Here is a 70910-nt window from a genome sequence, read left to right on the forward strand (position 1 = left end):
CTGAACCAAGCGTAGCACCGCCTTTCGCTTTATCTACCTTGACCATTGCATTAACAAAAATCTTTGATTCATACATTTTATAACATTTGAGAAATAGACTTTAAAAATCATGAATTATGAATAACAGACTTGTTATGACGTTATATTTTACATTTATAATTAATAATGTTAAACTGTCCGTGGTTCGACGGAAGCCTTCATATGAAGACTAAAAATGGGTTCTTTTTGCTTTTTCTAAAACCATATTTGTTTCACAAAAGGTCTACGTAGCTACCAGCCAGAGCCCCCTATCCAAATTAGTCATGGTGGCTAATAACCCTAGACATCAGATGCAAAAACAAACGACACGTAAGTATTACGCCTCATGGTTCTGTCACACCAAAAAATAGGAGTACTGTAATTGATCGTCTTAAGTTATTTTCTTGACAGCATATCCTGTATTTTGAGATATATTGGGGTGGGGGGGGGGGATGAAGTGGGTAAACAAGCTTCAAAGTGGAGTCATTCCCCACCGTAAAAGATTCAATTTAAGAATTATGTAGCCTCAACAAGAACCTGAACTCTCCCCTCATTAACAGGAGGACCGGAAAGCTTTAATTTGATAGCCTCAAAATCTGCATTTACCATCTCTTCCCTAGTCAACCACAGAGGTAAGCAGTGATCAATCAAGTCCTTTCTGCAATTCAAGGATGAACCACACTTCAGAATCCGGTTGTTCCCAAACCTTGTGATTCTCGTTAAATTCGAATCAGAAGGATCCTCAGCATAAATCTCTAGAATTTCCCGGATGGAGTGACACCATATAGGTCGTGCAACCTTGAGGAAATCATGCAGCACCAAGACCGGAAGGTTAACACTTCCCAGTTCAGATTCGTTGCGATTTCCTTTTCCATGGTAGTCTGAGCCTCCAACCTTAAGAAGGCCATATGTATCTGCAAGGTCACTGTATGCTGCAAGCCAAAAGTTAAACATAACAATGAATGCTTGGGTACAAGAAAATCTTGGCGGGAAGGTTTTACTTCGATAGGTGGTCTGGCATAGATCACATAAGAATGAGAAGTCAGTACAGATTTAACAGTATATGAATTTCACATGTTGACCAACTAGACTTGACACTCCAGATGTTAGCAATGCAAGATGCAAAAGAAATTTCAAGAGCGCATGGCCATTAATTTATCCGCCAGATTACCGTTAAAAACAAGAGTGAATTGAGATAAACCTTTCAATCCAGTGCTTCGAATTTGAATATTGTTACTTCGGTTCTTGAAAGTGATTTCTATCTCCTTTTATAAATTAACTGACGTGGAACTAGTGACAAAAGTTGACAAAATGGCAGCGTCACCATTAAATAGACGAAATGCCTTTCGCTTGCTAAATTACATTCATATTCATATGCAAAATGCCGAAGTAAACTTCACATAATGACATTTCCTGTAAACTTTTTCCCCCCCAAGTTTTATGTGTCACCGACTTAACATTTAAGGGTGCGGTTGGTGGCTATTATAGTAAAACGTGTATATACTAGTTAATTTCATGTTAGTCAATTCAAAGAAAGATTTCAAGGAAGAAAACTGCTTCAGAAGATTGAAGTGAAAGAGTTCAAATTTGGACTATCAACTTGAGTGAATTTTAGGATTTACTCAAGATTAAGCAGCAACAATTTACCTGCTAGTTTTCCATCACTTCTGTACACCTCCACTCCATGAAGGCCAGCTTCTTTTAACTTCCTGACAATGGGAGCAGGATTTTTAATGCCCATGGATGAGCCAGTACAGCCACACCACCTGTATTACAAATCATTTTTATTGCTTCCTCTGCCAGTGGTTCACTTCCTCTGAAACACAAATGTCATGTCAATTATTTTCTCTAAGTATTACTATAGCATTATGACTTATAAGAGCAAGTTCTGCAGTATTACGTAGAGTAAGCAGGTCCACCATCAAAAAGATACCGGGAGAAGGCTTGTCTGAGATTCTCCACACAACCTGCTTCGACCATAGCACGGGCCACATGAAGCCTCCCAGGAGCAACACCCTTGCCTGCAATCCTGCAAACATGCTCCCACTTAAGAGGCAACTTGAGCTTATTCAGTTTCTGGACCATGTTCTCTGCACGAACAAAACGACCATCCCTTATATTTGATAAGAACTCATCCAGCTCGTCGAACCTTGTTGGCCCACAGCTGCTGTAATATGCCAATATGTGAACTGGTTCCTCTGCTTCAGGTTCTCCACTGCCAGTTGATGATCATACATCATAAGCATGGCAGATTAAATGATATTATGAATCAAAAGAGTATGATGGAGGCTTTATAACTTTTATGAATTAGTTAATACAAAATTATACTTTTCACAATCTCCCCAGTCCCCTCCAATTATAGTGAAGAAATAAGAGTAACTTAAAGGGTACCTAGGACAGATAAGAGTCACAACAGCAGTAGCATTTCATAGGCATCAGAATCCAGAATATTACCTAGGAGAGACAATTGTACTAATTTCCACACCTGGAATTATCTTAATGCCATATTTATGAGCTGCTTCTAGAGCCTCAGGAATGCCAGACATTGTGTCATGATCTGTCAGAGCAAGAACTTTTACCTGTTATGAGCAAATAGTATCAACTAAACATAGCCCAATGCTAAAAAATTAAATCCTAACCATTTTCTATAACTGTAGGTAGCAAAGCTTCTGAATTAACTTGAAATAAAAGTAATCAATTAGCAGCATTTTCTTTTCAGAAGTTTGCCACTATTGACATCACACTCTACTAATCCTAATGTCAATCATACAGAGGGAAAGAAAGAGAGTTGGCACCCAAGACCAAATAAAGAAACTTATGACAGATACAAAGGTTCTTATGCTATAGGATTTAGGCTTAGAAATCCACATCATAAGACTATGATAGGTTAATGTTTAGGATTATAATAAGTAAATAGGCTTTCAAGCATCACTCAAAAGATGAATACCACTGTCATGGACTCTTTCAAGCATATCTTACAAGCAGACATGATTCCAAGGTTTTAATGAGACGTTATTTGCATAGCCTCAATCCTTCATCCTCTTGTGCAAACTACTGGAAAAATGAAGCTACTATGATTCCGTTTCTTTTAGATATGCGTATCCACCATGGAATCGAAGATATCCAAATCCTTTTCAAAAGGCATTCAACAAGTTTCCATATTTTAGTTTGAGCCATAATTTCTTTAAAAGGCATAAGCATCACAATACGAAGCAAGGCTTGAATGATAAAAATCCCATTTTAATGCTTGAAGGATGATCCTTCTATTTACTGGTCCCCTCTTAGATTCTTAAATCAATTTAGTACTGAAAAAGTTACCTGGTTTCACTTAGATTTTATCCTGAAAGGATCGTATATCGTTACCTAAATTAGAACAAAAGTATACTTGAACAGCACAGATGAAGCTTAAGTCATGCTCGGACAACAAAATCGGGTTTGAGTAAAAGAACACATGTAACATACCCCATTCCTATGAGCTCTCTCAACCAACTTGGAAGGGGACAGGAACCCATCACTGAATTTCGAATGTGAATGCAATTCAAAAACAACCTTCTCCCCACCTCTTCCCAGACTCTTCTGCACTCCAAAATCATCGACGACAAAGGAAGCAGCAGAAGAAGAAGAGGGCTGACTCAAGAAAACCCATTCCTTTACAGACTTGAAAGCCAGGCTCTGCTCATTAGTCATCTTTTTCTTATTTCCGCCTCGCTGCTGCTTCTTCTTCTTCATTTTAGTCTTGTCTTTACTTCTATAAATCAGTGCTTCAAAAATTGGAGCTCATACCACCGCGCACGTAATCTCTGTCAAACGCATGTCATAGAGACAGTATCAATCTCCTTTTAACAGGGACGAAGAGAGATCAAAAATTAGGGTTTTTTTTTTTTTTTGGACTCAAAAAATTAGGGTTAATTTGGGGGAAGTTGGGCGGGGAAGGGATTAAACCGAAAACATAACAAATTTGCAATAAGATGTTTTAAAAATATGCTCCTCAGTCCTAAATATAAATTTTTTTATATTATAATTTTACAAAATATAAGGAGAAGAATATAGATATATATTTCATATCCTAAAATGTAGTTATAGCTAGGTTAGAAATCTGGTCAAAAAAATAACTAGTTTAGAAATATTAAAAATTAATCAAATTAATTATTAATTATTTATACAAAAAGGTGTATTAATTTTTTAAATTACTTTTTAATAATCTGCAATTCTGCATTCAAAAAGTTAATAGGGTTAAGTCTAACCTTTTAAAATATTTTTTTATAAGTATCTAACACCCTAAAATATTTGTGATGCGATTATTATTCTGAAATATTTTTTCATACACATCCAATATAGTAAAATATTTTATAGTATAATATTACTTTTAAAGTATTAATTTTCTTAGAAGCAATTGTCTTTGAAAATATTATTTCACAAATAATTTTAACTCTGTTATTAATTTTTCAAGACGTTTCTTAAATGAATATATATTAAACACTATAAAGTATTTTTTTTAATATTTTTTAAAGTGTTAAACGTATCTAAAAAAATATTTCAGCAAAAGTACTAACTACAAAATATTTTGAGATATTAAATGTATATAAAAAATATTTTAAAATACTAAATGCATACAAAATATTTATTCTAGTCTTATTTATAACTTATAAACTTCAAATGCGAAGAAAAAAATGATTTACTTTATAAGCTTCAATATAGTGTTTATCTTAATATTTAATGTACTTTTTCTAATTTTATTCTTAATTATTTATCCTCTTTAATTATAATCTCTCTTATCATATTTTTTTCTTTCATCTTTTTTTTCATATTTATTTGAAGTTTATACGAAGCTTATACAAACCAGCGTGCAGTCCCAAGTTAAAAATTTGGGTGATAGCATGTTGAAACGACTGTCGTCTCGTTTTCTGTTCATGCTCTGGAGTGAACGTCAGCCGTTGATTATCGTGCAATCTCATCCGTTGACTTACCGGACCACCCATATCCCGTTTGTACATCTCCTGATCTTCTTCCCTTCGTTGGCGGGAAAATTTCATTTCTTCAGCCTCTGCTCTTCCACGAATGAATAACTAACTCTCGTGCTGGTTGCAACACCTGCTTGTGCACGCCAACTTCTAAGGAGTGAATCTCTCTCATCTGATTTCTTATTATTATTGCCTTTTTTTTCTTTATTTTTGGTGAGCTTTAAACCCTTCATTGTTGTGAAAAAGACATCATCCTCACGTATTCTAAACACTTACGATTAGGCTCAAGCCGGAATCTCAATTCAATCTTCATATATTGATGTGATGATTCGCTATCTTGAGCACCCTCAGCATCCCAGAAAGAGCTTTTCTTTCCTCAGCAATCTCGTCGTCGAAAATCTCAGCCGTCCTTTCTTCTCTCACCGCTCTGCCAACCTATTTGCGGAGATCCAATCCTTGAACACCTGAAGGCGCCGTGCGCGTAGATACTCTGCTTGTTAAAAGTTCGATGAGAAGCAAGCCGTAGCTCCAAACTTCAGATTACTTCTTGGGTGTTTTCATGTGTTCGTATTCGGTGATTTGAATATGACCATGCGTTGAGTTGCTGTGGGTGGGTTTATGAGGGGGGCGACACCGTCGTCGGAGACGAGGGGTTCGTCGTCTTTGTTAAAGAGGACGTTTGAGGACTTCAAATTTCAATGAGGGACGGTGTTGGGGTGCCAGTTGGCGTTCTGGTGCAGGTAGTCCAATGCTGGAGCTACCCCCTCTGGCCCTCTTGTAACTGATAGTCTTGTACGCCGTGTGAACGGAATCCGGTTTCTAGTTATACCTCCTGAAATTTGTGTCCATTTTGTGAAAACATACATGATGCGCCTAGGTATTCTGATTGCTTATTGCTTAATTCTTGAGACAAAAGTTATGGCAACTTGCAAATGCAACGCGATTGTTCCAACATCATCTTGATTGCACAAGTATACCACACTCCTTCGTTTCTCCTTAAAAGTTCAAGATCATTTATTATTTTCAATGTCGTTAACTTCTTAACTTCACTCATTGAATGAGCTTGGAGCTAAATTCCAGAACCTTGAATTTCGGTTTGAAAACACCAAAACAAAAATAACTCATGTGACTCAGATGTTTTCAGGCATTGGAACAATTTAAATCCTGAAATACAAGAAAAATTTTCAGTAGTATATAGAATTTTCTATCTAACTGCTTTAGAATTGATGAATGTGATAGATTCTTCTGATGCAGGCTATGGCACAAGTTGGATGCTTCGTGATGTGGCAACCTCAAGTGGGAGGTTCTCATGAGAATTTCTTCTTTGCTGGAATAGACATGTACAGTTTCAAGTCAAATATATCCAAAATTTATTGTGCTTTTTGTCGTCGTCATCATTATTACTATAGTTGTCTTATGTTCAACATCTTTACGTAATCCATGGTCTGGCTTTGCTGAGGATGACGAGGATTTACGAGCATTTTGCTGTATTTTCCAGTTTTAAGGATGCCTTAACATCCAACAAGATATAGCTTCACTTTCTGGTAGTTTTCTTTTCTTTATCAAACTTAAGTCGATGAAGGGATTTGATTAGCATCTGATATGATATTTAGAAATCAGATGACATTTTTAAAAGATCAAGTAGTTTTGTTCCGTAGAATACCAATAGATCCAACTAATTAAAGATACATGTAGTTCTGGTTGAAGAATTTGCTTAGTATGCTCTCATAACCGTCAAGACCAACTAGGTTTATTTAAGTTTGGCAAATTTAGTCTGCTTTAGAATTCTTCTGTATGCTGTCAATCCTCTTGCTTCTGACAAAGGGTCATTAGCACATTAGATGACACTGATTTCATATAAACCTAACTATGCGTTTCCCATATCTCCTCACAATCAGAACCATGCATCATTACACAATTCACGCTCATGCATGCAACTCCAAGATCAGAAGACAATTTGAATTTCCTAGGGGGAACCACTCAGTACCCCTACAAGACGAGATTCATATGCAAAATGTCTAGCTTCAGTTTCAATTATCTACACATTAATGTTTTGTTTACAAGCCAAGAGCACCAAGGGGTGTTTTCCCTTGTCCAGCTTCAAAGTAGAAAATGAGCATAGCCAACATAGCAATCCTAGCATGCTTGATCTCAGCAAGTTTGAGCCTTTCCAGCTTTTCTCTGTCAGGAATGTAAACCCCGTCCTTGATTTTGCCTGCAAACCCCAATGGGTCGAAGAATTTGCCTCCAGGGTATCCCTGGTCGCCGGTGGCGTTGGCAAAGTTCTCGGCTGTTCTTGACCACGGCGTGGCCCACTCCACTGATTGTGAATCAGGATTGAAGAAGTCCACCCACCTCTTGCTCTCTACCCACCCCATAAGCAGCAACTGTGTGCCCAGAAGTGAGCCAAAGGAGAAAGGAGCAATGGCAGAAGGGTCAGCACCGGCCTCGAACCAGGGAACTCCGCTCCATGCCTGGCCAACAAAGATTCCGACGACCGCCGCCATCGCCCACCGGCCATGGATGAGCTCTGCTTCTCTGTACCACTTCAGAAATGCTGGATCCTTGCCAAGGCCAAGAGGGTCAAAGCCATAGTCTCCTGGGAGCCTGCAATTGCAAATTTTGAACAGAGATTGATCAATGAACATGGTAGCAGAAAAACTGAGGTGTAATAAAATTCTCACAAGGGGATATCAGATATCAGATCACATCATACACAGTTAGTCTGAAGGGGATCTACGTCTGATATAGTGATATGTTAAAGTATCTTCTCATGACTGATTTGTTTAAGCTATCTTCTGTGACGTAAGTTTGAGAATTTTCCAGGAAAATGAGTAAAAACAAGATGGGAGGGACTTACGAGCCATCTAGCCATTCGGGGTCGATGAAGTTGCCACCACCTTTAACAGCGGGGATCCAAGATTTCTTGGGTTGAATAGCAGCAGCAGCTACATAGAACTTCTTAGGGCTAACGGCATTGTTAGCAGCACCGTTAGATTTAGCAGAGAAAAGAGATTGGCTTCTCTTTCCTCCACACAAGAAGGAAGATCCCAACCCATTCAACACAGCACCAGATGTTGCAGCAGCTGCCATTTCTTCTCCCTCCGACTCTCGCTTCCTCTGAAACCCTTCTCGAGAATATGAGAGAAAATAACAGAGACAGATGGCTTGAAGTATGTTCTTTGGGGATAGTGAGAGTTTTATGTATGGGAGCGTGCGATTGAGAAAATCTACAGCGGTTTCCTTAAAGGGCCAAATCGGACAAGAAAATCTGCAGAAGAAATCTGAGAAGCTATCGTGGATAGATTTTGGACCAATGAGGACTAGTTAGTTCCATCCTCATCTCATGTGGCTTCCATCCACGTGGATTACACTTAACCACTACTGTTTTATTATGATCTTCTTATGCTCCCATCTTTCCCATGATAAAAGGATAATATTGTGAAAGAGAAATTTATGTTTAAGATGTTTTTACATTGAAGGATCGTTAATTTTAGAAATTATTCTGAGTGATTTGAAGACTAAAATCTAATAGCAAGTTGGAAAAGTTTTTATTAAATTGAATAGCTGATTTTTCATATTTCTAAAATTATCTGATATAAATAATGGTCATTTTTCCGCTTATTTTGAAGAACAAACAAAATTATGGGGTATTTTTCCGCTCACAAGTAAATTTTGAGTAAAAATAATTTTATATTTCAAAATTAAAAATAATAAGAGACCAACTTTTTATTACATGTCATTTTTGGAATAAAATTTGACTATAGATCGGTACTTTTATAGAGTATGCAGCGGGGCACTATTCGAAATTTATAAATAATGAATTTTTTATAATTTATTATTTTTGTCAGATATATATATACAGACTACTAATAAGATCAGATCTCCTGTGTTAGGGTATCTGTATTCTTCTGTCAAAAATATCTATAAGATTATTATTTATCTCATGCATTGTTAACTAAATTTGGTTAAAATTATGTAAACAACCTCATAAAATTTCATCGTATGGTCAAAATCAAATTTTTGTTGAAAAATCATACTTTTAACGAGTGCGAAATATTCATATAATAAGATTTGTCACAAATATACCAATTACAAATTTCACAATGTTTGAATATATTTTCATACATCAAATTACACTGGCAATCCTGACCACATGTATATGCGAGATAAATTAGTCCTAATCACCTGCGGCCTTTGGTTTGTTTGGTACGAGGAAAATGGAATAAAAGAAAGCGAAGGAACAGGAAAATTTGAATGATTTTGTTTTGAAAACTTGATGAAGTAGGATTAAAAGTTTGGGAAAATAGTAAAAAAAAAAAAAAAAGAGTGCTGAAATAGAAAAATTATACATAGAACTCATTTACAAAAATTGTTATCAACACCTATACTAGTATTGTCAAAACCCAAATTAATATTGTCATAAATCCTTATTTACAATTTTTCTATTTCAGAGGTTTTTTTTGTGATTTTTTCTAAAATTTTTTAATTAATTTGTTTTACTCTTTTATCCTGCATTTTTTTAATCAAATTTTTATAACCACACTTCCTCAATCTCTTCAATTAATATTGTTAAATTTTTCTCTCCCCTCCTGCTCCTCTAATTTCCTCATACTAAACATAGAGTTGGCGACATTGAGGGTGAAACAATGTCAATCACCCTGGAATCAAGATCAATCTTCATAATAATCATACATTTACCTGTCAACACAAGAGCTAATTATATTATTAATTCCGCGATATAACTTAAAATTCCCTATTTCTGCCTTTAATTCCCAATTCTCATGTCCAAATTCTCAATTCCTTATTCAAATCTCAAATCCAATCACTCCTTTAATTCAAATAACACATTTGAATCTCTAGTTGACCAATAAATTCTCAAATTATAGCAAGTCTTTAGATTTTGAAATCAAAGTTCCAATCAACATATTGATTTATAAATTTTAAATTTAATTAATTGATTAAACTTTAACTTTCTCAGCATCATCAAAATGTCTTGTGCAATAATAGAAGAAGATTTTGCATAGAAAGAATGCATATTAATAAACTTTTTCTTTGTGTAAATGACAAAAAGAGGTTCCTATGGGTCAAATTTTAAATTATGATATTTGTTCTTCTTGTAACATTCCATTTTTTAATCCGATTATAAGATTTAAGTTATATAAGTATGAGATTAATTAATAAAATTTAAAATTTAATCTTATTGAACAAATTGTAAATCATAACTTTTGTGATTTATATATAAATTATGAAAAGAATAAATAAATAAAAATTTTAAAATATATAATTTATTATATATATAAATATATATATATATAATAAAAAGGTAAGTGAGTGGCACGTGGGCCGCCCACCACTAGTTGGAAAGGAGGGGTTTAATCCCCTGGGCCGTGGCCTTCAAGCTAAAAAAAACAAAAATTTTAAGGCATCAAGTGTGGGCACGTAACCCACACTTGACATTTTGTTAAAAAGCACACACTCAATTCATTGTCCCTACTTCCGTCCAGCAGCCTTCGTGCTGTTTCGTCTTCGCTGTTCCTTTGGTTCGCTGCGACAGTGAGTGAGCGTGAGAGGTAGTTTGAGTGTGTAAGAAAGGAAAGACTCTACTTGAGTACATATAAGATATTTAGGTAAGCTATTTTCATCCTATTATTTTTATTTAACTTTTTCTTTTTCATTTCTGTAAGTTTATGGCTGAAAATAAAGCCTATTAGGGCTTGTTAGATTTCTAATTTTTAAGGTTTCTAACTTATTTTGATGATATTAATGGAGCTTATGGGGTTAGAATAGAAGCATTATGACTTAGATTTTTAGTTGGATGATTGATTTGAGACAATATAAGTTAGGGTTTGGTTGGGAAATTATTATTTGTGTTAATGATGATATTAATTTCGAAATTTATCTCTTAGTTGAGTTCATTTGAGGTTATATTGAGGATCCAATGCTTAAACTTGGAGGACTGTTGTTGAAATAGTAATATTGATGATTCTTGGAGAGACTTTAACTAGTGGAAGTTGGGTGTTTGGAGTAAATTGAGAAAAATATTATAAGTTATTGATTCTAATAAATGGGAAATGATTAATGGGAGAAGGGAATAGGATTTTAATAATGATTGAAGGCATAATTGACATATGGTTATTTTTCTAAGAGTTAAAGTAAGCACTTTTTGGAGGTTTTTAGATGATTTGAAGGGATTATTCTTATTAATAATGTTAATGAGAGAAATAGAGTTGGGAAGTACTAGAAATTGTCACTTGGAAGAATAGATGAATTATTATTTTTCCTAAAGATACATTTTTTTTAGGTAAGCCCATTATGGGGATTTAGTTAATAAACTATTTTAATGCTATATTAATTAGTCTTTTTATATTAATATATGTTTATCAATTTATTATTGTAGAGTGAGCTTGGTTTAGGCTCTTAGGTCTTGAATCCTCCTACTTTTAGTTCTTGTGTCAAGAATTTGAGGTAACCACTTTCTAATTTACCTTGTATGCTTGTTGATGTGATTATAAGCATGTGTTGATATTATAAATGTTATCAATATGTGTTATGGTGATTTTTGTATGAAAAGTAATTTATATATCTATATCAAGATTTATGTTTCGCTAAATTTATTAGTTAAGTGGGCATGAATTATTTCATCTTATGAATATCTTGTTGATGTTGAACAAATTTGATTATTGAATTTGAGAATACATTATGGATATGAAATTGTATGGAATTGGATGGTTGGATTGTGTTGTGTTGGTTGTGCTGAAATGTAGTTGTGGGAGGTCTGATTATTTATATCACGTGGTATAGCCGCCACTTGGCGCTCAGTGGTTGGCATTAACATTCTTAGGGCCCTCGGTATCACCCTTCCTTTGGTCGGGTCAAGGGTCAGCCCAAGGGACATGACACCTTTCCATATTCTAAGGAAAGGGAACCCATGGTCTGATATGAGCTATGTAACTTTTGGCCGGGTTACACCTCATTATTGGAGAGCTTGGTGCAGTCTTGTAAAAGAGACGAATCCTGTTATGTGTGAATAGCCCATGGGTTCTGTCAGAGGTTACAAGGAGGTTACAAGGATGGTTGATGAAGTTCTGTGCATTCAAGTTACTTTTTGAATTATTATATATTATTTTCTGTAAAGATATTTTAACTTATATGTTATTTGAAAATGTACTTTGCCTGCTTAACTATCTTGTAATTACTCCCTGGATACTTGTTGAATTGGAATTGTGGTTATTGGGTCAATTTGACTCACCCCGTGATTATTTAACATTTTTCAGGTGAGGGTTCAAGTGTTGGTCCCAAGGGGAAGGTGTCCGAGGCTTAAGTTTTCCTTTCCACTCTGTATAGCCTCTATTTTGATATACATGATTTGACTGATGTATATTGCCAAACTTTAGGGCCTTTTTGTTATACTTAACATAATCATAGCCTTTCCGCTGCATTCTAGACTTGTACTATTGGGCGGAGCCCTTTTTGGATATAGGTGATTGTTATTTTGATTGCAATTGATAATGGGCAGTAGTGGCAGTTATTTTGGTGGACTTAAAATGCCCTAGCCCATTTACAATTGGTCTTAATTGTATTTAAGATTCCAGAGTATTACTGATGGATTTGATATATGCATGAAAAATCAAATGTTGATCCTTTCTGATTTGATTACCTATCTTTACTATTCTAGAACAGTAGCTACTACTCTATTAAAGATTTGAATTGTTATTGACTATGGTAGATTTTTATTTGATTAGGTTTGTCCTTCCTACCATGGTTAACCTTTTAAAGCAATTATCGTTTTAAAAATGTTTATTTACCCTGATTTATGGGGGTTGTTACACTTCTAATGGTGGTATAGTTAGGAACTTCCTTCTATTTTCTATGTCCAGTTATTCTAGTGTAGTATTTTAAACTCTGTTGTTTATTATTTATATATATTGTCTTTTTATTAAAAAAAAAGTTTAAGTTAACCTCAAAAAATCATAACCTAATCATTAAATCCAAGCTTAATTGGTGAAATCATCATGATCTAATTTAAACCCCAATTTAACACCAAGCCCTAACTTTTAAACACTCAACTCATACTCACAAAAAAAGAAATCAGGCTCATTATTTAGTCCTAATAACTCATATAAATCCAAAACAAACTGCAGAAACTTTCTAAATTTTTCAAATCATACATAAGTCCTAATCTTGAAATCTCCCAGACTCAAAGATAAGGATAAAAGGGCTAGAGGCAAATTAGATTTATGTTCTATTGAGTTTGGCTATTTGAAATTTCATTTGAAGTCCTTAAATGTTGCAGCCTAATGTAAGATGCTATACTTCCGAAACTCCTCTTTCTCTCAATTTTTTCTGTTTCGCAAACTAGAATCCTTTAATTATATTAGGCTAAAGTATACTTTGGGTTCTTTAACTTTACATAAAGTTTTATTTTAGTCCCCTAACTTTAAAAAGTAAACTTTTAGTCTTCTAACTCTAGAATCCTTAACAAAAAACAATAATATTGAGCTCTTGAATGTTGATAAAACATTACATATTAAGTTTAATTTTCAAAACAACCATGATTGTTACAAAAAAATTATTATTTAAGACTAACAATTTTAGGATTAAATGGCTAAAAATATACTTTTAAAATTAAAGGCCTAAACAGAAACCTTATATAAAGTTAAATGACCAAATATATACATTAGCTATTATATTATTTCCGCTCCTAAATATAAAAAAGTCTTATATTTAAATTGATGGTAGTATTTTTATCGAGGGGGACAAAAAAGGATAGGAGGTAGTATGATGTCTAATGCCACTCATATCCTTTGCATTCATATCTGGCATCGAACATGAGGTTCTCTAAAGTCTAACCTCTCTTACTCAAATCTGATTGGGGATAAGAAGGTCTTTTCATCATGCACAAATGATATCTAGGTTTCTTGAGACCTATTAATCAAACTAAAGTGAAATTTGAAGAATTTATTAGTGACTAATTTGCTTACGTGAGACCTGTTTGTACTTTTCTCCAAAAACATAAAAAACACATAACCATAACGGTCCAAGCCCTGTGTCATATGCTATGATTTAAATATGGGCTGCCCACAAGGCCTAGCTTACACATGTGAGTATTAGAGCTTCGCTTAGCAAGGGACCACTCCTTCAATATATACCTGATTAATTAATTTTTGTTTTTCTAAAAGCATCGAATATGTGCTTTGTTTTTTTTTGGTAAAAACATCGAGTATGTGTTATTATTAATTAATATTGATTTAAATATTATTGGACCTTAAATGAAGGCATTTTTAAGCATGTTTTTTCATCTAAAAATATTCTAATTCGAGGCCTTAATAAGTCGCTTGTACTCAATCTGACTATGATATTTTATTAATGTTGTTTTTAACATATGTTTTGCTTTATTAAAAATTTAAATTTTTTCAGGTTTTTTTTTAAATTAATCCTATTATTTATTTATTTATTTATTTATTTATTTTTAATTAGTGTGAGAGACTGTTCGTCTCTAGCAATGGAGAACCAATGACGTGAGAGGAATGGGATCCTTCTGGAATTTCCACTGAAACAGAAATTCACATAAAAAGGGGCAAAGAGAAGAAATGCCTTTCCCGAGAATCTGATTCTACTCCCCACCCACTAAGGAAACTTTATTTTCCTGGGCCCATGTAATATATTAAAAAAATAGCTTTTTTGTGATGATTAATTTTGTTTTGACCGCATTTGTGATGATTAATTCAATATTATTATTATTATTATTGTAGCTGCCAAATGCCGGGAAAATTTCACAGACAAAGTCCCAAAGTTGATCCATATGGTATGCATTTTCTGGAACCTTTTCCTTCTGTTCCTATTTCAACCGTCAGATTCATCGTACGATGTACAATAAAAGGTCATTACTTTACATTTAATACTCATTGATTTATTATGAATCGTGTCGGGGGGGAGAACCTAAGGCCAATGCAATGTTTGGATGTAAAAAAAAAAAATTTTAAAAAAAAGGGGGAGAGAGGGGGAAAAAAAAGAAGAAGAAGCAAAAGAATGATTAGCCTTGCAATAATTGAGAGTTGGATATCGTTTAAAAAAAAAGAAGAAGAAGCAAATGTTAACTAATAATAGCTCTAGTTATTAATATAAAAATTAGTTTGATTTTTATTTTAATTTTAAATATAAGATTTTAATCTTTTTTATTTTCTAGATTTATTTATTTTTTAAAAATAATTCTTGTAATAATAATAATTCTAGTCAATATACTTGATTACTAAAGATATTTTAGAAAAGATAATATCTATTTATTATAAATAATTAACTTAACTAGTTTTTTTTAATCTATTCAAATTAATCAACTAACTTTTATATTAAAAAACAAAAATAATATAATAAATTAATGTTTGAATTATCACTGAAGGGAACGTTCATACTTACTTTTTTTTTTGTGACACGTTCATATTTACTTTACTTAGTACCCCATCATGACCGAAACAAAATTCCTCCTAATGAGAAGAATTTGTGAATTATTTTTGCAGTAACAACTATAACTTTTGAAGAAAGGAATACTTTGGAGAGAAAGCATCTGGCTAAAGTGGCTATTTTCTTTTGCTATCTAGACAGAAAAAGAATATTTTTCTTCTTGTTTTCTCTTCTAATTTTAGCTTCTCTTTTTTATGACCATTTTAACTTCTTTTCTTTAGTACTGTTAATTTTTATTGAAACTGAAGTCCAACTTAATTTAAATTTAGATTAGTTTATAGTTCTAATTTTGATTGATTTTTTGTAGAAAACCCAATCAACTTTTTCTACTGCAATTTGATAGAAAGAATTACAATAAAATTAAATTTTTGGAATAAAAAATATTTACATCAAAAGTACTAAATTTGAAAACACTTCAATTTCAAAGCATTTAAAATTTAAATATGACACAATAATTTCCTTTGTTGTTTTTTTCAAAATTAAAAAAATGTTAATATGAATATTTGAACTTATTGTGGATGGTAATTTTTTGTTCTAAATATTGCCCTCTCACTGAAAGTGGTCCTCACACTACTGCAGAAGTTGTTTTCATATTTTGTGCCATAATAGCCACCATTTCTTCTAGAAATGTCTCAAAGGCACTTGGACCACATGGTTGAATCTTATTTTTATTTAATTCTCTATGCACAAATAAAAATAAAAATATTATCCATCAAAAAAGAAAAAATAAATATATTACTGTAATTTTTTTTCCTGGTGAGAAGTATGAATCTGTAATGTATTTTTCCATAGGCCTATAAATATCAAGCTCAAATGCTACATTTTCGGGTCTGAATATTACCTCTCGGTTTAATGTGCAAGTTACTTAACTAATTTGAGATGATTAATAAAATTAAATAAGTTACTTAATTCTAATAAATATAACATGACCTTCCTAAAATATCATTATATAACATTAAATTATATATTGATTTATAATTTAGATAAATTATTTTTAAAAAAATTAATAAATACAAAAAATAAAATAAATTAAAATTTCATATTAAGAATCAAAACAAACTCCATCACTAGCAAACAAATCTCAGTCATCCATATTGTAATAAAAAAATTATTTAATAGTCAATATCTATTAAAACTAGCCTTTGTTAGTGATGCATTTCTTATATTGCATCCTAAAATAAAATCATTTTACTAGCGAAAATAAAATTATATTTTTTATTTTGAAATTAATTATGCCCATAAGAAATTGGAATTTGTATGCGTATGTTTGTATGCATTGGCGTTAGTTTGGTTGAAATGTAGCATGCCGATTAGTTAAGAAGGTATTATCACATCAACTACTTGAAAATGTACGCTTTCGTGGAAATTTATTGGAGATGGAAAATGGTTGTCACAATTATTTTACCATAATATCCAAATATATATTAATAGTATGAATATGTCAGAATAAAAAACAATAAATCGCAGGGAGAATTACAATCAGCTGCTAAGAAAAGAATTTAATTACCTTACAGTCCATTCACAAGAATAAATAATAAGTTTTAGAGTAAATAATGACAAATAGGTTGAGATTGGTTACTTATCATTAAGACGTTTTGGTAATTAAATTTTTTTGGGATCTCTTGATAATTCTCTCCAAATTTTATCACAAAGTTATAATATTTATAAATTATGAATAATACAATTTTGGGTAAATTAGAATGACAATGGAACAGTTTTAAAACAATAGTGTGCGCGTGTATAAATATGGATTTATTAAAAATTACACGGAAATTAAATTTAATTAAAATCAGATCATGCTTTCAAATTTCAATAGCAAGTGAAATTCATTAATTAGGTTAGGTTGTTTATTTTGTTAGAAAATATCAAAAGAAGGGACAATTTAAAAAATAATACTTTAAATGGATAAGAAGGACACAAAGGAAGTAGAGCTTCACTCAAAACTGCTGACCAAAAAAAAAAAGAAGCTTTACTGAAGAATGATTACTAAAAAATTTTCCATTACAAAATTTATTGTCCAGTAGTAAAGATTCAGGTCTTTTGAGTGGATATGTAACAGAGTTGCAATCAGTTGCAGCCAAGTTATTAAACAAATTTTGGGTACTTTAGGCAATAAATCTTGAAATTGGAGATTTTTTTAGTAATTTTCCCCAAAGATTAATCGTTAATTATAAAACTGATAAAATGTAAATAGAAGTAAAAATTGACTAAAAGCGAAAAACAGGTAACACAGCTTTCTTTGTGACAAGACACGTCGTTCTATGAGGCCATAAGCCTTCTTTTGACATTATCAAACGTTATTCTTGCTTCTTGATAGAATCGTACAACTACCTCAATTAAATCTTCTTGATTAATCTGTTTATTTCATTGGACTTAATATAGTCTATGAGTTCACATCAATTTTATCATAAAGATAAAGAAAAGCAATGCTATTAATTTTGATTGATTTATTGTTACCATGGCACGTTATTGTTTTACTGTTCTACAAGATGACATGGCATGATCACTCTTAGCCGATCAATTCATCCTAACCATGTATAGGAAAAATGGGAGGAAAAAAAAAAGTTGACTGAAAGATTAACTGATCTTTTTAGCAAAAAACCATCTGAAATTCGAAATACTTCCTCCAGTCATATTTATAAGTTTTAAATTTAGAAAGAGATGTGATCCATTTTATAAAATTCAATATGAGTTTATCTTAACATCTAATATATTTTGCCCAATTTTGTCTCTTAATTATTTACTTTTTCTTATTTGTTATACTCTCTTTTATCACATATTCTCATACATTCTTTTTTCGTCCATTTTCTTATTTATTATAAAAGCATTTTTGAAAATAAAAGTATATTTTTAACATATTTATTACTTTTAATTAATTGCTATTATATGTGAATTACTTATTTAATGCTTATAATAATGATTGGGAGAGTCCTTTTTTATTTTTGGCTTTTGGCTTTTGGCTTCTTTTCTTTTTTTTTCTCAAATTTGAACCTTATGAATAAAAGTTTATGTGAGTTGGGTTCTGTGTGTTCACCTAGGTCTGGGTATGGCTTCAAGTTCAGATAGTGCTTATAAAGATATTTATAGATCAGCCAGTAACAAAGTCTTCATATTAGTAGCAAAATTCAAACTTACAACCTTGTGAGTTATGAAACGAAGTTTTTATTGCATCATCAAAATAAGTTTCTCTTAAATTAAAAAGTTTATTCAAATATAAATCACAATATATTATTTGATTTTTATCTCAATTTCAATTTGCAAAGGTGAATGGGAATAAAATTTATTTTTACCAAATTTAATTCAAACCAGCCTGCATTAGTTGATGATATTTTGCAAATGTCTTTGTTAATCAGTTTAAGCCTTCTCTGCAACAAGAGTTTTCGCGTTTATAAATATTTACACAATTGATGCCAAACAAGCACTTAAATTGAAACATTATCAAGGTACTGCTAGTAGTTCCTCTAACGGTTATTCTATTTTGTCTAATTATCATCGGTAATATTTTTTTATTATAAAAATTTTGGGCTGATTTATATTTCATATTTCATATTTCATATTGATATTGATATTCTTGACCTTAACAAAACTTAGTAGGTTAAGCAAATGCAAATAAAATCTAAATTATCCGCCTTATGTATAATTTACAAATAATCACTAACTTTTCAATGCATGATAAAGTTGTCTGGCTCAAATAACACTTAACATATTTTGTTAGCAAAATGTTGGTCTAATTAGTAAGAAGATATTTATTTGGCTCTAATTATAAGTCACTTCTAACATGTTTTATATAGATTAAGAAAAACAAATTTCATTAACTTTTATTTAAAATTCAATAACTTTTCAATTTTATTCCTATTTGATATATATTATACCTCATGTAAACAAAATCAACACAATGATAAATGAAGAGTAAAATTGTGTATTCACACAAAAAATTTCTCTTAATACCCTCTAAATAAGACCAAAAAAATATCTTTTTTCTATTTTATAAATAGGACCAGAAGAGTATATTATAACCTACGAGGTCTATAAGTATCTTTATAAGTGTTTTTTTGAACTTAGAATATATGACCCTAATTAGTTTCCGACCTAACACTTCTAAACGTTTTCTTTTGTTAAAGAAACATAAAGAAACCAATTTCTTGTTTGTAATATGAATTCCGGCGTTTGTGAACTAATGATTTTTTTTTTTTTGGCCTGAAGTTCGTGAACTAATGATTGAAGGTCTGTACTCTTTATACCCTCAATTTTTTCTTTTTTGCGTTCACAAGGGTAAAAATATTATTTCACATTTTTCCAAAATGTACCTTTATTTCATAATTGTCCTTTTTAGTCTTTATAACAAACAAATGTTTTTATAATAGTATTCCATTAAATTCTTTTTTGAAGCAACGGCTCCTCATTTTCTTTCTTTTTTTTCCCGCAATCTTCCTTGGCTTAATCCTTAAAAGTATTTTTTACAAATTAAAATAAATTTATTTATATATATTTATTTTGTATACTGTAAAATTACTTTTAAATCATAATTACAATTACACACCTCATCATAAACAGTGTGTGGACTGTTTGGCTTTTTTTCCTTGACCAAGAGGCTGTTTGGCTATTGAGAGTAGAGCCGGGAAAACAGGTCGAGCCCGTCGGGCCGGCCCTTTTAGGCCCTGAAATTATGAGGGCCGGGTTTAATATTTTTCTCTTAAAATGAGAAATAAGCCCTGGAGAGCTGGCCCTGGAGGGCCGAGGGCTTAAAAGGGCCGGCCCTGGAGGGCCGCGGGCCGGCCCTTTTAAGCCATTTTATAATTTTTTTTATTTTTTAAATTTTTTATATAATATTAATGTTATTAATTTTTTACATTGTTAATAATATTTCAAATATTTAGTTATTATTATCATTTTAAAATTAAATTTAATTTTAGACAATAATTTATCCAATTAAATTTTTAAAAAATGGGTTAATTTGGACTTTAATAATGATTTGATTTATATTATATGCGTTAATATTTTTAAACTATATATATATATATTTGATAATAGAATATTTTTATACTTATATAACTTGTGATTCTATAATTTGAATTAGAAATTCATGAGTTTCAACAACAATGTTTCTCACATTAAAGTAAAATAATAGTTAGATTGCAAAATTTAAAAATAAAATTCTTATAAAGAAGAAAAACTTGATATTTTTGTTATGAAAGAAAAGCATACTTATGAAGAAAAATAATTAATTATAGTGATGATGAAGTTTCAAAAGATTAATGATAGTGTTTATTTATTGCACAATTATATTATAGATAAAACTTTTAGATGTTGTTATCTTGTTAATGAATGTTTTAGATGTTATTAGATGTTGATGAATATTTATATATGATAATATTTTATATTTGTGACTTAATTTTATTCATATTTATGTCTTTTATTAATAATTTCATTGATTTATTTTTATATTTTTATAAAAAATATGATAAATATAAAAAATAGTATTTTTTCTTAAACGGGCCAAAAGCCCGCGGGCCGGCCCTGACCCTGTAGTTTAAGGGCCGGGCCTAGCAAATTGGGGTATTTTTAAAATTTCAGCTCTGGAGGGCCGGCCCTTTTAAGCCCGCTAGCCCTGAAGGGCCGGCCCTGATTCCCGACTCTAATTGAGAGCGCATTTATGATGCAGTTTTGAGAAACGATCTTAGAGAAAAGAAGGGTATACGTGTCACGATTTGGGGTGGTGAATTTTTTAAACAGCGAGAATCATTGGACTGAATGGTTCACAATTACTTGAAACTTAAAAAAGAGGGACATTAATTGATGGGAAAATCCCAAAAAAGTGACTACTGAATTTCAAAATTCCAAATCAGGAATTACCACAAAAATGTGTTGTCATTTGCTCTTTGAATATAGTCATTTTCTTTATGAATGTAGTAATTAATACTGATTTAAAATTTTAAAATTCAACTATCACTTTTTTAGGATTTTCCCTTAATTGATCACGGTAAAAAGGGCTTTAACCTACCATTTTTAAAGTAAAAGAAGAAAATGATATTAAAAGATGAGGCATCAAAGATCTTAAAGTATTTTCTTAATACTACTCAGTATATTAAATTAATTTATAATTTATTAAGCATCCTAAAATATATTTTTTAATACTACCTAATATTTTAAATTATATATAATTTTATTCTTAAAATATTCTTCTTAGAAGCAATAAACGTCATAAATTTAGGATATTAAGTATAACTACAAAAATATTTTAGAATGATCTTGATGAATCACAAATTAAGGGGTGTTTAGATGAAAACCAAATCATGGTTTTAAAAGTATTTTTATGATTTATGAAATAGATATGTAGAGGAGTTTGTCTCGTTTTATAAAAAAAATGCTTTTAGGAAGTGCTTTTGGTAATAGCCAAACACTTTTTTAGTTTAGGGCTGTAAAATTACTTGAGAACAAATACTAGATGTAGCCTAATTCTTAAAAAAATTACAAAGTAGCATAAGATATAGAATAATTACATAACTCTTTTTGTTTGCCAGCTAATAATTACATAACTCTAAAAATAAAAAAAAAGAATGAATTATTCTAATGGGGAAAATTATGACAATAAAAAGAGATTAATTATATCGTGCCAAATAATATTTGCAAGCCCTCTCCATTATAAAAATGGTTTCACCAAATGAGGAAAAATATTACGAATAAAATTAATAAACATAAGATCCCTTTCGTAGCACAATTTACACTACGAAAAGAGTCTTATATTTAGGATACTACGAAAAGGGTCTTATATTTAGGACTGGAAGAGTAAAATTTATTCAATTTCATTTTTGAAAAAGACTACTATAAAGAAAGAAATGTAAACATTGTTTCTAGATAAAGAAAAAGAGATAGTAAGTATTTTGGAAGGGGAAAATATCTTTCATTTTTAGACCCTTCTCCTCTCACTTCCATTTCTTATTTCTTTGATTCAATATTAGTTTGATTTGATTTTATTTAAAAATTTAAACTTCATGATATATTATGATAATGCAATAATTATAGAATATTAAAGTAATAAAGTAGTATTTTAGTAAAGGAAAAAAAGGCCTCAAAAATACCATATATAAAAAAATAATGAAGTTTTTAATAATATATATGTGTGTATATATGCTGGGAGAAAATACATGTATATACATAACTTTTTAAAAAATAAAATAGTCCCATTTATTTGGTTTAAATTGATTTTCTCGAAGAAATAAAAACATTGACATGGTAGCCACCAAATGTTGATCAAATTGGTAAGAAATATTTTTGTTATAAACTATAAATAAAATTTTATAATTAAAACCAGAAATAACATGCGAATTTGACATATATCCTACAAAATTATGATGGGTTTAAATATCCCTCAATTCTGTTTTTTTGACGTGAGCATCCTGTTCACAAACTTTTGTCTATAAAAAATTGACACGATCATTTTTCAGAATAATGTCTTTCAGCGAGGGTGATATTGGGTGACACGTAGACAAACGCATTTCATCTCACCGGCTGTACTGTGCCCGCATGGCAAAGCAACGTCTCGCACAACCCCCGCCCCTCTCTCTTCCACCCCAAAAATACCATCTTTTCCAAATTCCAATTATTCGTCTTCAACCCGTTTCTTCCCCAATCCTTCCCACTTCGCCTTATTTAAGTCCTCCACTTTCCCAGTCCCACATTCCCATTTTTCACACACACCCACTCTTCTCTTTCTGTTCTCTGTTCTCTCTCTCACTCTCTCAATGGCAGCGAAGACCTCCCTCGCTCTCTGCCTTCTGGCCGCCTGGGCCGTCGCTCTGGCTCATGGTGGGTCGTCTTCTGCACATCACGCGCCGTCGCCTTCACCGGACTGTTTGAGCCTGGTATCGAACATGGCGGATTGCTTGTCCTACGTCTCCAACGGAAGCACGACCATGAAGCCACAGGGTTCATGCTGCTCTGGCTTCAAGACTGTGCTTAAGACCAGTCCTGACTGTATCTGTCAAGCCTTCAAGAGCAGTTCTCAATTTGGTGTCTCTTTGAATATCACAAAGGCCATGACTCTTCCTGCCGCTTGCAAAGTCTCAGCCCCTTCTTTTTCTAACTGTGGATGTGAGTTTTTCTTCATCTTCTTTATAATTTTTTCCTGTGGGTTTTCTCTGATTTCTCTTTTTGTGAAGATTCTTGTTTCTGAGGTTACAGTTCTCTGTTTCGGTATTTTCTCAGAATATTTGGTGTTCTGTTTTGTTCTGTTGCGGAAAGCTTTAATTTTTATTCATGTCTGAGACACCCTGAGTCTCTGAGTACTCTTGGAGTTTTGAACACTGAATGTATTAATCTTGATTTTTGCCCTCCCTCCTTTTATTAATACATCAATCTAGATTTCTACCTAACACCTTCCCTTTTTGATTAGAGCTTTTTTTTTTTTTTTTTTTATGGGGGGAATGGTATTTCTGCATGGGATGAAGAATTGATCTCAAACTTTTCACAGCATGGTTGTTTTTTATGGGTGTATGTTCTTGAAAACAATTGTTTACAATGAATTTTGAGATTATCCGGGGAATATTGGGACGTTCTGGTGGTGAAAACTTTTTCCTCTTGCATATCTAAAATGTATGGATGAAATATTTAATGGGAACATGTGTCAAAACTTACATTTCTGCAATAACTAATTTTTTGTGGGTCTGCTTTGATGTTTTATCCCTTTCTAGATTCTTCTCAGATATTAACTAACTGTGGCTTTGTTGTTTTGCAGTGTCTGTAGCTCCTGCTGGTGCTCCTGGTAGGTTCTCCCGGTCATAAATTGAATTATTTTCATACTCTTTATTACACTTTGGTTTGGTTCTAACATTAAACTGAAGTCATATGCCAAGTTGGAATGGCTTCAGAAGCCTCGTGATTTTGTAGGGTTAACATTCTTTCACTGATTATCTACTTGATATTACTTTCACAGAGAGTAACTCGGCCAAAGTGTCACCATATCATAGCTTGTCCTTGTGCTTTACAGATTTCTTTCATGTCTTCTTCTGCTTAATGTAATTGAGCCTACCTATAGCAAATGATGAGATATAAGGCCAATTATTTTGTTGTTAACTTGTTACGAAAACATGACCAAAATCTAGTCAAAGATGGGCCCAGCTTGATTCTGTATTATCTTGGTATCTTCTTGACCTGACATTTCTCCATCCCTTGGAATTTAACTTTCTCTTTTGATTTATGATAAAGTAATCAATTTTTCATTCTACGGTATGCTCTAGCAGATAACTTTTGAAATGCAGATTTGATTAACAATTCAAGATACAATTTGATTAATGTTCCTTAGTTGCAGCAATAATGTCAACTTTTGCATGCTAATCAATGTGCTTGCCCTCTCTGAAGTATTTACCCACAATTATGTGTGGTTTGTGATAGATTAGTTAGTTAGAATTTAGAGATGAATTGAGCAGTGAGAAAGTATAACTTCTTGAGAAGCAGAGTTCTTTGTAGAATTACACCATTACTACATGAAAAAACTGGGTAATGTGCTTGATTACTGATTCTTCCTTTCTTCTTCCTTAGGAATGTCTCCATCATCATCTGCTGCAGCCCCTGGAATGTCCGGGCCCTCCGGGAGTGAGCTATCTCCAACAGGAGCAGTACCGGCACCATCTCCCGGAAACTCAGCACCAGCCATGGCTCAAATATCAGCAGGATCATTGCTTGTCTGCATATTTGCAGCCATATTCTCAGGGTTTTGAGAGCTTCTTGTTCCATTTTGCACTATACTAAGAGAACATATATGACATGCTACTGAGGCTAAGGGGCTACTATATTGATGATGTTATCTGATCTGAGTTTTACCTTTACCTGATTAGCTTTTTGTTCATTCCATGTGTACGTGTGTGTGTGACTTTTACCAGCAGAATATTATTGTTCATTGTGCAGTGAGTGACTCAGACTTTTGGAGTTATGTAATAGATCCCTTTTTGTGAATTATGAATTTATTATGGTGATTATTACATGTTATGTGTTTGTGAATGATTTGGTGGGTAGAGAATAGTGGGATCTTTTGGAGAGGACAAGAACATGTGTATGCCATAAAAGCAAGGTGTTGCTTAGCCGTGCAAGTATGGAGGACATGTTTCGGTGTTCTGGAATGGTGTCCCTAGGTTGGGTCCCAACCCTAGCTATAAGGGAAGGAGGAAAAAAAAAATTAATAGACAGCCTTAACCTGATTATATGCTTAAGAAATATGTTAGCAGTAGTTATGTTGGTAGGGTGAGTCTCGTGGTAAAAAAAAGAGTGTTTTTTTAATGCAAAAAAAGAGTTATATAAGAGTTATTTAACTAATTTTGACAGGTTAAAAAAATTAAATTATTTAATTTTAATAAATGTAAGATGGTTTTACTAAAATTTCTTGATGTTACGGTTTACATTAGATTATATCTAGATTAATTTATTTGAAAAATGATGAATATAAATAAAAATGGATTAAGTTTTTGTATGAGCAAAATTAATTTCCTAACTCCTCAAAATGGCGGGTTGGCTTTTATGCAAGTCTATTAAGTATATTGACCTTTTATGCAAAACTGATTAACACGTGGGACCTCTTATTTATTTCTGAAGGTGACTCATTACCTTTAGTGAAAGAACATGTAAAAGGGCATCATAGGAAAGAAAATTTTAACACGGGAGATAATAATAAATGATATTTTAATCAAGATATATTTTTAGGTCGTAATTGTAAAACTCATTTTAGAGTACACTACAAAATAAGTTGCATTACAAAATGAATCATTTACTTGGGACTGAAAGAGCAAGTAATATTTAGGATGGCTGAAAATATTTAAAAATAGAAAAGAGAGAAAATTATTTATTTGATATTGAAAATTTTATAACGCAAAGTTATCTGAAATTTGTTCAAGGAGCTAGGTCTTTGAGCAGGTTCAACTTTAATGAATAAAACTTTTTTTGACCATGGACAACATATTTTCAATTATTAGTAGATGTCTTCTGCTATGCTTATTTTTGTGAGTTTTGCCCACTATCAACATGCATCTTCACGAACCGAACTAGTCAATTATTGTTAGAGCTGAATACCGTTGGATTAATCCAAAAAAAAAAAGAGTTAAGAAATCATTAAATTCATAAAATATTTTAAATTTACTTAATGAAATTTGTTTTCCCTCAGAATTCACGAGCGATCCCACTCCTGTCATCTTGCTCACTTTCCTCCAAAGATTAAATAGGGATAAAAAAATTTTTGGCTAAAAAATAAGGATAAAATTAAAAAAAAATCATTAAACACTCTATAAGAATTAAAAATTAACGTTATAATAAGGATACCTGACAAGTTGTGCTAGTAGAGTAGTACTCCTACACTGTTGTTTTCAGGTAAAATATGAAAATGAGAATTATAATGAGGTCCTAAGTAAAAAAAATAATTAAAAAATAAGTCTAAAAAATTATCATTCTTACTGTAGAACTTGTTGTTATAAACTGTTGAGATTATTATTAGGATTTTTTTATAATTATTTTTTTTCCTGTGAGACTCAATTATAATTCTCCAAATATGAAATTCAAAAAAGAGTGTTCCAAATTATCCCCTGAAGGCTGAAGTAGAGGACAGGATTGGGTCAGTCATAGTACCTCTGTGGCTGTGCTGTGTCCTCACTTGACTTTTGAAAATTGGGTCATTTGTGTATGGTTGGGTTTGAACCTTGGAACCAACGTCTTGCTTGGTCAGGTCATTTAATTTGAACACCTTTCGTAATATTGTACCAAATTTGCTCATTGAATTACGGAGACCTTATATAGTTCTCCCGGCGCCTACGCGTGGGAGTGAGAGTTCTCTCCTTTAGCACGTGAGAGTTCAGTTTAGGCATAACGGCCTATTGGCGGGAAAGGTGGTTAGGGGGAAGGGCGGCGATCGGAGGTAGCAGGTGTGTTACGGCGGCTTACTGGTGAAGTAATGGCGACGGGCGATAGAAGCAAGGAGGCAAACACCATTGATGTTCCATTAGTTTGGAATGAAGAAGAATCGAGGAATGTGTTGATCGGCAAGATCCTTTCGGAGAAGGAAGTAAGTAGAGCAATAGTTATGACTGTTGTGCAGAAGGCGTGGAATCTCTCCTCTGGTGTGGATGTGGTTTCGGTTGCGAAGAATGCTTTCTTCTTTAAATTCGCTGATGATGTGGAATTTAACCGGATTTTGAGAGGTCGACCATGGTCGATCAATAGTCACGTATTGAATCTTGTGGAGTGGACCAAATTTATGGTCGTTGAGGACTGTGATTTTAGTAAGTGTCCGATTTGGATTCAACTGCACGGAGTTCCTTTAGAAGCAGCAAATCTGTCCAATGCTATCAGTATTGGAAATCAGATTGGTGATGTAGTAATGGTGGAGGATCCTAATTACAACAAGCGTATGCTTCGTAGTTTTTTGCGCATACGAGTAATTTTGGATCTTAGGACGCCATTGGTTGCTGGATTTTGGATGTTGAAGCCTAACGGGGAGCAAACCTGGATTTCTGTGAGGTATGAGAAACTTCAGGATTTCTGTTATCGTTGTGGAAATGTTACTCATGATTTTCGTAGCTGCAATTTGCCAAGACTAATGTCAGTGCCAGATCCTGAGAAACCACGCTATGGTAAATGGACTACTACTGAGCAGGTAAAGACGCTAGAGGATACGCTGTTTGTAACCAGAGAGGGATGGCATGAAATAAATGTAAAGTGGCAGAGGACTAAGGAGAGCAAGAGGAATTTACAGAAAGAAACTACCAAGAATGAGAATATTTTCTCACTCTCGGTGGAGAATAAGGAGGAAAGAAGTAATGTGGTTCCTGAGATGAAGGAGAGTTTGAAAGAAAAGCTGAGAGATGACTCTGTTGAACCAAGTATAAACAAAGATGGTGATAGTTTCACTGAAAATGTTGACATAAACCTAAGGGCTTCAAAGGCAAACAATTATGAAATTGGATCTAGCTCTGGACTGGTGAAAGACGACCTTGAATATGCCTTTGAGGACACTGTGGAAAACTGTGGTTACAGTGTTGAATTGCCTCCTGAAGAAGAAGTAGGAGAGCAGGCTTTGGTGCTTTATGTGAAACAGGATCTACATGAGGTGATGGAGAGTTTCCAAAGGCTTGGTCTGAAGCGTGAGGCTGAAGAAAATTTGATTTCTGATCTGAGTAAAAGGAGAAGAATTACTGAAGTGGTATGTGAGCAACCTTCTATTGTTACAAATTTTGCTAGTAGTCTAAGAAAAACAAAAATGAAGATAAGGAAGGCTGCTTTAAAGAGAGAAAGGAAGAAGTTTGTTGTGAAGACTCAAGAGGTAAATCATTATGATAGGAAGGAGGTTGTTGAATTTGGTGATGCTGAAGGCATGGGTGGCTGGCCTCAAACAGCCCCCATGGAGCCATGAAGCTACTCTCCTGGAACTGTCAAGGTTTGGGGGCTGCCTTGACAGTCAAAAATCTTAAGGACTGCAATAGAAAGTTTAAGCCCTCTGTTATGTACTTAATGGAAACTAGAATGAGAAGTAAGAAGTTGCAGAAAATTAAAAGATCCTGCAGATTGGAAAATGAGTTTTATGTTGAGCCTCAAGGTAGATCTGGTGGTCTAGCACTTTGGTGGAGTGAAGGTATTGACTTTGAATTTCTATTTCATTCACGGAATTTGATTCATGTTAAAGTGAGCTCTACTGTGATAAATATTCCTGAATTTATCACATTTGTATATGGTGCCCCTAAAGTTGAAGATAGAGAGGTAGTTTGGAGAAGGCTGAGATCCATTGCTAGGAGTGTTAGTGGACCCTGGCTGTGTGTTGGAGACTTCAATGAGGTAATATCTCAAGAAGAGAAGGAAGGTGGCAGGCCTATCAATGTGAGAAGGGTCATGAACTTTCAGATGCTCCTAGATGACTGTGGCCTCATTGATTTAGAATTTAAAGGTGCCAAGTTCACTTGGAATAATAAGAGGTGTGGGGGTGCCAACATCCATGAAAGAATCGACCGTGCCTATGGCAATATACTGTTTAGGGAATTTTTTTGACAAAGCCCAAGTTTTTCACTCTGAACCTATTGGGTCTGATCATCATTTGGTATTGGTTGATTGCTGTTACCAAGATGAAAAAGTCCCTAGAATGTTTAAATTCAATGCAGCTTGGGTAGAACATGATCAATACGTAAGCATGATAAAGGAGGCTTGGAGGTATAAAGAGAGACGAATGATGAATAGAATGGATGAATTTGTTAGAAGACTGAGTAACTGTAGAAAGGCTTTAATCGATTGGGATAAGAGGGAATTCCCTAACAATAGAAAGCTTATTGATGAGCTACGACTAAAGCTTAACGACTACCTTGAAGGTGTGTGGTCTGAGGAGAAGGCTTTACATGCAGAAAACTTGATGAAGAAAATGGAAGAGGCTTGGGATAGGGAAGAGATATTCTGGTGGCAAAAGGCAAGATTGAGCTGGATCAAACATGGGGACAGGAACACTAGATTCTTTCACAATACTGTAATTCAGCGCAGACTAAGGAATAAAGTTCTCAGACTGAAATCTAATGATGGAGTTTGGGTGGAAGATTCTGAAAGGATCAATAGCATGTTTGAAGATTATTACCAGAAGCTTTTTGATTACAAGAGAACTGAGCAAGTGGAGGAAGTTCTAAAGTATGTAAAGAAAGTAGTGACTGATGATGAAAATTGGCTACTGACTAGACCCATTACTGAGAAAGAGATTGAACTAGCTGTGTTTGACTTGGGCTCTACAAAGGCACCAGGGCCAGATGGATTCACTGCTATGTTTTATCAATCAGCCTGGAGTGAAGTAAAGGAGGAAGTATGCAGTATGGTAAAACAATTTTTTGATGGTCACACTGACCTCAAGAAATTAAATCTTACTCATATAGTCTTGGTACCGAAAATTGAGAAACCTGAAGTTGTAAGCCAATTCTGTCCAATTGGGCTTTGCAATGTCTCCTATAAGATTATTGTAAAAATCATGACAGCTAGAATGAGAGGCTTAATGAGTAAATATATTTCTGAGCAACAAAGAGCTTTTGTGGCAGGAAGATTGATTCAAGATAATGTGATCCTTGCTCATGAAGCCTTTCAATATTTGAAGAAGAGAAAGAAGGGTACTAGAAGTGATCTGGCACTAAAAATCGATCTGAGCAAAGCTTATGATAAAGTGGATTGGGTCTTCCTCATGGAAGTCATGTTGAAAATGGGTTTCTGTTTGCAGTGGGTGAGATGGGTAATGGAGTGCGTTACCTCTGTTGATTTTGATCTCTTGGTTTCTGGAAAGAAGGTTGCAAAAGTGTCTCCAAAAAGAGGAATAAGGCAAGGGGATCCCTTATCCCCTTACCTGTTTATTATCGTGGCGGACGTCCTCTCTTTGATGGTTCAGCACCATGTGAGTAATGGGGATCTAAAAGGTATGAGGTTGTCAAGAGGTGGACCTATCCTCTCCCATTGTTTCTTTGCTGATGATGCTCTTTTCTTCCTAAGGGCTCAAAAGGAAAACTGTATGATAATGAAAATTATCTTGGAGATGTTCAGTGCGGCTTCTGGGCAGGAAATGAACCTAGACAAGTCATGTATCTTTTTCTCAGCTAATGCAACACAAGTGTGTAAAGAGGAGGTTGAACAAGCTTTGGGAATCAAAGCTACAAATGATCCTGGAAAATATTTGGGTCTACCACTGCTATGGGGAAGATCGAAAACTGCTGCACTTAATTTTGTAAAATGAAAAATAAGTAAGAAATTGCAAGGATGGAGGCAAAAACTGTTAACCTTTGCTGGGAAAGAAGTTCTGATAAAGGCAGTGGCAAACTCAATACCGGTGTACCCAATGTCTAGTTTTCTTTTTCCTCTGAAGTGCTGCAAGGAGATTGATAGATTGATATCTGACTTTTGGTGGGGCCAGAATGAGAAGGAAGGCAGGAGAATTCACTGGAAGAAATGGGAAGTGATGACTGATGCTAAAAGGGTTGGTGGAATGGGCTTCAGGAGTTTCCAAGCTTTTAATAAGGCTTTACTAGCAAAAACAGCTTGGAGAATCATAAAGAATCCTAATGAACTATGGTGTAGGATTCTGAAAGGAATTTATTTTCCTAACTCTGACTTTATGAATGCTAATAAAGGTGGCAAGGCTTCGTGGTGCTGGTCAAGTATTATTGAGGGCAGAGAACTTCTGAAGAAGGAATTGTTTTGGAAAGTTGGAGGAGGAAGTGAAGTCAGGGTGTGGTGTGACAGATGGATTCCGGGCCTCCCAAACGAGAAACTAAACTGTGATATAGTGAGTGATGAAGACAAAATGCTGAAAGTTGCTGGTTTAGTTAAGGAGGGCAGATGGGATCTTAGTGCTATTGCTTCAAGAATCTCTGCTGAAGAAAAAGAGAAGATTTTACAGATAGAAATCCGTCTTTCTAATAGTAAGGATGAGGCAATTTGGTTGAAATGCAGGGATGGAAAGTATAGTGTTAAATCTGGCTATCATGTTGCTAAGGAAGAAGTGAAAGGAAATCGCACAGTCTCAAAGCCTGGCAACTCCCATCTGATTTCCAAACAGCTTTGGAATTTGCTATGGAAGTTACATACCCCTCCAAAAGTTAAGCATTTCTTGTGGCGCATGCTTAATGATGCTTTAGCAACTAAAGCTTCCCTCTACAAGAGGAAATGTGCCTCAAATGAGCTTTGTTCAATCTGTGGTTTGGAAGCTGAAACAATTGAACACCTGATATTACTTTGTCCTTGGGCAAGTAGATGCTGGTTTGGGTGTTCGCTATCCTTGAGGATTGATAGGTCACAGATTACTAGCATCAGGAAGTGGTTTGAAGATCTGATGTTAGGAAATAAAGAATTGAATGAAGAAGAAAAGGCTTTAGTTGCTGCTCTTTGTTGGGGTATCTGGAAGGCTAGATGTGATTGGGTTTTCAATGAGGATAGCATTAATGGTGAGAAAGTAGTGACTATGGCTTCTACGTTGGTTAATGAAGTATGGAGTGTGAAGTCAGTTTCGAACAATAAAGTAAATGGTAGACAAGAGGCAAGACCTGCAAGGAATATTCAGTGGAATTTACCAGAAGTAGGCACGGTGAAGATAAATGTTGATGGTGCTTTTCTTAAACAAAATGGATGTGCTAGTATAGGAATTGTTTGTCGAGATAGTGCAGGATGTTTCTTGGGAGGTTATGGGAAGAAGCTTGTGGCCCAGACTGCTTTGGAAGCAGAATGCCTGGCATTTAGAGAGGCAGTTTTGATTAGTAAAAAGTTCAAAGAGTGCAAGATTTGCATTGAAACTGATTGTGAATTTCTCTTTAAGCAAATTGCTATGTCCTCTACTGAAGGTTTCGAATGGCAATGTACCTCTGTGTTAACTGAAATACTGTCACTAATTGAGAATAGGACAGAGATTGTGGTTTCCTTGGTATCTCGCCAAGGTAATGGTGCTGCAGACTTTATAGCAGCTTCTTGTAGAAGGGGGTTGGCACCCAATGGGTGGCTGGCAACAGTTCCAACTCCTTTGGAGGATATCCTTTTGGCTGATTCAATTGGTTGCGGGAAAAAGGATAGCATGGAGGTACAGAATGATTTGTTCAGTCGGTCTGGAAGAAATGGAAGAACTTCTCAATCTGATGTGGCCTATACTAATCGGGTTGGTATTGGTTGATGCCTCATTTCTGTTAGATAGTTTGTTTTCTGTTGTGTGAGGTGTGTGTAGGCTTGATTGTTAGTTTGTGTGTTTGTTTTTTTTGGTGAGTTTTTTGGTGGGCTAGGTTTATTGTTAGATTTTCTTGAGTGTTTGTTTTTGGCTTCGGCTATTGGTGTTTGTACTCTTTTTTGCTATCAATAAAATGGACTCTGTTTTGTCAAAAAAAAAAAGAATTACGGAGACCTTGTACCGTACAAAACAACTTCTTTTCATACAGTTAATTAGGAAATTTATTTCAATTTTAAATATACGATTCTAATATTTTATATGCCCTATATTTATATTCATTATTATGTTAATATAATTTTTAGTTTTTTAAATTTGGTTTTATTTTGGTTTTAGTTCTTTAAGTTTTAAATAATAGGTTTGGTTTCTTTAGGGATAAAATGGTCTAAGTTTTTATTATATTATAGAAAATAATATTTTAAATAAAAAGAAATTTAAGGCACCAAAACCTATGATTTAAAATTTGAAGGATTAAAACCAAAACAAGAGTAAACTTGAAGGATCAAAATTTATATTAACCTTTTATTATTTTTGCTTACATTATCCATATTAATTGCACATTTTTTTTAAAAAATGTATGAGGTTAGTTTTTAATATAAATAATTAAAAATTTTCATTCTAAAAAAAAACTAGCCCACAATGTTAAATAATTAACCTAACTAATTTATTTAATTTATTTAATAAATTAATTAAATAATTTTTACTTAGAATAAGAAAAAAATAATGAAGGGAGAAAAGGTCAAGCCAAACATCATCATAGTGTCAGCCTAGCCCTGCTATCTTAGTCAAAATTATGTACAATTTATACACAATAATGTATAATAAGCATCATAAACAAATTTCTCGAAATTTATATAAAATTTCAGTAATCTCTTAAATTTATACAGTACTACTTCCTGTTCTAAGTATAAGAACTAGTTGATTAATTTGAAAAGATTAAGAAAATAAATTATGTTAGTTATTTGTAATAAATATGTATTGTTTTTCCTAAAATATCTTTACTAATTAAATTTATTGATTAGAACTACCATTATTAGAAGGACTATCTTGAAAAAAATATATAAATATAAGAGTCAAAATAGATTAGAGTACTATCTTTACGACAAAAATAAAAGTCAAATAAGGTTTTATATTAAGTATATGAGGTAGTACATTTCAATCCCTTAATTATTAATATCATTAATTTTATTTAATATAAGCTGCTAATTGAACAAACTTAAATGATAATCGTATAATTAAATATGCTAACAAAGCATACTCAAAACTCCAATAGATTTGGTAGTTCATCATTTGCCTTATTACTCATCAAACAAATGAAACAAAAGAGGATATATGAAAACGAATCCTTAGGGATTTATTTTTTTAAAAAAATATTTCCAATCCTTTTTGTTGCCCCCTTCCTAATGCTTTCGCTTTATTCGTGTTCTTCATAGGATGAAGGTCTTGTTATTTCCATTGGTTTGCTACGCGTCGTTGTTTGGTTGTCATATCTCTGATTTTTTTTTTAAAAAAATATTTGCGTATACGATATAAAGGTGACAAGACATTTTTGTTAAAAAAAGCAGAGGTAAAATTACGCGAAGTGTTTTAAAAATGTCTGCTATATAAAAATTTTAAACCTCATGTTTATTTCGATGGTGTAAAGATTTGTCCTCACTCCTCAATTGAAACAATTCTTACCTTTTTGGTCCTCAATAATTTAAATTTATGATTATGACTATATTTTCACAAAATATGAAAATGACGTCTCCATCTTTATTTATTTATTTTTTTGTTTATTTTATGATTCTTTCGGATATATATTATAGAGAAGAACTCTATTACGTAGTCCTTTTTTTTTTTTGAGTGGATTAGTGGTTAGCACAAATAAATAAATAAATTTTTTGAGTAAGTGAGAAGCATATATCATGAAGGTTGCTCAACAACATGGTGTCCCATTCCTCAGATCTAGTAATTGAAATTAAGACTTGTGTATTGTTTATTTGTTTCATATAAAAGTCCCGTACATAATTTTTTTGGGCTAAATGCATGATTTTTTTCCAACTTGTGTACTAAACACATAACTTCCCTTAATAACTTTGTGGCTTAGTGACGTTATAATTTTAATTCCACTTAACACACTGTTAATACAAGCCCCATTAAGTAAAATGAAAGATGTTACTTTTCCTAAACTTGATTGTAGAATGTCGTCTTCTCTTTCAAAATACTACTTGAAAATTTAAATTTAAACTACGTTCGAGTTACATATATTACCTATGAATACTGATTTTTTTAAGCGAAATTTTTTTTTTTGGGTGGAAGGAAAATTTTTGTAACAAAATGGAGAGAGGTATGCAAACATATGGGGAAAAAAATGCTTGGTATCCATAAAAAGAAAAACAAAATATTTTACTTCATGAAGTTTGGTAAATTGAGAAAAAAAGAGAAGGATTAAAAATAATTTAAAGTGGAAAAAAACTAAATTGCTCTTGACTCTTGATTATATTAAAACGAGTTAATTTTTTTATCGATCTAATCTAATATTTAATGCTCTTTGGTCATGTTTATGGGTTCCTCATCATCTCTTTCTTAGTCACTAAGGAGAAGTGTTATACATAATATTTAAATTAGAAGGTATCAGTCAAAGCAGGCGAGCCATTATCATTTAAGTAGGTGGTATGTGATTTTTGGCCAAAAGAAAAAAGAAAAGGTAGGTGATAGGGTTTTAGTCAAAGCACTTGTGTGATGAATATTGATAACAATTGGAAATTAACTTTCATCTGTGAAACCCCGTGATTGTCAATTCCCATTAGCTTTTTTTTTTAAAAGAAAAAAATTTGGACGAAAATGTCTATTATAATTTTAATGAATGATAAAAGACGTGATTTCGTCCATTTAAGTTAGGGTGATCAGTGGTAAGAGTTCTTAACTTGTTCCTTCAATATATAAATAATTGGAAGTTTCAACTCACAACACTTTTAAATGAAGTAAACTTATTTAAAAGAGATTTTTCTTCTGCAATCTATAGTTTATACCTTGACATTTTCATATTAGCAATAAAATTTAAAGTAATCTTTTATTTAGTTTTCCGTGTTTAGAATGTATAAGTGTCATTCAACTTAAAACCTACTTTTTGCTAAAATATATATAAAGGGAGTATTTACGCCACTAAATTATGAAGTTATAGAAAAAAATTAGGGAAAACCATATTGGAGGTACCTATATTTTTTCTCAATTTTCAATTTGATACCTATGTGTTTTTTGTTCTTAACTAAATCTTTAATTTTGCTCTATTAACATCATTAATCCTTATGTAGAGACTAAAAATATCAATAGAACAAAGTTATAAGAGCTAATGTTGCTAAAAAGATAAAATTAAATGTTTAATTAAAGGGGAAAAAACACATAGGTACTAAATTAAAAATTGAGAGAAAGTATAAGTACCTCCAATATGGTTTTCCCAAAAAATTAAGTTAGCGACTTATGATGATCAGAAAATGATATACATCAATGATCTTGAAATCTAATGGCGTAAATATTTTTCTGGAAGAAAGATGTTAAAGCTTGGATCGCACTCATAATTTTAGTCATTAGTGTTTACTCGAATGATTTTTGTGCAAACCCTGGCGTGTTGGATTGACTGGTAGGAGTCATTTGGATTAACCGGTAGGAGTCATTCTAATTTAATCACGAGTCTCAAGTTTGAGGTGTGAGAATGCAACACTCGAGAGGTCAGGGGAGCCAATCCTGAGACATGAGAATGCAGCACCCGAATGGCTAGTGATGCCAACCGTAATGGTCCCTATCATGCCTAATAATTAAAAAATGGTAAGCAGTGCAACCAACACAAGACCTAGCTAATTTATTTAATTAAAAAACCTATGTACATGAATAATTCAACACGTGAACAGGTGACCTTCTGAGAAGGTCGGCTTCCTCCGATAAATTAATCAAATCTGAACAACAAAATAATGCTTAGCAAAACGTGTTCAAACTTCAACTAACAAGCCCACATTCAAAATATCCATGTCTAGTTGACTATTCTCCTTTTCTGTATATATACACACACACTCGCACCATGATCTTCAGCTTTCATCAAGCTTTTTTTTTGAGTGAAAGCTTTCTTTGATTAAGCTTTAATTTTCAGTTCTCATCATATATATAAAACGATTCAAGTTCAACAAAATCCAACCATGAATCTTTCATTCTCAGCCTTATCATCAGCTTAATCATCATCTGCAATTCTTCCACTGTCAAACAAACGAATATCATCAAGGCCTGCGAGGGTTTCTGTGATTTCATGTTCTTCTTCTTCTTCTGCCTCAACCATCACCATGAATACTGAGAAGACCTGCAACTTCTACAAGCTTCTGTCTTTGAGCTCAGAGGCCGCAACCATGACCGAGATCAAGCAGGCCTACCGGTCCATGGCGCTCCGGTACCACCCCGATGTGTGCCGGCACACCTCGGAAAGAGAGGAGTGGACGAGGCTGTTTGTGCAGCTTAATGCTGCGTATGAGACCCTGTCGAATCCCCAACTTCGTGAAGAGTATGACTACAATGTTCTGGGATTGAGAAGGAAGACGGCCGCGGCGGCCGCGGCGGCGAGTGATGAGGTCAGTTTGAGAAAGAGTAGGTGTGAGGACCAAAAGAGAAGGTCTAACAGAAGTTCCATGAGAACACAAAGAATGAAACACCGCAATTGATTCATTTCTTACCACGGATTATTATTTTCAAACTGCAGATAATTTAATGCTTGTTAATTCTCTGTAACTATCATTCATCTGTTAGGTACATAATTGTCAATTCATATATATATATATATATATTACAGGCAACTTCTAAGGGATAAAGAAAACTGACATTATAATATATCAAAATGACCATCATTATACATTGTAGCTTTATTTACTACTGCGTTATGTATCTCCAATGCTACAATTGAAATATAATTCTTGTTCTATAATTTCTTTAATGGAAGTTGACATATCCAGAAACTAACGGTAGCTTGACCTAAGAATCAGGGTAATTCAATGTTTGGACCAAAGGTTGCAACAGCATCAGCTACTGTTAGAAAAATCTTATCTTCCCCAATTAAGTCTGTGAATTTTGATGCACAAAACTTCTCCATTACTACCGTCCCAGGGTTTGCCAAAGCAAGCTGTGAGAAAAGCCACACAGAAACATTGTCAATAAGCATAATGAAGACCTAGAAAAGATGCTAGTAACCTAACAAAATGATCGGTTTAATACAACTTCATAGTCTTTTTTTTTTAATTTTTATTTTTTTGGGGTTAAATTGGCCAGTTTAATCTGATTCTAATAACATTGATCCAAAAATACTACAATTTCAACCACAACAAAGTTTTATCCTATTAAGTGAAGTCAATTACATGAACCCCATTCCATCTGAAACCAACTCTTCCAATAGGATTTTAATAAGGAGTTTTTCAGTTAATGACTTTCCTAACTGTATTTCTTGGCCTCCCTCTACCTCTCTTCATAGGGTCAAAGATTATCTGCTCACCTCTCCTTAATGGCGCCTCGAATAGACTTCTCCGAAAATGACCAAACTATCTTAAACAGTAGGACATTGATGATGCAGAACAACCTAAAGATATTACTTTTAGGAGATACTAAAAGAATTTACCTTGACCTCTCTTTTCTGAAGGCTCTTGTACAACTCTTGCAAGGCGCGAATGCCACTAGTGTCAATGTCAGTCACAGCTGCAACAGTATTGTGATTTCACCAATTAATTACTTAACTAATACCAATTTGATTTAATTGATTGATTGATTGACTTCGAAAGAAAGCCTTACGGGACATCTCAACAATGAGATATTCTGTTCTGGGAAGGTTGTTTTCTTTCTTCTTTACATCTTCATCAATGAGACATCTCAGAATTCTGCAAACGTTGATTCAGCCATCCATGAACCCTCTATTTATCTGTTAACTAACTTTTATACTGTCTTCACATTTCTTATTGAAGTTGGGAAAAATCAAATTAATCACCTCTCCTTGACGTAGTTGGAGTTTGAGAAGTAGATTGCAGAATCAACTCTGATAATCAGCATGCCAGGAACCAGAGTTGCTTTTGGGTATTGTTGAATGTTCCTATAAACTGAAGTTTCTGGAACCCTCCCAAGTACTGCTGTTCTTGGCCTTGTTACTTGTAGAAGAATTTTTGCGAAAGATATAACCACCTGCAAAAAAAGTTAAGAAAATACTGCTTAAAAAGCATTATCAAGCAAACTCAATCCATAACAAGTACACTGATAGATTAAACCAATAATAAACAGACATATCTGACATTTTGAAGATGGCATTGTGGAAAACTCAGTTTAGAAAATCTTGTTTTTGCAAAAGCAACCTTTACTTACGTGGGAAAATACTGAGGTTTGAGGAAAAAAACCCAGTTCAGCAAAGGCAGCCAAACAAGCATTCGATACAAACTGGGTTTGTAAAATTGGTTTTGAACCTCCAAACTATTATCGAAACATAGCCTCAGCATTTCAAGATTGTATTCCACTAAACAAGTGGCAAACATGCTTACTGCAATAAGAAGGCCAATCACAACATTCTTGAAAATGACACCAAGGAAGGCTCCCATGCAAGCTATAAAGTCAAATTTGTCAATCTTCCAGAGCAGAACAGCAGCTTCTATGTCCACAAGGCCAATTACAGCAGCAATGATAATGGAAGACAGCACAGCAGTCGGGATGTACTTGAACAATGGTGTAATGAGTTCCAGAGCCAGCAATACAACTATGGACATAACTATGTTTGACGCAGCAGTATGGCAACCAGCCATGAAGTTCACTGCCGAGCGAGAAAAGGATCCTGCATCAACACCAGAAATGCACGTTAGGATGACACGTGACATGACAGCGTATCATCAGATATTTTTGAGCTCTTTCATACCTGTAGCTACATAACAAGAAGTGAGTGATCCAATAACGTTGATTGTTCCTATTGCCACCATTTCTCTGTTTCCATCAAGTGAATAGTCTTTCACCGCAGCAAAAGTTCTTCCAATTGCTATAGCTTCCTGCACTTTGAAAACTTGGCTTTGAATATCTTGCAGTGTTGTAAAATCAAAATGATTCTGTAGTTCACGAAGTAGAATCTTCTTACCGTGAGTGCTATCATACCAGTCACCACACCTATACGAATTCCAGGGCCAAGATACTTCCCGCTGAAGAATATTTCATTAGCTGATATTGGGTTTACGCCTTTTTGTACCTGCCTGGCCTGAAATACATAGTCTCATTATGATTTGAAGATTATCTAGCTTCAGAAGGCCAAATACGGAGTTAATACTTACAACCGGGACGCCCTTTTTGTCAGCGCGAGTAACATAGACGAAAAATGTGCACAATACAACGGAGATCAAGGGAGCAGTTGCGGAAAGCCAGAAGAATTTCTTGTTCTTTTTAGCCTGTCCATCACATAAGAAAACTTGAGATACTTTCATTGGAAGAATACAGCATTAGAAAGATCCATGAATGGAATTATTACCATGTGCTTGCTTGCTAGAAGGAAGGTCAAGAATGCTACTCCTATGACTATAGTCCGCCAGTTCCACTGCAAAAGCAGACAATATTGTTAGTGAGCTTTTGATTTTTGCTTCTAGAATTTTGTGCCTTTTACAAATGATAGTTGCAATTACCCCATGGTCTGCTCTACTAAAGACTGAGCCCAGGACAGAAACAATATCGGTCTTCTTGGTAAAATTGACTATGCCCAGTAACCCTTTAAGCTGTTGCAGGCAAATAGTAATGGCAGCTCCAGCCATGAATCCCACTATGGCAGCATGAGATAGGAAATCAATCAAGAAACCTAGTCTGTAATACGAGAAGATTTTCAGACAGAAACAGAGAAGAAGCAGTTCTGTTAAGAAAATTCTGACTCTACCCAAAAAGAAGACAGTACTAAGTACTGCATTTTGTTCAGACTTGCAGGTGAAGAGGTGTGTTAGAGAATATGAATTTTCACTCAACAGTTGAATTCATGCATGACAAGATGGTCAAGATGTATAGGAGAATCAGAATCATGAGATTTTGAGCACATACTTTAGGCACTCAGATTGCTGGCCAATTATGCAGTAACATACCTGAGAATCCCTACAGCCATTTGAGTGATTCCGGCAAAGAAGGTGGCTGTGAAAGCGAGCCGGAGATAATCATGACTCTTATAGTCACTAATCTCATCAGTGAGCATGCTTCCAAGCAAGAGGGACACCACGGCAACTGGTCCTATGGCAATATCTCTTGAGCTTCCCATGAAAGCATACACCAGAGGAGCTACAAAGCTTGAGTCTGCACAAATTGATGGGAGAACCCCGTAACCAAATCACATTACTCCCCTCAAGAGCCAACTTTTAGAAGGCTAGAAAGCATAGATAATGAGACCGACACATGATACAGGAGGGTACATGAAGCATGACCAATGACACAATAAAAGATACTCCCTAGTCCTTAATACAAGACTTATTTAGCTAATTTGATTAGATTAAGAAAGTTAGGTAAGTTAGTTAATTATAAGAAATACGACATATTTTTTTCTAAAATACCATAATCATTTTCTTTAATATCCTGCCTCTCTTATTTACTTGATTATGGTTGATGGAGTATCCATAAGGGTAATTTAAAAAAAATTGATAAATATGAGAAATAGGTCTCATATTTAGGACTAAAATTAACTTAATAATTAGGTCTTATATTAAGGATGGGGGAGTAATAACTTAGATTAGATTCTAATAATATTCACGGTTAAGTTAACTGAAAAAAAAAATGGAACACATAAAAATTTCACTGTTCAGTGTTGCAATACTGACTTTTCAAAACATAATACCCAAGCCCATCTTACAGACCAACCACCCCCGGGGGGGGGGGGCGCCAAAAACACAAACACCCTCGGGCGGTGGTTTGCTGGGAAAAAGAATACTCACATAGCGCATACTGAGGATCCAAATTTGCAAGCTTTGCATATGCAATATCCTGTGAAAAAGCAAATGAATTAAGTCCAAAACTAGAAACCAACGTTAAGGTGACACTGATATGAATAACATCACTCTACATCCAGACCTTACCTGAGGAATACAGAGTGAAGCAATGGTAAGTCCGGAGACAAGATCACCTCTGAATTTATGAAAACTGTAATCTCTTCCCCATTCAAGGATTGGAAAAACTGCTTTAAGTCCAAGAACAAGCTTCCTTGATATTGGCTTGTCGTTAAGATGGCATAAAGGATGGTCTGAGAAGAAAGTCTCCCTCGCTGCATCTTTAATCCCCTTCACAAGCTTTTGCTTTGGAGGAGCTCCCACCTTGTGAATATGCAAGGTATGATCTCCTTTCACGTGACTTGAAGCATTATTACTTCCCATTTCCTCCACTACCTTCATTTTCGCAAGCTCGGGCTAGGCCTGAGACGATTACCGGCAGTTAAGACCCGAAAATCAAACAGATATTATGCAGACAAGTGAATCATGTTAGCAGAGCCCTCTGCTACTCAGTCACCTTCTTTAAAACCTATAGAGTGTCTGCATTTTGTCATGTGAAGTTGGTGATTTCAAGAATCTTCCTTTTATCAAACACTAAACGAACATGAATATAGATGAAGATATAAGCTGTCTGAGATATGAACTTTTATGTATTTATGGTGATAGAAATGACAAGAACTGGCTGGCGGGGTCAAAGAAGTAGTGAAACACACTCACATTATACGACAAGGTTTGACCTCGGGGAACAAACAAGATTCATAGGCTAATGATTTCAAGAACAAACAGCACTTGGATGTGTAATTGATTATGGTTTGATACTACACTTTAAACTAGGGGCACATGAGTCAAAACGATGAAACAGCACAGAGAAGGATGGGAAACCAAAAAGAGAAGAAGAATTTGAGTTTGGATTTGCCTAGCTAGATAAGAATTTTGAGATTACTTGCTCTCTTCTCACATATTATTCTTATGATCATCATCATAATTATAATTGTTAATCTCTATTGACTTGAGAAACGCATATCTTTAGTGTTGGTGGTTCAAATGATTTAGGCTAAATTGGTTCAAATGAAGGTGGCTGTGATTGAGTCCAGGTTCACAAAATGCTCGTTCAATGAATGTACTACCTGATTTGTAATCTGATCTTTGAATTGCCACGAATAAAGGCAAGGAAGGAGAAGAATTGCATTTTCTTTGTTTAATTGAACAAGTGTTTGGTTTATTTGATCCGGCAGGAGCTTGCCAAGGAGCACTTATAGAGATATTGATGATAGCCACCAACTAAATCCTTGCATTTTCAACAACATTTAGATTTGCGCATTTGTTTCGTCCAAAAAAGAAAAAAAAAAAAAGAATTTGCACATTTGTAGGGTATAAGTCGCGTATATATTAATTAGATTTTGTGTAATATATGTTAAATACTGACGTATTAATTGATATTATTCTCAGAAGTTAGTTGGGGGGAAAAAGATTGTTGCATGAAAAAAATGATGCTTGACATGATTTTAGGAGTGATTAATTTTTTATCCAAAAGCCAATTTAAAGTTAAAGTAACTTTTTCTTTAAATTTAAACATTCTAAAACTGATTTTTCACCATATCATTTAAATAAAATGACTTTTTTTTTAATAAAAATTTATTTAAACACGAATTGAATTATATTAATTGCATTTGTTTAGCTTGAGTTTGTGAAAGTTAATTAAAATAAAAGTCATTTTTATCAATTAATAGTAGAAAAGGACAATAGACAATAGACAATAATATATATATATATATATATAAAAGGAATGATGCTTTCTATAAATGTTATAACCATCCTTGATGTCTAACCCTTTTTTAAGAAAATATTTTGCGTGAAGGAATTAACGGAGCCCATAAACTTGTATTGATTCATTATTAAGTAGGAAAAGAGGGTCCTCTTCGCCTTAGAAAATGAAGCCTTTTGACATTAAGGAGGAAATGTTACTAAACTTAGGGTGTCTGGCTATCATAAAAAGTATTTTTTAAAAATATTTTTTTCAAATCGAAATAAACTCGTCTACATATTAATATCGTCTATTGTAAAATACTTTTAAAATGATGATTTTGATTCCATCCAAATACTAATAAAATGTGTAAACTAAATATACTTTTTTATGAATTTTTATTAAAATATTAAAATATTATTATTTTTAAATTGATTTTTTTAATTTTATTAGAAATAATGTTAATATAAATTTTTTACTAAAATATTTTTCATTAATTCAGTTATTCAAATACATACTAACTAGAATATAGAATAACTTTTCATTTCAAAATATCTGAATATGTTTGGAAATTGGAAAAAATATGATTTCAATAAAATTTAACAAAATATAAGTAATTTCCTGGTCATGAAAACCACCCTATCTTAATTAATTTACGCTGACCCTTTGTTGAAACCAAAAGAAAAAATTTAACTCATCCGTTCAAAAAGACTGGAAGACGCCAGATCAAAAACTAATAGTAATAAATTGATTAAAATGCAAAGCAAGGCACCATCATCTCAAATAATAAAAAATAACCTCAAATTGAAGAACTCTCTTTCAAATTAAATCTATCAGGTTCATAAGAAGTCATTAATTTCTAAGTTTCAGCTCCCAGCGTAATTAATAAATCATCCAATATTTGTTACTATATTCTGTAAAAGTTAAGATATAGGCAAAAACTCGTCTCTCTCTTCTGTATTCTTAGTAACTCTCTTGTAATAAGGAAACAAAAGCATACTTTTGTTCCTTTACATATTTCAAGATAATAACAATATTTCTTATTTTTAAAATAAAAGCTATGTAGTTTATTTGAATAAATCAAGGAAGTCAAATAAATTAGTTAACGTAGTAAATGTGACATAGTCTCTCTAAGATACCTTTATTATAATAATGGGCAAAATACCCAAGAAAGAATCCTCTAAGCTTTGAACCAATTGCTATAATATTCCTCATCTTTAAAGGTTTGAATTAAAGATCATCATGTTTCATGTTTTAGTTATTAACCCCCATCGACTGTTGTTAAAATTGTGCTAAAGTTAATGTTTTTTATTTTTTCATGTCAACCTTTTATATTTTTTATTATATGCCATGTCATTTAAAAAATAACACTTATGATTAAAATTACTTAAAGTGAAATAATTAATTACTTTAAAAATATAAAATACTTAAATATTAAAAATTATTTAAAATATTTATTTGATTGAGTCCTTTTTAAATAAAAAATTATAAATTACTTCAAATTAAGTGTATTTTTAAATGACATGATATAAAATAAAAAATATAAAAAAATTTGACATGAAAAAAAACTGTTAACATTAACAGTTGTTTTAACAGCAAAGGGTTAATAATCAAAACATGAAACATTATACTCCTCCGGTCCTAAATATAAGACTCTTATACTAGTGTGCATCTTATATTTAGGATCAGAGGAGTAGTTTTTAATTTAAACTTTAAAAGATGAGGAAAGTTAGACAGCAACTAACTCAAAGTTCATGAACATTTTGTGTATTCTAGCTTAATATTAAATTATGTATTGATTTATAAGTTAAGTAAATTAATTTAAGGAAAAATTGTAAATATAAGACAGTATGTACTAAGGTTTATATTTTTATTAGGATCAAATTCAATGTTTAACTTTTTTTTGACCAGAAAATTCAATGTTTAATTAGTTCTTATATGAGAAAGTGAAAATATTAATAAACAAACACAGAGAAGTGCATGAAATATTTAAAAAATAAATTTAAAAAGAAAAAGATAAATATTTGAATCTTACCTTGTCTCTAACGTTTGAGAAGCTCTCGTATTCCTCCTCAATGCCTTTCAATTTTTCATGTGCTTTGGATTTGAATATAAATAGAGTGTCACACACACACACACACACACATATATATATATATATATGAGATCAATTTAATAAGGACACGATTATTTATAGTATTAATTTATTATTACAGAGTGATTTCGCGTAACAATAAAAAGCCAATTAATATATAAAATAATTTCTTAACCAAATCCTGCTCAGAGAGAGGGGAAAAATATCAAGGATTCATTTTCAAAACTATAGCTGGATGATGTTTGCTTACACTATGTATGGCTATTGAAATATAGACAGCTTATTTTAGAAACTCTTCACCGATGAAAAAGTTAATAAAAAATAATCTTTAAATAGATGATGGAAACGTTCAGTTTTATTGTATAATTCAATTCTAATTATCATAAAACAACAAAAGTCAATGATGTAGTTTGGCTTTATGTTTTTCATTTGGACGACATTTTAAATTAATTTTTCATATGCATTCAATCTTACGCAACCCAACAACTCTACTAATATTGTTTTGCCATCCTTTTTTTTCTTTTTGTTTTTTTTTCCAAGTTTAAGTTCGTCAATACAGGTTGACCTCAATCATCTCCTTCTCCTTTTGCTTTTTCTTCAGCTTCTCCTTCAAAAGCCAACATCAAAAAACAAAAAGTCTTTAGATGAACACAAACTCTCGCAGATCCACAAACACCCACTACAAAAAAATTGACTTTCCGCGGCGACAAAAGTCGCCGCCGAAAGTTTTTTGCTGCGACAAGTCGCCATTGAAAAATCGTTGCCGTAGCAGCCGTGGCTGAAAACTTTCAGTGGCGACTAAAAAGGTCGCCACTAAAAGATACTTTCAGCGGCGACTTTTAGAAGTTTCGACGGCGACAAACACTTTCAGCGGCGACATTTGTCGCCACCGAAAAGTCTTTCAGCGGCGACAAAAATCGTTCTAATACACATTTGGTGTCCCCGCTGAAAGTCCACTTTCAGCGGTGACTTTTTTTGTCGTCGCCTAAAGTCTGTTTATTTGTAGTGACTACAACTAGTCCAAGCACTCCACTGCCATTTCAGCTATGATGAGAAGTACTTTTGCATTCGTATGACCGGTGTCCAGTTCAATCTTTAACAATAAATAACGAAAAAGAGAGAGTTATAGTTAGAGGCTCTAACGGTCATATTGAGATGAGTAAGGTAAACATAAAGAGCGTCAATAATAGTGTTGGCAGTGACAAATTCGTAACCAATCCAAGAAAAACTTGCACCTTTAGTAAAGGAGTTTGAAACCATAATGAGTGTAAATTGTATTGGCACCATAAAAGGTTCCATGGGGGAGCATGATCGGTTAACAATGTTGGCTTAGTTGTCACTAAGACTGGAAACAGGCCAGACAGTTTGTCAGGGGTCTTATGATCTGGCCGGCATTTAGTTAGGCCTGTTTTCAAAAAGAAGCAGGTCTAAGCCTATTTGAAGGTCTATTTAATTTAACAGGCTATGCTTAGGCTCTCTAAGAAGACTGTTAAGCCTGTTAGGCAAGATTGAGCTTTTTAATGGTACTATTACTAGTGTGTACCTTTAATTTACTTTTTAATTTTAATATATAGCTAATGGCTTAATGCTTCCTTGGATTTTGAAGTTTAGTTGACAAGTGAAGATAAAAATATAATTTAAAATAGTAATATCAATAAATAATGTGATATTTAAATTTTAAAAATATAAATAAAATAGGAAAGAAAAATTTTGTTCCAAGAATGATAAATTAATTAACTTATATAGTATGTTAATTAAATTATGATACCCTCTTTATTCATTATAAAATTAATAATTTTTCTCTTTGTTTATTTGTCTTGATTTTAATTTTTATTTTGTACTTAAATTTAATCTTGTTCCAAATTTTAATATACAATTACAACTAGTTTTCAATAATATCCTTGCAAATTGTAATTAAGATTTAAAATAATACTTATGACACTAAAATATAAATAAAAGACAAGATTGAAAAATTAATTATTATGTACTTTTTTAATCTTTTTTTTGTATGTCACTATGTAATTTGAATTTTTTTAAAAAAAAAATACAGGTTTTAATACAGACTTCAGCCTAGGCTAGGTTGAAAAATAAACTTATAACAGGCCACAAGTCAAACTCAGGCTGATATGTTAAAAAACATGCCTGATCTATTAGGAACAAAATATGGCCCAGCCTGGCATCGCATGTTTTCATCCTTAGCTGCCATGAGCATTACCACGGTTGCATTCAATAGTTTGCAATTAAGTAGACATGTGAAAGACAGTTTTTTGGACGGTGATGACTGTCCTCAATTAAAATTCAGTGAGCTGTACTCATTCCTCCATTGCACGCACATTGCTCTTAAATTAGGCGAGTAGGGCCAAGCAATCACCCCTTTTGATACCGATGATATGATATTGATACCACTAATATGGTATATTGATGAGAAGCAGAGAGAAAAGAGAAAAAGAGGAAGAGCAAGAAAGGAGAAAAATAGGGAATGGGGCTTGCGAGGATAGGAACAAAGAGAAACAAGTGATATATGAAAGATAATTTTTCTTACTGTGCTTGATATGTGTTGAGAGTGTTCTGTATTATACTATTATGAACTAAAAGGATATATTATATACATACATAGATAATATTGTTTTAAATTCTTAATATAAGATCTATCTAATTAATTTGAATAAATTAATTGAAAAAATTAGTTCAATTGGTTATTTATTAAAAAAAATATCATATTAAATCATTTGCGTTGAAATTATAGTTTGATGTAAAAATTTTTAATACGTAATTTTAAAAAAAGATATGTATAGATATAAAATGAATTGATGTTTTATATTTATAATCAAATCTAACATCGAACTAATTTTTATATTAAGAGCAAGATATAGTATTATTTTTAAAGCATTGGATCAATCAATCTTACATAAAATTTTTTTGAAGCTTTGATTTTGAAATTTGGCTTAAAATTTAGCTTTTAAAGGGTCAAAATATCTTTGAGCGCTTAAAATATCTTTTATCCCTCTTCTGAAAAAGGAATTTATTATTTCTATTTTTTTTTGCTTTTCTAGTGTCATTTTTTGTGGCCCCTAAATATGAATGAGAATTACTCCTCAAAATTTGATTATTAATTAAATGTTATATTATCTATTATATGCTTATTATTATTTAAGGATAAGACAATTTTCTTTTTTATTAAATAATGGGTTTCACAAAACATGGGAAAAATTCTAAAAAATATCACCTAAATCTCAAAATCTCAAATAAAGAATTTCTACAAAAATATATTATCATTTGCTTTTCAAATGTAATTAATTTTTATTAAAGTATAAGAAATAAGACTAATTTAGAATTTTAAAATTTAAATAATATTTTTCTTGGGATTTTTTCTAATATATGTGTGTGTGTATCCGCTCATGTCTCTTTTAAAACTACTATTTGTAATAATGACTCAAATGAGATATGAAAAGCAAATTAGCAAACTAGTCCCGGTTTTTGCCCATTTTCGTGGAAATCAATTCACATATATGCTCCTCCCTCCGACCTAATAATAAGCGCCATTTTTCTTTTTTCTTCATTTCCAAATATCAATAAAACACGTTGGATTAGCTGACGTCTATAAGTAATATACCTTAGTTTCTTTCCAACTTTGCCCTCATTCCCACCGACATGCATGTGGCTTTCGACTTTTTGTAACTTCATATGCCTTTATTTTTTTTTTTGTGCGGAAATAATTGGACCCGACTCAATAATAAAAAATGTACGTAATGACAACAACATGTCATAGGAAATTATTGAGTATAACGAAGAACGTATAACAAATCAAACAAACACACACACACATAACATACATACATACAGATATATGTATATATAACCATATACTACCTCCGGTCCTTAATATAAGACCCTGTTTGATTTTTATTTTGGTCCTAAATATAAGATCCCAATCCATTTTGTCTCTCATATTTATACATTTTTTTTCAAAGTAGCCTTTCTAATAATAATAGTTCTAGTCAATGCACTTGATTAGTAAAGATATTTTAGGAAAGACAATACCTATTTAAGACAAATAATTAACTCAACTTACTTCTTTAATCTTCTCAAATTAGTCAACTAACTCTTATAATTAGGACCGGAGGTAGTATTATTCATCTATGAAGTGATGATTCCTGGGTCTGATACTCAAAGAAGCATCACGTGAAGGGAAAAAAGGGTACCAAATAATTAAATTTAAAACACAGATCGAAAGATGATCAGAGAGAAATTTGATCGATGAGATATTTCAAAGTGTGTATATATATATATGTATGTATATTAATTTAAAACTACTAAAACAGCAGCGATCTAGTATAACTTGTAGAGTTTGCATAATAATAATATGATGAAGGGGAAATGAGAGAATAGTAAATTAGCAAGGCCAGAACTCAGCCCTTTTGACCTTGGAGATGCTTTCAAGAACTCCCAAAGGAGATATGTGCCCCATCACTGTGACCCTCTTCGTCTCCAAGTCTATGCTAAATGATGTCACCCCTACACACGCACATGCCACTTCATGTTAATTACCATATGTATATGTATATGTATATTATATCACTCCATCAAATATATACACATAGACATGTGATCATATACTTTAATTCCCCCCCCCCCAAAGAACTACTCCCTATAGATCATTTGTAGATATTAAACTAAAAAGTATCACTCCCTCGGCTCCCATACAATATAAAATAAATAAAAAAAGACCATACTATTTATAAGTTAGGAGCATTATTAAGCTACGTCTGCTTACCACATATTTTTAGATAAGAGTTAGCTAAGAAGTAGTGTTTGAATCAAAAAACTAGTGGGTGTGAGAAAGTTAATATGGTACTTTTTCATGTCTGTTTAATTATTTATATAAAAAAAAAGCAATACCATATTATAAAAAGTATTTATTACAAATTTTCTTTTTTTTAATCCTCGTTAAAAATATATTTATCAATGAAATCAATTATTAATAATCAATGATTAATTATCAAATGAGGACATTTGAGATTTTTTTTTTACATAACTGGAGCATATTTTATTGAATTCAACTACTTTAATTATATTTTTTATTTTTGGAAATTAGCTATTTGATTATTATTATTATATAAAAAAGCAGCTGGGAGTAGTAGATGTATAATTCATCGATAAAATAGTTAATATGATTTGGTATTGGTAATTAATAATTAATTAAGCAAAAGCATTAGCACAAACATTGGCCAAAAAAAAAAAAGAATTATTGTACAAAGCAGATTTTTTGTACATACCTTCCATTTTGGAGAGATGCTTCTTAACTTTGCCAGCACAACCTTGACAATGAAGAGCCACCTTCATGACAACCACCTGCAAAACACAAATCATTAAATTCCTCACCTCACTGAAACCAACATAACTCTGTAAACCACCTTTTTCTTCAATCAAATCCTTCTTCACCTTCTTCATGAAGTTGGATTCTTCGCCATCAAAAATCGAGAATTTCTGTTTTCTTTGATAAGAGGAGAGAGAAGGAGAGAGAAAGAGAGAAAGAGAGAATAGGGTACATGAATAAAATAGTATTAGCTTCATCACGCAGAAAAAGACACACAAATCATTTTGCGTTCTGTGAGGAATATGCATGGGAAAAGCTCAAGGGCAAAGGCACGTGAAAGATCTTGGAATTCGACAGAACTGCACCAGAAGGATAAATTATGGAGAATCCTTGTTTTCTTCCTAGCTAGCTATCTCCTCCACCTGTGACCATTCTGGTATAGTCCTGTTCCTTTTGATCTAATAATAACAAGGCATTGATGAAGGAGAAGATCATGGAGGGGATTATTTTCTTACTTTAGTGCATTTAATCTTGTCTTGATTTTTAATTGGGGATCAAACCTTTGATCGCTATCTTGAGAATCATCAAAGGAAAATGCAGCTATATGTTACAACATGTGGGTGTTGCTTTAATAAAAATGAATTGAAGACTTGATCTAATACAGAATATTAAGCATTAATTACAATGAGCAAGATAAATCTGACCTGAAAGACTTGATCAGTTGGTGCTTGATGAACTGCCCTTGGCTCTTTTTCTTCATCTTGCCCTCGCTCCCTCATCTTCTGCTTGATCTTCGGTGCAGCAACAGCCAATGCTTTCTTATCAGCAGGCTCAAGCCTGCGAGTCTCAACAAGTTTGCAGTACTTGGGATAGTTGATGAGTCTGGTATCATCAAGAAAAATGCTTCTCTCTGGTCTTCTAGGCACTACCACCGACCGACGGTCAGCGGTGCTCATGCATACCGCAGTTGATGCCTGAGAGTGGCACATGAAACCCCTCCTCATTTTCCTGTTAGTGCTCTTTAGGCTCATCTTGGCGTACCAGAGCGATACAGATAGAGAATCTTGCAAGGAGAAGATGAACAAGCAAAATGGTGGACGGAAGGTGTAAGTTTAGTACAAGCTAAGTTTTTTTCAAGGTAATAAAAGTGGGTGTATTTTGAAAATATAGTTTCTTTATTCAATCTAATGCAAATATGATGATTATTAACTGAGAAAGAGTAGGAGAAAATGACAAGAGAATAGGAGAGACATGCTGTCATTATGACTTAGCTAACAATGGGTTCACTGGCAGTGTAGAGTCTTTTTGTCATTACATGTACTCTGCATATGCCTATGATCTGAATGGGTCCAAGATCCTGTCCTTTTCAGCTGTTAATGCTGCAGAATTGGCAACGACCCTCTTTTCCATGAATAATATGGATATTTTAAAATAAAACGGTTGTTTCACTGGGGTGAAAATAAGAGGAAACAGGAATGAACGCACTGGTTTCCCCTCTGTAACCATATTCGTAGGTATAGTCATTTTCTTTTGCTTTCATATGGTGTAGTAGGAAAATACATTGAATGGTCAAAAGGGGTTTAGGTGCAGAAAGGGACTAGAACAATAAAACCAATGAGCAGATGATACAGTCTGAGTTTGCAAATGTTGAGTCTGCCATAAACAGAGCTGGAAATGCTAATAGCTAACTCTTCACTGTTACTTGGCCTAAGGAGTGAATGGGTTGAAAGTATATTTCCCTTTTTATGGCATAGCCTAACAGAAAATTTACCCCTCTTTTTTAGAAGGAAGAAGAGTGATTGCTTTCTTAAAACACGTGAAGTTGATTCAGACTGAGCGAGCTTTAATTGTATTTTGGCTTCTTGGCCTATAAGATGATGAGCTTCACTGCTGAAAGTGCTCTAAAAAGAAGACTATTCCTTGTTAGCCCAAAGACTCGTGGTTGTCAAAGCTAAATACTTGTGGCAGTAATATGTAGCTCCTCAAGACGACGTGAAGTTTTCCACAGTGAAATTAGGAGAGAGAAAGATAGAGAGGGAACCCACTCTTATACTGATGGGTCCCAAAGAAGTGGATTTCACTCTCCTTCTCTTTTGAGTCTTTTCCTCACTTTATCTGAAAGCTCACTTTAGATGATTATGATTTTTAGGTGAAAACACAAACATATTAGTATGTTTGCGAGTTTAGGTCTTTTTAGTTTCTCCTTGAGATAATATTGCCAATTTTGGAAGCAAAGAAACAAAATATTGGGATCCATTTCATTGATGATTTTTACTTGAATGTGTAAGATTTACTTCAATAAAAGACTATATATTTTGTGTTTATTTTTCTCCAACATTATCATTTCCTCTCTTCTCTGTGTGGTGGTAGCTGGTGAGACAGAAACAGAGCTAACTAGGAGCAACGGCATTACACTTTGATCTTGCATGTAAGTAACAAATATATGAAGCATTCATGTGGGAAGGAAATAATGATGGAGGTAAAGCCATAGCCAAGTATCATCATATTTTTTGAATTTATTAATTACCAATACTTCCATCTTTAAAATTTATGTCCCAAAAGCAACATTCTTGTCAAGAAGTGATAAAATCAGTGCTTCAGAAAAGGCAACATCTCAGAAGCAAACTGAAATGGTGGTGCATATTTTGAAGTTTTGCAAGTCAAAGCAAGCATTAATAAATAAAGTGGTTCGAGTGATCTATAAATCCCTAAAATTTGAGTGTAACACTTGTTGAAGGATTCAATAAACATTTGAATACTCCAAATATCTTATCTGCATTGCTTTCCATTGAGAGATCTTGAGCGGAGGTCTTCACAAACGGAAGGGCAAATTGACCCTCAACCGGAAAAAAAAAAAAAAGGGGGAAAAATTATATGTAAAGACTTAACCATTAAAAAGTTTATTACAAATCTTGAAATTTCAAGGACAACAAGTTACTTCTAAATTTAACAAAATTTTACCATTAAGATTTTAAAAAGTGACTACCAAATTTAAAAAGAGTTATAATTTTCAGAACTTTGATAGGAAGTTTCTTTAAACTGAGTTTTAGCTTCTGCAAATCTGATGTTAAACTTGATCATAATTTAAATTCTAAGAAATAACTATAATATAATCTTCAAATTCCTTGATCTCAATCTTTTAGCATTTAGGTCCTTAGATATAACTTTCCTGGGAAGTATTGCGCCAGTTTCTATACAGGCATAGGTCTAGCCCAGAAAGATGCCAATATTTTGCATTCTTCTGAGTAGTTTTTTAATGAATAAACAAAAACAATCCCATAGGATTTTCAGTTCTGATCTATGATTATGCAGTGATGCTAACAATCATATGTACCAAAGGAAACTAAACGTGGTGCTCAGAACACTAGAGGCAGGCTATGAAGAATGATATTCTGAACAAATTGAATTGTAGCCATATCAGATATGTAGCTGATATAGGGCATCTCTGTTGATTTTTTTTTTTTGGTTATTTAGTAAGTTTTGAATTGCACAGGGTGCAGGTTACATAGTGATTAAAGTTTATAGAGCATCCTCATGATATACTTAGTGATAAATATTGACATTTATATACTCCTCCGGTCCATAATATTAGGCCTATTTAACTAATTTGATTAGATTGAGGAAGTTAGGTAAGTTAGTTAATTATAAGAGATATGACATGTTTTCCCTAAAACACTATAATCGTCTTTCTTAATATCCTCCTTTCCTCACTTACTTGATTATGGTTGAGAGAATATCCATAGAGATAATTTATGAAAAACTGATAAATATGAAAAATAGGCTTTATATTTAGGACTAAAATTAACTCAATAATTAGATCTTATATTAAGAACCAGAGAAGTATAATGTATTTCACAAAAATACGTTTATTTGTCTGCATTCATGGTTTAGTGCTCTTAGAAGCATCAACACTTTATACAATGATGAGGGCAATGAACAGTGAGAGTAATAAGTTCTAGAGCAGCAGCACTAATAGTGCATAACTACTTTTACAGAGGAACACCATGTGAAGTTATTAATGGGGTTCAGTCTCTTAATTCCTTCCTCTGCACCATTCTGCTTTTCAATAGGCGTTTAAATCTTAGGACCACCATCAAAACCTTAAGGTTGACCTTATCCGTCAATCAAACACAAATAATATCCCCACACACACAGATAGTTTTTAGTGAAGGAGGACCACAATGGCACTGTATCAGTCCCTTGTGCAAGTTGCTGCAGAAGCTTTTTGCAGTGACCTGGAAATCCAGCATTTCAGTTGAAGTACAGCACTAGAATTTAATGCAATACCTGCTTCCTATATTGTGTTCTTAAATCTGATCAAGATTCAAGAAACTCTTTGCTGAGGCTTGGGCTATATCAGGATTGCAGGTAAGAGATTTGGAAAGGAAGATCTGGAGATAGAAGGCTATCGATAGCTACAACATTATTCAGGTGGGAGAGGTACTGGAGACAAACTTGAATTCTTCTGGCACAGATCAAAGTCTTGACATGTTTCATGATTAGTTTTTTAGCCCAGATGAAGAAAACTCCTTCTCATGTCTAATTAAAAAGGGATTATGAAAATAATTGGTGGTTGAATTAAGTAAAAAGCACTCGATATGGTAAGGTTTTGTATTTGAATCTTATGGATTGAAGAGTCATGTTAAGAGAGTCATCCTCATGTAGAATCTCACACCTGAGAGTACTTAAATAGGATTATATTGATGCCACAAAAAAAAGAAAAAAAAAAGAAAGGGCTACGAAATATCTAATGCAAATTTGTTGCTCCAACTTTCTTTTAAAATGATCTTTCTTCAAATGCATGATCATTTGTTAAAAAACTAGATGATTCTCCATGCATTCTATGGAATATGATAAATGAGCCATACAAGTAGTGATTTATGAATAGTGTAATTTAATATAAATTTTATAATATATATATTGATCTAATTTGAATTGAATTAATTCATATCTTTTGCAATCACAAAAGCTTTTCAATTTTTCATTGTCAATAGAAAGTATAGCATGATCTCATTTTCTATTGTCAAATAAAATATAAAATAGAGAGATGAATGCAAAGTTCGCAATGTCGTGTTCATCTGAAAAGGTGATTTTGGGATCTAGAAACGAGCTTTGAGGTGTAGAGAAGGGTCTGGATCTGACAGGGACATCTGAAGCATGATCGAACGACATTACAAGGTAGCTTGCTCACTGTTTCAGAGAATCTAATTTTTGGGGAGATTGGCAGCCTCTCATTTGCCTTTTTTCCCACCGGGTGCCCCCTTGTGTACAAGCCACTTTTTTTTAATTAAAAGTCTGTTGCTCAAATGTATAAATCACTTTTATATTATATCACCTCCAGTTCTAATTATAAAATCTTATTTATACTCTATAAATGATATTTTATAATTAGGACAGGAGGTAGTACAATGCCTTTTTTTTTTAAAAAAATAAATCTCTTCTCCGCTCTTAATTGTAGGACCAAGTTTTAAAGGGCTTGTTTAGTTTTTTGTTTTTTAAAAAATTTTTTGTTTTTAAAAATAGGAAAATAAAAAAACTTGTTTAGCAATTTGTTTTTAGTTGCTTGTTTTAAAAAACCAAAAACACTAACATGTTTTTTAAAACTAAAAAATCAAAACAATTTTTGCATGATTTCTTGTTTTTGTTTTTGTGTTTTTTTTTTTTTTTTGATAAATTTTTGAGAAATCTTCTTCTATTCTTATCTATTATCTATCATTTATCATTATTAGCGATAACTATTACCTACAAAGTGTGATTTTCTGTGTTTTTTTTTTTTCAAACATGATTTTTTAAAATTATTATCCAAACAAATTCTTTTTTTTTTGGTTTTCAAAACTTGTTATAAGAAATAATTTTATAAAATTGTTTTGGGAAAAAAACAAAGAACAAAACAACCATGCCTAAAGTCTTAGTTGATCTTAAGTACAAGGCAAAGAGGTGATAGTTAATTTTTCCAATTTTGCTCCTTTTTAATTCCAAGTTATTGGTATGCTTTTATTATCTTTAGTTTTTAATATAAGAGTTAGTTGGGGTTGAATTTAATTCTAAATATAAGATATTAATATATTTTGCCTTCCATCTTTCTCTTATGTATCCCTATGGATTGGATAATTCTAATCGTTCAATGTACACATGGTTGAAAACAATAATTTAAAAAGATTAGCACATTTTTGTGATAAATAACCATTTTAACTAATTTTATTAATATCTTCAAATTAGTTATTTAGTATTTATATTAAGGACTAGGTAGTAATTTTTAGACAATAATCTATTGTGGTCACTAATTTTAATAAAGAGTAAAATTGAAAAGCCAATAATTTTTTCAGGTTTAAGAATATCAACTACTACTTCTTAAGCATTGTAAAATTAGTTAACTTTGCCCTAGAATGGTTTGCATTCATTGGTTGAGACAGATTAATTTTATGTGAAAGAACAATTTAAGCAACTATTTTAACACGCATAACCATATGAGGCATGTAATTGTGACTTATCATCATCATTATGATCATGTTTTTTTTTTGGTTCTTATATATTTAAATACACACAGATATGTTAATGTCAGATTTAAATTTATAAATCTCATTTAAGGGTGGCGGATGGTCTTGTGATTAGGGCAGCTTGCCATAAACACCACCATTATCTTCATCATCATCATGTGAATGGTAAACACAAAGTGAGTAACACACAGAAAATGCAAATAAGATGCATAAGAGATATAAACAAGCTGTTGATTAAAATGGTAAGCAGTCTTACTCCCTATAAATAATAAAACATAAGTTTAAATTTCAGAAAGTATACTTGTTGTAAGGATTTTAATCTTAATGCTATTGACTCGATAGAAATTAATTTCAAAATGTAAAATAATTTGATGATACCCGGACTTGCACAAGAAAAATCCATGACTGATGAGTATCTTTGGGGTAAAATAGAACGCAGTTGAGAATTTGAAGCCGAAAACGGGTCTCAATTTTGGACTCACGGGAGGAGACAAAGAGCGTGTCAATGTTAAACGGCGGGCAATCTTTTATTTTTGCGGGAAAAAAGAAATGAAAATCGCATGCAACCAAAATCAGTAAATATGCATAGTAATTTAAGTTTCAATATCAAAAGTTACGTGTAGTGAAACAATATATAGATCAAAATGAAAAGTCAGTCCAAAAAGATTAAAGTGACTTAAAAAAAAATCTTAACTTTAGCTAAAAGATGAACATATGAAAAAATATATAATAAATAATTAAAGGACCAAACTCTTCTTGAATATTATTGCCTTTTACTTCTATCGAAAAATTTCACAATTAATCCATTAGTTTATGGGTTATTGAATTTTAAAACCTTATCTTGCATACCTGTATTTATTCCTACAGGCTATTTCCTTCTTTAGGTGCATTATTTTCATATTTACTGTATATATCGCACAAGAATATATTAAAACAAATATAATATGAAAAATAACTCAATCATGAGAAAGATATGAATAAAGTTTCCAAACTATTAAAAATGTTAACAATTTTAAAATTAACCGAAATTTAACTCATTTTCTGATTAATCGACGAATTTTCTGAGGCATGTGAATTAAATTAAGGATTTATTTTAACAACACTGATAAATAATCACTGTGTATAAGTCCATAAGCTGAAATCATTCACTCTAAAAATATTTTATTTCTAAACTATGTCAAAGAATTAAAAACTTGATCTTACTAAATTCAATATGCATTGATTGTTAATAGAATTATTTTTTTAATCAAATTTCAAAATAATTATTTTTCTTAATTAATAAAATAAATATATTTTTATTTATTATATAAATATATATTACGTTGACCAATATACGCATATTATTGATCGCACGCGTCATCAGATCGTCTCCGTCTATTTTTACATAATAAAAACTAAGTAGCCCAAATACCAGCGCGTAGATTTAAAAAACAAAAGCCTCGTTCGAACGCTATCGGCCGGGTTGGCCCATAAATATATATAGGCACAAAAAATAAAAAATAAAAAGCGTCTTGCTAACGCTGTAGGCTGAGCTGGCCCATATATATATGTGGGCGCACACAAACAACGCTACAAGCTTCTTCGCTCTCTGTCCACGGAGTCCAAGATGCAAATAGCGATTTCTTTCTCTGACCAAGATTTTGTCTGTGGAAGCTGAGCGAATTTATCTAAATCGGATGCTCAATGTCGAACTTCTTTGCGACTGCTACAAATCCAAACCCCAATAAGTCCTTTGAGGTATTCGAATTCACGCTATTTCACTGTTTATTGCTGCTTTCAACGCTTGGTCTTTGCTCTGTCGGGTTGTCTCTGATAATCTCCGAGTCTTGTATAATGTTGTATAATGCATGTTTTTGTTTCTTGATTTGCCAATTTTTCAGGTGACTCAGCCTCCTAGTGATTCTGTTTCGAGTCTTAGCTTCAGTCCCAAAGCCAACTTTCTCGTAGCCACTTCATGGGACAACCAGGTTGCCCCCAACCTCTTGGCTTGATTAGTTACTTGTAATTTTCCTGAGCTTTTATTGAGTGGCTTCCACTGCATCTTGGAAGATTTTGCTTTGAGTTTCAAGGGGAGAAGATATTATTTGGTAACGTAATGATGCTAGAAAATTTCTGTTTCATAAGGCCATAACAAATTCCTTACTTCCTCACAGGTTCGATGTTGGGAGATAGCACGGAATGGGGTAAATGTTGCCAGTGTGCCCAAGGCATCTATATCACATGATCAGCCGGTAAAATTTTGTTCACTTCGATTTGATCATTACTACCGTATAGTTTGGAATTTTTTTTTTTTTTTTTTTTTGACTGAAAAGAGATTTTATTAAACAAATGATTACAGAGGGGTCTTTAGAAAAAAGGAAAACAACTTAAAGATTACATAGTTAGTTGCTTGCGAAACTCAGCAACTCTTATAATTTGATCAGTCAAAGAAAGGGCTTCATTAACCAGTCCGAGGCTGGGTTTCTTCTTGGCTGAAGAGTCTTCTATGGCGGGCGTTCCAGAGCTTCCAGCAGAGAAGGCCAAACATCACGCACCAATTTGGGTTGTTCTTCCTCGCGTCCAGGTTCTTCAGCATGCACCTTTCGAAGGGTATACTTGGGAAATACAAGAGATGATGTTTAGGAACTACAAGGCTCCAGCAGGACTGAGTCCAATGACAGCTCCTTAAAACATGTCTAATTCCTCAACGACGTTTCCATAGCATTCACATTGAGTGCTTTGGGTCATGTGTCTTCGGCAGCGTTCAGCATTGGTTAGGAGTTTGTTCCTTAAGGCTAACCAAAGGAAAGATCTTACTCTCTGTATTCCTGGCCATTTCCATGCTAATTCCAAATTGGGTTTTCTTCGTCCCATTCATTCTCCATAACCAGATGGTAAGCTGATCCAAGGTTGAACTCATGCTGGTGGGTTAACCTCCAGTAGCTACTGTCCTATCCTTTCATTGGGTTCGGGGGATGAAGCTCTGAAATTTAGTTTAAAATATTCTGTGAAGATGCTCAGAAAGTTCCTGCCAATTCCATCTCCCATCAGCAGTTACAAAATCAAGTAGCTTCTTCCGCTGTTCCGCTTCTTGTATAGGTTTGTAGGCTAAATGTCGTGGGGGCCAAGATCTCCCACCCAGTGGTCCTCCCAAAATCTGATTTGTTCACCATTGCCTACTTCCCACTGGACTCCCAGGTTCATATCTTCTATTACAGCCGCCAGGCTTTGCCAGAAGTGTGATGCATTCTTAGTTCGCATGCTTTGGTGGGATTCACCATTCCAGTCATATTTACTCGTTATTATCTGCACCGGAAGTTTATGTTTTTTAATTTCAACAATTATCACTTCCATGTAAGACTCAATAGCATTGACTAGAACACTGCTGTAATGCGCTAATGGCTAGGATGCTAATGGTCCTCACTCACTTAAATTGGGTAGTTAGTTAGGTCTTTCATGTGCAATTTTTGTGGGGTGATGATTTTTTTTGTTATAATAAATGATTCTGTAGACCCCTCCCCCCCCCCCCCCCAAAAAAAAAAAAAAAAAGAGAGAGAAGCGCAATTGTTTCTTCAGTATGCACAATCAATAAGCATAGTGCAACTTATCTTGAGTTATCAAGGAGCAATATGTACAGTGAAAGCATCCGTAGAGATGCCAGGGTGTCTATTATGATGCTGAGCATCACTTTAGATGTTCCGGTCTTTATTCTTCATTCTTATGGTCTTTCTTATTTTCTTCTCCTTAAACATTAAGCTATTATTGTAGTCTATACGGGTCATAATGTATATCGTCATGCATAGGTTTTATGTTCAACTTGGAAGGATGATGGTACAACTGTCTTCTCTGGTGGTTGTGATAAGCAAGTGAAGATGTGGCCTCTGTTGTCTGGAGGCCAACCAATGACTGTTGCTATGCATGATGCGCCAATCAAGGAAGTAGCTTGGATTCCTGAGATGAGCTTGTTAGTAACTGGAAGCTGGGATAAGACCATGAAGTAAGGCATTATTATTCTCTATTCCATTCCATGTGCGTGTGTGTTTCCTTTTTGTTTCCCCAGATAGTAGTTTCACATTACGTAGTCTACCTCTTATAGCAGTATTTACCATTTTGGATTACAGACTGTGGTGCATGTTTCTACATTTTGAGCACCTAAAACCCTTTTCCTATCCTACTTTTATTTATCATCTGCATGGTAATAATGTCATCAAAGTCAGATATGCCGATCATCAATATGGCAGTTATTACTGTCATTGAACGTTTCACAACTTCTTGTTTATATATCATTAGTTGCAAATTTATTATCCGTATCTATTCCATGGTTGGTCTTGTCCATAATTGTTGTTTGACTTCTAGCTCTTCATTGTTATGCATGATCTTGTGCAGCTATGATTTCCACCTGAGCAATTTTCCTGGCTTTTACCAGGTACTGGGATACTAGGCAGCCAAATCCAGTGCACACACAACAACTCCCAGAACGATGTTATGCAATGACAGTGAGACATCCTCTGATGGTTGTTGGCACTGCTGATAGAAATCTAATCGTTTACAACTTGCAAAATCCTCAGGTATTTTGTACTTATCTTCTCTTGTGTATTTTCTCCATGATGATGAGACTGTATAAAGGTCATACTAGATAGGAAGTTGTTATGCGGATTTATTGAGAAGAGATGGAAATCGTGAGCATGAGAAATAGTTTGAATGAATAGAAGAGAAGAAAATGATGACATGAAAAAAAGACATAAAAGAATAGAATAAAAGCTCTCTGCTCTGATCTCTCTACATCAGTAATGAATATCTGTTAAATAGGCCGTGAGGCCCCACAGATCATGCATATCTGTCCTGCAGACTTATATTTGACTGTATAACCATTTCTTTATGTCAAGATGCATCAATTTAAAGATGAAATACATCTTCACGAAGAGTTTCCCTTCTTCATCTTGCATAAAAAGCCTATAATTAACTCCCAAAACTCAAGTATGGACAAACTTGTTTCTCTGCTAGTTACATCCCTGATTTGTTAAACAAATGAGTTGGTTGTCCCAAGGGTGGGGAGCTGTTGAAGATGTGCAGTTCTTCCTTTGTTTGATAGACGTCATGGTATTGCTCCAACCTCTGTCTTCTGGTTGGCAATAAAATTTTGATAGCAACTCATAGAAGGGCTTACTCCTGAAGTTTCTATTGAAAAAATGAAGTAGGAATTGAAACCTCAAAAATTTTTATAAAGCTTCTTACTGCATATAACAACATTTCCTGCAAATATCTGATGTCCCTTTGGTGTATAATTAACACTTGGGTTTATTATCCCCTAACGAATACGGCCAGTATGGCCATTAGGTTGTTTATTGACTAATTTGCCCTGAATTGAGATTGGTATCTCTTAATTTCAAGACTTGAATAAATAGGATAACAAATCTTCATTAATCGTCTGTTTTGTTTGTAAAGTACGTTGACCAGTTTGCCTCTGTAGTTTGTAATTCAGCCACTTCAAGGAGATGGGGACTTGAAAGTAAAGCCTTCATAGCATAATACCTTTCTGAAAAGCTTAACAGATTCTCAACTTACAAAGCTTGACATCTCCAAAAATCCCAGTCTGTTGATGTTTAGTGTTCTGCTTGATGTTTCCTGGTGGGCATGAGTGTGCCGTGTAGTATAGCTAAGAAACACACTCTTGTAACTGGTTGTTTCTTTTTGTCCCCAAATACATCAAGTTATTTATGGTAAATGCCCCTTATAATCGACCATCTGTTTATTTGCAACAGGTTGAATTCAAGAAAATTATTTCACCCTTGAAGTATCAGACAAGGTGCCTTGCTGCATTTCCTGATCAACAAGGTTTCTTGGTAAGCTTCTTATGCATTTTTGTGGCTCCTTTCAAGTTTCAATATCTTGGAGGGCTTATTTTTAATTCTCTTTTCCTGTTTTCCTTTTCAGTATCTATTGAAAAACTCTTGTTTCTTAAATATTTCATGCATTTTTTCAAAAAAAAATAGAGGCAGCCACGAACCAGAGGACAGGGTCCGAAAGGTGGATTAAATATCAATACTAGGCATTAAGACATAAAAGCCAGTTGATAAATCAGAGTTGTGTATCCTAAGTAAGGCAACTATCCATTGACATCCCAACACCAATTGTGGTTGTGATCACACCATGGTTTGCCTGGTTTTATCCCTCGTCTTCCTCATCTTCGTTAAGAATGTTCGTTAGAAGTTGCTATATACCAGTTGCCTCTTGGCCTTAAATGGTTATTGAGGAATTATTTCTACGTTTGCATAATGAGTTTATTCTCATCTCCTGTACTTGCAAGTTGTCTAGGTTACTGTTTTCGATTGGTTTCATTGTAATTGCGGTTTTTACACCGTCATACTATTCATAACTGATTTGCATATTGCTTTTTCAAAACATTGAGTTAGCCTAGATCAGTTGAAGAGTGGTATTTTTTAGCTGGTATTATGCCTACTTTGGGATATCATGGTGATTGTGGCAATTTAGCCAAATGGTGGGGACTTCAACAAAGAAAATTCTTTTACAAAAGCTGAAAACCCTATGATTTTTCTGTTCAAATGCTGACGTAAGATGAATTCTATGATTTCTAGACAAGTGAGTGTTGAGAACTACTGAAACTAGATCTCGTCCGCCTAAGTGTGTACCAATTGAGGTGTGAATAGATGAAAAACGTCATGGCTTTAAGCCAAAACAAGATGTTCATTTACCCAAAGAGGAAACACTTTATATAAATAGTAATCTAGAGAAATATTTTTTATCCATATTTGTATACCTCCACTTCTGCACTGGAAGGGGGCATATAATTTATTTTCTTCCTCTAGTTTCCATCTTTTGACAAAAGCTTGAAAGTTGTTCGTCTTATATCTTGTGTCTTGTGTGTTAGTCCATCCTAGGAAGCACCCCATGAATCTTAAGATGTACTGTAATCTCCAATATATGAGGGTGATTTCTACAGATCTATATTTTCTGGATTTTATTTCCTTCGTAATTATAATCTTATAAGAGTCGATTCATTGAGACTGAACTTGAATTTGATGATATGGTCATTGTAGGTTGGATCGATCGAAGGGAGAGTTGGGGTGCATCATTTGGATGATAGCCAACAGAGTAAAAATTTTACTTTCAAATGCCACAGAGAGGGCAATGAGATATACTCAGTCAACTCTTTGAATTTCCATCCTGTAAGATTTTGCTTTCCATCAGTTCCTTTGTTTTACTTCTAAATTGATTTTCAATAAACAATATGCATGCTGAATTGTCCTTTGAGTCCTTTAAATGGTGAATCTATTCTTTTTTTCTTTTCAAACTTCTTCCCAAAATTTTTGTCCACTTATAAGGCCAACACTTCAACCAGTAATAGACATGCTAGATATCAGTAATAAAGTTTATCCATCTTAAGCTTTAGCATTATGAATGTATTATTATTTGTTACAGGTACATCACACATTTGCAACTGCGGGTTCTGATGGTGCTTTTAACTTTTGGGACAAGGATAGTAAACAGAGACTTAAGGTTCTTCCGATGCCTTCATTTTCAATTAGTGAACATTCTTCCCATAATCAAATGCAATTCCTGCATATAGATATAATAGCGGAAATCTATTGGTCTTTGCATCCTCTCCTCCAGTCTTCAGCATAATCTTTAATTCTACTCTTTTTGGTTTAATCGAGTTTTGTAGATGCTTTTCTGATTTTAATGCAGGCTTTTCTAATTTCAGGCCATGCTAAGGTGCAGTCAACCTATTCCTTGCAGCACCTTCAACAATGATGGTTCAATCTTTGCTTACTCGGTATATCCTGTTTCTGCGCACGTTTGCAGCTCTATGAAATAAATTTTGGCATCCTCTTTCGTGTCACACGAAGTTGAGAATCTTTGATTTATATACCATCTCACCCCCCTTAAAAAAAAAGAAAAAAAAAAGAAAGAAATCAATTAGTAATGAGAGTGCCGTGAAAATCTCCTCTGCACAGAGTATGCTTGAGGGGATGCTAAAATGCTAGAGAATCGTCTGGAATATTGGAATTAAGATAGAAAAGAAGTAGAAACATGTAGGTATTTTACTGAAAAAATGTAGGCATGCAAAAAGATCGCAAGAAATGAGACTTAATTGATGGCTCTTCATAGTGAACTTTTCTGTCAATGTCATGTAAGCAAGACAATTTATTTTATATATATATATATATATTATATGAGAAATTGGATAAGTGCTATAAGAAGCTGTAAGTGATGTGTATATAACCCTGTTTTGCTATGATTGAAAAATTATGCATTTGCGTAGTTCTCACAAGTTTTGCTATTGCTGACTTATCTTGTGAAACAGAAATTATGAAAAAGTACCCAAAAGAAAATCTGAGAGAATGTCGTTAGACCTGTGTGTGAATGATTGTCCATGTTTCTGTCTATAGGTCTGCTATGACTGGAGTAAAGGGGCTGAAAATCATAATCCTGCGACAGCAAAGACTTACATCTTCCTGCATTTGCCACAGGTATTCAGTGATTTGTTTGTAAAAATAAATGTTCTTTAACAGCTTTTTTGGCAACATGCGAATATGATATGCTTCTGCAATGCAGGAATCTGAGGTTAAGGGCAAACCTCGACTTGGAACAACTGGGAGAAAGTAGAGACTATCCTAGCTTTGTATTACTCTTCTGCGCACATAGATGTTTTATACTGGTGTCGAATGTGGGGCATGGTCTTGACATTCTGTGTACTGTTTTCATTCTCTGTTCCAGATCTGATGTATATTACTAAGGTTTGGATCCCCTCACATGATATGATGGTCATGTGAACAGAAAAATAGGTGCACTTATGACCAGAGAACGCACGATATTTTATTTATTTTTCTCCACAAAGCACATCATCATAATGTTACTATGGGAGGATCCAAATCGTATTGGTTGGTGGTTTGGTAGTTTTATGATGAGGGATGAGCGGAAGGCATTTGTAAGTAGGCTGTGATTACTTTTACATAGGGATTGCTGAGTTGCAACACATTTGACGCTTTAAGTTGTGTATATATCATTTCATTTATAGTTTAGTTAGTGGTATGAGGGATTTAGGCAAGCAATCTCTAGTTATGATGGGTATGAATGTTCACAAGTGATTTATCAGAATTGGTTTGCCCCGTATATTACAATAAATCTTGTCCTTCAGCGGTTGCGTAGGCTTCACATTTTATTCGTCCAGCTTTCAACTTATCACAAATATCAGAGAGAGAGAGAGAGAGAGAGATAGAGTCAACGAGCCTGTTCGATTTGGTGAATTAATTTTTATTTAATTTCCTTCTTTTATCTATGCGCACTGGACTTAAAAAGAGGGAGCAGGGGTGAAGACTTGACCATGGACCGTGGTCATTTCCAGTTGTTTGGCATGTGTCTTTAGATGTCACTTGAAAGTTCTCCTCCCTTTAATCCTAATTTTATATTTAAAATATTAACTTTTTTCATATAATATTCTTAACTAACTATAGATCTTACTAATTAATTAATTAAATTTCTCTAACTTGTGATTTTTATTGAAAATATTACTCTCATGTTCTTAGCTCACGTGTAGGGTACTCAAATCAGGAATCCATACAAGAAAGGCTTTGATCATTAACCATGGAACTTTCTGAACTGGTTCGTGAGGTTCGTAAAAGTAGGAAAAAAAGAAAAAGAAAAGAGGAACAAGCGTGAGCCCAGTTTTTATTTTGTTGTTTAATTACCAACCTTCCATTAATTAGTAAGAATGGAATTCTCCAATAGTATGTATACCAATTATCCCATCTTTCACGTTATTAATAATTCAGAACTTTGAAATATTAATTATTAAAAGTTACTGGAAGAAGCCTATAAAGAGCGTGTATACAATACTTGAAAAGCTGTGATAAGCTTTTGTGATTGCAATATTGCTATGGGTGGGGTAGTTGTATTTTTATTATGCTTTGCTATAACCTGCTTCCGACCTAATGGTGTAGCTGCAGCTAATATGATGGAAGAGAAACGTGCTCTGCTTCAGACCCAGTGGTGGAATCTTAGCAATATTGCTCACAACTTCTCAGAGCCTTGATTGGAAAGGCATACATTGTAATGGCTTTGGAAGCATGATTGAGATGAATCAACTCAGGATCATCGCACAGCATCCTCGGCTAGCAGGTCTCAACCTCATTGCATTTCCCAACATACAATATTTAATGCTCAAAGGAAAGGGTCTGAGAAGTAGCATTCCAAATCAGATAGGAACTCTTTATTATCTCAGGCATATGGACTTGTCCCATAACAATCCTAGGGGTGAGTTATAAACCTTCCGAATTCACTCAATTTTGAAAATGAATAACTTAACAGTGTGTTATTGATGGATACCATTCCTGTGTAGATAGGGGCACTTCAGTATCTTAATTACATGAACTTGTTTCATAACAATCTTACAGGTTCGTTCTCTTCCACTCTTGCTACCCTGAATTTTTACTTTGATAACAAAATTATGTAGAATGCATTTACAACTCAAAGCAATGTCTTTTGACAAGTTACATTCCAACCCAAATGGGAGATTTTCATTTTTTCTATTTGAACTTGTCTCATAACAATATTATTTCAAGTGAGTAACCTCTCATCTTTATCCAAACTAAAACATTAAGAAATAATAATTGAAGACATGCTTAAAGGATTAAAAATTCTTTGAGCATGTTTTGGGTATTTGAAAATAAGAAGCTATAATATTAGGAAGTCATTCCTAAGCTTTATGATACGAAAGAAAATAATATCGAACGCTCTGTAAATTAACTTCAAGAATAAATAACAAGAACTACAGAAAACAGTGAACGAATGACAATCTTTGTCACCAATTAGTTTAAAGACGGAATTCCAGCGCTAATCAATTATTGGTGACTTTTCGTGATGAAATTTGCAAACTTCATCACTAAATCACTAAATTTCGTTCCTATTGCCATGACAGATGAGGAGAAGCATGCACTCCTTTAGACCAAATGGTGGAACATCAGCAAGAGTGGCTCTAGCATGGCATATCTTGCAATCTCTTTGGAAATGTAATTTCAATTGGTCAGCCAATAATCCATTCACAAGAACCACGGTTAGCAAATTTCAACCTCACTGCATTTCCAAAACTAGAATATTTAAATCTTCGTGGAACGGGGCCATTTCTTCAGCTTTGAGTTATACGACAAATATCAAAGACATATATTTGTGCACAAATTTATTCATTGCATTACAAAAACTACTAGATTTGATTCTTCATAAAATTGTGAGACAGATATTATTCCAATTCATATCAGAGCTCTTCATTATCTCATGTATTTAGACTTGTCTCACAACAATTTTGCAGGTATGCTACCCTCCACCATTACTTTGAGTACACGTAGTTAGACTCATTCCTCTAAATTTGAGTTTTATGAATAATCTTAGGAAAATATATTTGTACTCAGATTTATTCACTGCAGATGATATCTCTTTGCCGATTTTCAATTTGACAAATTTACAATGCTTTGATGCTTCTCACAATCAATTAAGTGGTAATGTGCCCTACTTTTTGAGCCGTTTTGATTTTCGGTGGTGACTTTAGTCACAACAAATTCAATGGAATATTACCATTTAGTACATGCAGTGTTCCACCAAATTGTAGCATTGACTTGAGCTACAATATCTCTGGTAGTATTGATAACCTCTCGAAATTTCTACTTATTCAACTTGTTTTAGTGCTTTTTTATATGGTTTGGACGTCAATTGTGTAGGAAAAGGCCCGAAGTGAGCAAGGAAGAGAGATTAGAAGTAGAGGAGTTAAAAAAGGACCAATCGCTGCGGCGCATGGAGACAATCGCCATGGCGGCTTTAGCAGAGAGGAAGGAATGTAATTCTATATGAGACACCATGGATCCTGACCATATCCGCCATTGTGCCCAAGCTGTCTCAAAGAAGTCACCATTCAGTGTGATCCGTCATGGCCTTTGCTCACATGTGTCATGGCGCCAAGACTGATCCAGGAAACCCATTTTGTGTAATTTGCTGTGGCGGATGACTAAATCCGCCACAGCATTTGACCCCTCGTAGCTGTGTGTTTTGTGTTGTAACTTGAAAATTAGGGTATATACTTCGAGGGACTGGTGTTTTCTGGATACACTTCAACTTTAGGGCTTTTTTGGAGGCTGGCTCTGCTAGGGTTTGGAGGTTTTGAAGCTTGGGATCTTTAGGCTCGAAGCTACAAGAGATTCAGAGCTTTTCCTTCAGTTTTTCTTCTTCGCTTCCCCTTGTTTCTGTAATGGCTAGTAACTATTGTTATAGTTGTGGCTTTTTACTAAAAATGTATAGCTAAAGCAGTTTTTCTAGGGTTATTTTGATCTATTATATGGATTAAGACTTGGTTCAACTCTCTCTTTAATGTTAATGATAATGTTTTGTTGTTTTTACCTTGAACTTAATGCTTCCTTATAACTGGCCATCATTTGGATTGTTTTGTTGATTGGTTGAAGCTTGAGAAAGTTAAATTAATCTGTGAACTTTGTTAAAAACATGCTAGTCTAGAAATTTATCTTAGTGAATGGAAGGTTTATTGATAGAATAGAGATATATCTATTAACCTAGCATAGCTAAAAAGGGATTTTGATTTTCAAAGTGCAATCTTTTCAAACAAATGTAAGAGATTGCTATGTTTTATTGAGATTGCAACAATTTGGTTTTGACTTGAGAAAGCTTAATCAATTCTGCGAACCCTGGCTAACTGAACTTATTGTTAACTACTACTTGAGAAGTGACTAATTAGGTTTTATGAAGTATTTTAGTAAAAAATAACCCTAGTCCCTTATTTGTCTTGAAGTCAAGTTGATTTCAGATTGATTTAAATCATTGTTTTCCTATTTTTATTTTACAAACTCTTTACAACTTTTGTTTCACTTAACTTGATCAAGAACACAATTATGATTTTTAACTCATCTAGCTTTAGTCTCTGAGGGAACGATACTTTTTATATTACTTGCGACCCGTCCGTTTACGATTAAGCTAATCGGCGAACAAGTATACATAGAGAACTTGGTAGGCTACACCATATCAATTTGTCATACTATCTTCTCAGTGGCTATTTCCCAAATGAAGTTTATAGCTCTTTTCCTCATGACATTTTATATGGTAATAAAAAATTACTTGGTTTAGAGAAGATGCCTGATTCTTCTAGAGG

At 33.4% G+C, this 70910-nt stretch overlaps 7 protein-coding genes and 1 long non-coding RNA gene across 9 annotated transcripts; 4 read left to right on the plus strand and 4 right to left on the minus strand.

Annotated features, from left to right (window-relative positions):
• Positions 1-374: 374 nt before the first annotated feature.
• Positions 375-9645, minus strand: LOC114756043 (3',5'-nucleoside bisphosphate phosphatase-like). The gene is given in 7 exon segments (XM_028944959.1): positions 375-950; positions 1666-1752; positions 1755-1834; positions 1919-2233; positions 2473-2597; positions 3481-3758; positions 9640-9645. Coding segments are annotated over 6 exon segments (1290 nt in total). The 5' UTR covers positions 3748-3758; positions 9640-9645; the 3' UTR covers positions 375-534.
• Positions 6908-24898, minus strand: LOC114756044 (chlorophyll a-b binding protein CP24 10A, chloroplastic). 2 transcript variants are annotated; one of them, XM_028944961.1, is made up of 3 exons: positions 24880-24898; positions 7840-8097; positions 6908-7586 (listed from the first exon to the last, which is right to left on the minus strand). In XM_028944961.1, exons 2-3 carry the CDS (start codon positions 8070-8072, stop codon positions 7037-7039), a joined length of 783 nt encoding a protein of 260 aa, XP_028800794.1. In that variant the 5' UTR covers positions 8073-8097; positions 24880-24898; the 3' UTR covers positions 6908-7036. The 2 variants fall into 2 exon arrangements, with proteins under 2 accessions (XP_028800794.1, XP_028800793.1); XM_028944960.1 differs by lacking the exon at positions 24880-24898 and adding an exon at positions 23538-23552 and having other exon boundaries at positions 7840-8105.
• LOC114756046 (non-specific lipid-transfer protein-like protein At5g64080) lies at positions 10548-25424 on the plus strand. Its single transcript, XM_028944962.1, has 4 exons — positions 10548-10552; positions 23190-23531; positions 24175-24201; positions 24978-25424. The coding sequence occupies exons 2-4, from the start codon at positions 23312-23314 to the stop codon at positions 25154-25156; spliced, it is 426 nt and encodes a 141-aa protein (XP_028800795.1). The 5' UTR covers positions 10548-10552; positions 23190-23311; the 3' UTR covers positions 25157-25424.
• On the plus strand, positions 11379-12420 carry LOC114756049 (uncharacterized). The gene is made up of 2 exons (XR_003741396.1): positions 11379-11447; positions 12257-12420. It is a non-coding gene; the product is annotated as an uncharacterized LOC114756049 (long non-coding RNA).
• On the plus strand, positions 22271-37925 carry LOC114756047 (chaperone protein dnaJ 20, chloroplastic-like). Its single transcript, XM_028944963.1, has 2 exons — positions 22271-22278; positions 37243-37925. The coding sequence occupies exon 2, from the start codon at positions 37443-37445 to the stop codon at positions 37812-37814; it is 372 nt and encodes a 123-aa protein (XP_028800796.1). The 5' UTR covers positions 22271-22278; positions 37243-37442; the 3' UTR covers positions 37815-37925.
• A 67-nt stretch (positions 37926-37992) lies between these two features.
• On the minus strand, positions 37993-42519 carry LOC114756048 (high affinity sulfate transporter 2-like). The gene is made up of 13 exons (XM_028944964.1): positions 42201-42519; positions 42060-42108; positions 41223-41427; positions 40779-40953; positions 40628-40693; positions 40434-40547; positions 40244-40360; positions 40031-40157; positions 39663-39949; positions 39122-39312; positions 38929-39014; positions 38759-38835; positions 37993-38269 (listed from the first exon to the last, which is right to left on the minus strand). Exons 1-13 carry the CDS (start codon positions 42510-42512, stop codon positions 38129-38131), a joined length of 1947 nt encoding a protein of 648 aa, XP_028800797.1. The 5' UTR covers positions 42513-42519; the 3' UTR covers positions 37993-38128.
• Positions 42520-50342: 7823 nt separating this feature from the next.
• Positions 50343-52393, minus strand: LOC114756056 (heavy metal-associated isoprenylated plant protein 3-like). The gene is made up of 3 exons (XM_028944968.1): positions 51971-52393; positions 51226-51301; positions 50343-50464 (listed from the first exon to the last, which is right to left on the minus strand). The coding sequence occupies exons 1-3, from the start codon at positions 52295-52297 to the stop codon at positions 50343-50345; spliced, it is 525 nt and encodes a 174-aa protein (XP_028800801.1). The 5' UTR covers positions 52298-52393.
• Positions 52394-59352: 6959 nt separating this feature from the next.
• Positions 59353-66921, plus strand: LOC114756026 (protein RAE1-like). The gene is made up of 11 exons (XM_028944932.1): positions 59353-59500; positions 59644-59730; positions 59917-59994; positions 61546-61739; positions 62169-62310; positions 63505-63585; positions 64801-64929; positions 65183-65260; positions 65466-65537; positions 66154-66234; positions 66320-66921. Exons 1-11 carry the CDS (start codon positions 59447-59449, stop codon positions 66368-66370), a joined length of 1047 nt encoding a protein of 348 aa, XP_028800765.1. The 5' UTR covers positions 59353-59446; the 3' UTR covers positions 66371-66921.
• Positions 66922-70910: the final 3989 nt, after the last annotated feature.

The sequence above is a fragment of the Neltuma alba genome, unplaced genomic scaffold (assembly GCF_004799145.2).
Source record: "Neltuma alba isolate B1F8T4 unplaced genomic scaffold, ASM479914v2 tig00010370_pilon, whole genome shotgun sequence".
Taxonomy (NCBI): Eukaryota; Viridiplantae; Streptophyta; class Magnoliopsida; order Fabales; family Fabaceae; genus Neltuma; species Neltuma alba.

What these genes read in the sequence shown, in the direction of transcription:
- LOC114756056 (XM_028944968.1), bottom strand. Translation starts at nt 52,297, where the DNA reads ATGAGCCTAAAGAGCACTAACAGGAAAATGAGGAGGGGTTTCATGTGC. An exon ending in CAACTGATCAAGTCTTTCAG is followed by an intron (nt 51,302 to 51,970) that starts GTCAGATTTATC and finishes TGTGTTTTGCAG; the next exon opens with GTGGTTGTCATGAAGGTGGC. An exon ending in GCATCTCTCCAAAATGGAAG is followed by an intron (nt 50,465 to 51,225) that starts GTATGTACAAAA and finishes GTGCGTGTGTAG; the next exon opens with GGGTGACATCATTTAGCATA.
- LOC114756044 (XM_028944961.1), bottom strand. Translation starts at nt 8,072, where the DNA reads ATGGCAGCTGCTGCAACATCTGGTGCTGTGTTGAATGGGTTGGGATCT. An exon ending in CCCGAATGGCTAGATGGCTC is followed by an intron (nt 7,587 to 7,839) that starts GTAAGTCCCTCC and finishes TTGCAATTGCAG; the next exon opens with GCTCCCAGGAGACTATGGCT.
- LOC114756046 (XM_028944962.1), top strand. Translation starts at nt 23,312, where the DNA reads ATGGCGGATTGCTTGTCCTACGTCTCCAACGGAAGCACGACCATGAAG. An exon ending in TTCTTTTTCTAACTGTGGAT is followed by an intron (nt 23,532 to 24,174) that starts GTGAGTTTTTCT and finishes GTTGTTTTGCAG; the next exon opens with TGTCTGTAGCTCCTGCTGGT. An exon ending in AGCTCCTGCTGGTGCTCCTG is followed by an intron (nt 24,202 to 24,977) that starts GTAGGTTCTCCC and finishes CTTCTTCCTTAG; the next exon opens with GAATGTCTCCATCATCATCT.
- LOC114756047 (XM_028944963.1), top strand. Translation starts at nt 37,443, where the DNA reads ATGAATACTGAGAAGACCTGCAACTTCTACAAGCTTCTGTCTTTGAGC.
- LOC114756048 (XM_028944964.1), bottom strand. Translation starts at nt 42,512, where the DNA reads ATGAAGGTAGTGGAGGAAATGGGAAGTAATAATGCTTCAAGTCACGTG. An exon ending in TTCTAGCAAGCAAGCACATG is followed by an intron (nt 40,548 to 40,627) that starts GTAATAATTCCA and finishes TGTGATGGACAG; the next exon opens with GCTAAAAAGAACAAGAAATT. An exon ending in TGATTGGCCTTCTTATTGCA is followed by an intron (nt 39,313 to 39,662) that starts GTAAGCATGTTT and finishes CTTTTTTTGCAG; the next exon opens with GTGGTTATATCTTTCGCAAA.
- LOC114756026 (XM_028944932.1), top strand. Translation starts at nt 59,447, where the DNA reads ATGTCGAACTTCTTTGCGACTGCTACAAATCCAAACCCCAATAAGTCC. An exon ending in CTGATCAACAAGGTTTCTTG is followed by an intron (nt 63,586 to 64,800) that starts GTAAGCTTCTTA and finishes TGGTCATTGTAG; the next exon opens with GTTGGATCGATCGAAGGGAG. An exon ending in ACTCTTTGAATTTCCATCCT is followed by an intron (nt 64,930 to 65,182) that starts GTAAGATTTTGC and finishes TATTTGTTACAG; the next exon opens with GTACATCACACATTTGCAAC.